General features: G+C 34.5%; 2 protein-coding genes across 6 annotated transcripts; one reads left to right on the top strand and one right to left on the bottom strand.

The window, feature by feature from the left end:
* Positions 1 to 40,190: 40,190 nt before the first annotated feature.
* Positions 40,191 to 43,069, bottom strand: LOC149493236 (transcription termination factor MTEF18, mitochondrial-like). Its single transcript, XM_089715640.1, has one exon. The coding sequence runs from the start codon at positions 42,935 to 42,937 to the stop codon at positions 41,156 to 41,158; it is 1,782 nt and encodes a 593-aa protein (XP_089571766.1). The 5' UTR covers positions 42,938 to 43,069; the 3' UTR covers positions 40,191 to 41,155.
* An 8,620-nt stretch (positions 43,070 to 51,689) lies between these two features.
* ETR1 (Signal transduction histidine kinase, hybrid-type, ethylene sensor) lies at positions 51,690 to 66,039 on the top strand. 5 transcript variants are annotated; one of them, XM_089726638.1, is made up of 8 exons: positions 51,690 to 51,943; positions 57,489 to 58,443; positions 59,326 to 59,694; positions 59,812 to 60,078; positions 60,171 to 60,298; positions 60,492 to 60,689; positions 65,035 to 65,085; positions 65,429 to 66,039. In XM_089726638.1, the coding sequence occupies exons 2-8, from the start codon at positions 57,538 to 57,540 to the stop codon at positions 65,778 to 65,780; spliced, it is 2,271 nt and encodes a 756-aa protein (XP_089582764.1). In that variant the 5' UTR covers positions 51,690 to 51,943; positions 57,489 to 57,537; the 3' UTR covers positions 65,781 to 66,039. The 5 variants fall into 5 exon arrangements, with proteins under 5 accessions (XP_089582764.1, XP_089582766.1, XP_089582762.1 ...); XM_089726640.1 differs by lacking the exon at positions 51,690 to 51,943 and adding an exon at positions 56,670 to 57,028 and having other exon boundaries at positions 65,035 to 65,062; positions 65,429 to 65,599; XM_089726636.1 differs by lacking the exon at positions 51,690 to 51,943 and adding an exon at positions 56,671 to 57,028.
* Positions 66,040 to 72,089: the final 6,050 nt, after the last annotated feature.

Here is a 72,089-nt window from a genome sequence, read left to right as displayed (position 1 = left end):
CTTCAAAACAAGCTTTAACAAGCTTTAATCAAAGCTTCTCAAGCTTTGGTCTTGCCTTTATCCTTATTAGAAGGCTCTCCACCCTCTACATGGAAGAAACTCAAAATCAAACAAAGAAAACAAAGAAAAGAAGTAATTGGAGCATGATTAAGCATGTATATGCTAAAAGACAACTCTAAATCCAAAAATAATTCACTTATCATAAAATCACTTACTTGACCCAAGTAGAAAAATCACCAAATTCCTTGAAATTAGTCACCAAAGATTACTTCTCTAGCTTCACTCTCTAAGATTTATGCCTTAAATCAAGTTGGATGGGTGTTTACTAAGTAGGAATTGAAGAAGAAGAAGAAGAAGAAAAAGAAGAAGGAAACGTGTATGGAGAAGAAGAAGGCAAAAGTTGGTGCTCAATAATTGATAGTTGCTTTATTAAAGCAACTAAGGGGGTATTTTGGTCTTTTCTCCAAATATTCTCCAATTAAATTCCTTCAAAATATTATTTATCTCCACAAAAGTCTCTAATTTATTCCATAAAAATAATTCCTCAATTTTCCTCCATAAAAAAAATAATTGCTCAAATTTCCTTACTTAATATAACACCATAATTCACTATTCACTAAGTATCTAAATTCTCCAAAAATATTCCTTACTTACTTTCTACCCATAAAAACCATGCATACATGCTCCAAAAATGTTAAATAAAATATAAAACATAAATAGTAATTTTTTGGACCAAAAATAATACCAACTTCCGGACCGGTGGTATTATTCACGGACCGGTGGTATTATTCACAGACCGGTAAACTACTATTAAAACACAGGAAAAAAAATGGGGCGTTACATGAATAATAATAAATAATACACACCACATACAGTCAAGCAAAATGCACCATAGTATACTGAATGAACACACAACAGTCAATCATATGACATTACATCAGCACCCACAAACAATATCACCTTCAAATAATCACATCACGTGGAAAATAGTCAGTGGAGTCACCGAACCCCCGATGAGCCGTCCTCCCACATGGCTCATCCTCTCACATGTGCACCAGGGAGCCGATCCCCCATACTGGCCGACCGGTCTAATCCTCACTTGACCATCCCTCTCATTGTTTTTCCATTCTCTCTTTTCTTTTCCATACCAACAGGAGGCAACCCGGTGGTCTCCATCCAATCTAGATCATCAAGCGCTCACAACAGGAGGCCACCCTGCGGGCTGCAATCAAATCTAGATTTTCAGGTGCGCAACAACAAGCGGCCATCCTGTGGTTTCAGAATAAACAGAATTATCAGGTGCACACGGGGGCGCCGATCTCCCATTTACCCGGCTAACAGAAACAGAATCAGGATCCATATAACAGAATTAGAATATAACAGAAATCAGAATCAGGATCCATATAACAGAATCAGTCTCACAAACCCATGGTGACCCACTTCATCCCAATTCCACACAAACAAGGCACAGTATATGCACAGCACAAGTAATCAAACAATTCTTTCAACGTATTACACCAAATCCATCCAAATATACAATTATGCAACATAAAATAAATATGAGCTTTAATATAAAAATATATATATATTTATATATATAAGGTTTGTAAACAAAATGCTATGCAAATGCATGTTGATATGCATTATTTATTATTACTCACAGTGATGGAGAGCGAAGTTCTAGCTTTGATTCTGTCCTGGAGGAGCACTAGATGGACCCGGGCGATCTAAGAAATTTAAGAATGACACAAAACAAAAGTAACTATATCAGATAAAGTATTTCTTTACCACTCTAAGAATTTTATTTTATATTCTACATTTTTTTCTACGTAAATAAATCTCGATATTTAATTTCTTTTCTGTACTAAAATTTTTATTTTTCTATCTAACTCTATTTTATTTGTTTTCGTCTGAAATATATTTTATTTCCTATTTTAGTTTCTACCAAGATTTATTTTATTTTTCTACCGAAATTTCGGCAGCATCTCCCCTAAAAATTGGACTATCTACCTGTTAAAATATCAACAATTTCACAAATATTCAATCCATACGGCCCATCCGTCGGGCAATTAATCAAACAACATTTTTTCCCATCCTCCTTCAATCTCAACATCACCACATAATCCAAATTATACATTACAATAACATTATATCTAAACTACCTTAATTAAATCAACACTAAAATTATAAAGCTATTAACTACTCATATTTACCAAATTAAATTAACTACATTAATTAACTACAAATAATAAGATTAATTTAATTAACTAACATTACTAACATTAACTTAACTAAACTAATTAACTACAAATAATACAATTAAGTTCATTAACTTATATTACTAAAATTAAATTAATCAACTAAAATTATTAAAATTAAACTAACTAAAATGACTAAATTTAATTAACTATCATTAATAAAATTAAATTAATTAACTAAAATGTATTTAAATTAATTTATACCCCAATATAATTTTTTTGTCGAATTTCTGCTAGATCAAATTTCCACGCGTGTCGGATCGGAGAGCAATAGCTGTTGGTGGTCGGAGGCACGCTGGAGCGGCGGCAGAGGCGTGATCCGGTGGTCAGAGGCTTGCTGGAGCTGCTGCAGGCCGGCGATGGCGCGACAAGATGGAGGAGGCGCTGCTGTGATGGAGATCCACTCGAGTTGGTGCTGCATGCGGCTGCGACTGGCGTGGCGCTGGAGCTGCGTGCGGCTGCGACCGGCGTGGCGCAGGTGTCGGTGGTTCGCGTCCCTACTGTTGCTGGCTGAGGTCGACGCAGGCGCAGTCACAGCAAGAAAGAAGAAGAGAGGAAGAAGAAAAGGGAAAGAAAGAAAGAAAGAAGAAGAAGAAGAAGAAGAAGAAGAGGAAGGAGGAGGCACGGTGGCTGTGTCGGTGGAGTAGAGGTGAGGCGCTGGTGAGGGTGAGGAGTAGAGGTGCAGTGCTGGAGATAAAAAAAAAAAAAGAAAGGGAATTTTCTAGATGGTTTGGGTCAAACCGGTTCGATTCGACCCAAATCTTTGGTTTTCATTTGGTTTTCGGCTTTTTCAATCGGTTTTCGGTTCGATTTCTCACAGTGTTCGCATTAAAATATTGAAATAAATTTCCAGGCTGTCGGTTTATTAAATTTAATTGAAAAATCTTTGAAAATAAAAATTCGGGTTGTTTCAATTTTATATATTACTAATATATATTTGATTCAATACAAGTTCAACCTTCATCAACTCTCTAATTAATATAACTATTCAAAAAATCCACATAATATCTGACATGTAACTAGTTATTCACCAAAAACCAAGTCAATGTGAAGGAGTTTGAATAATTTGTGTATTTCACTTCAATTATAACACAAATAAAAACAACCTATTTATAGTCTATACATATAAAGAATATAAATAAATGAACTAAATCTACAGCAGTAATTATATTTAGCTAAATCACGAATAAAATGATAACCCAACTCCATATGTTTTGTTTCGAGCATGAAAGAATGGATTAGATGTCAAATAAATAGCACCAATATTTTCACACCATAGAGCAGCAGGGAAGGGAAAAGGAAAATCAAGTTTAGTTAACAATGATTTCAACCACACAATTTCAGCTAGAACATTCACCATAGAACAATACTCACTCTCTGTAGATGATTGTGCAATTGTGTTGCTTCTTTGAAGACCAATAAATTAAATTGTGACAAAGACAATTTAATTTGTCAAATTAAATTGTGCATAAGCAGATTTGGAGCCGCGGTCATCAAGACATCCCGTCTAATTACTGTCAAAAAAGCATTGCAAAGAGAGGGAGGACTCTTTTAAGATAAAAAGATCCAAAATAGTTGTGCCATGAATGTACCCAAGGAGCCGTTTTGCGGCTCTCCAATGATCTTGTGTAGGAGTGTGTATGAATTGAGACAATTTATTAACAATAAAAGCTACATCCGGGCAGGTGAGGGTGATATACAGCAACGAGCCTATTATTTTATGATACTCTTCACCATTAGAAATCCGTGAACTAGAATTTTTGGACAAAGGAGGACTAGATGCCATAGGTGTAGCACAAGACTTACAATCTACCATTTTTGTTTGAACATAAATGTTGGGTTTCAATATGAAAAATACGCAACGAAATAAGATAACTATAATAAAATAATTATTCTAACAGTGATCCGTTTAAATGATTAAAAATATATAAATTGTTTAGAAGAATACCTCTTTTGCAGATTCTTCGAAACTTCGATCTATGCTACTAGGTAGTCGCAAACCATAAGCTGTCCAATTGTCCGGCCTCTAGTAGTATCCACACGAATAGACACTCGATAAACTCTAAAATTATTTTAGAGGGTTGAGAGATTAGAGTATATGATGGTGCTAGCTATCTTACACTCTAAGTTTTATTTTGTGGCTATGAACAATAACTAACTGTTAGACTGTTTCTTAAACCTTATATATGAAAACCCTAGGTCATAAATAAATAAATTATAATTAATTATTTAAACCTTTTAAATAAATAAATTATAACTAAAATATATATGCGCTATTTATTTATTTAAATAATTATATTTTAAATAAATAAATCATAATACATATAGTAATAGGAATTTCAATTTAATCAATTATATTTATTTAAAATATTAGGTTTATTTAATCTAAAATTTATCTTACTAAATTTTAGGCATAAATCAATTAAGTTAATAATTAATAATTTAGGTAAAATTATATTAAATATAAATTATAATGCGCCCTTAATGTCCTAAAACTTATTTGTAATTAAGTCATACTTGATTTGATTTCTCATTTTCACTTTCTCATATTCATTCTTATGTGTGTGACCTTTTAGATTGTGAATATCTTGGCGACAAATGTAAATTAAATTAATTAATTAATATTTGAAGGTCAACTACATTGTTTAGCAACATGTCATGACTACATAAATATTTGGAAAGTCAAAGTAGTTTGACTTAACCTTTTAGTGCATGATTTTTCAGTGTAATTAATATCCCTTCATGATTAATGTTCTCATTTAGTAATTAGACATGAAGTGTGTTTGCCTTACTAAATCATATTAGTTCTCTTAATCTTAGCCATTGATCATTTGAATGAAATTCCAAATCTAATTTGCTAATTCTATTCTCCCTTTTGTGCAAGGATTTATCAATCAATATTAATAGAGAACAGTTAAAATATTTTTTCTAATTTACCTAGGGTGATGAATCCTATCTTAATTACACAGGCATGAAGTCTGTCTGCTTTACTAAATCATGTTAGTCCTTTTAATCTTAGACATTGATCATTTGAATCAAATTCCAAATTTAATTTGCTAATTTTATTCTATCTTGTGCAAAGATTTCTTAATCAATACTAATAGAGAATAGTTAAAACATTTTTCCTAATTTACTTAGGGTGATGAATCCTATCTTAATTACACAAGTATCTTCATACAGTTCCTACTATATCCAATTAATCAATTACTTATTATTCATAAATGAGCAATGTAAATAAAAAATCAAAATATAATCATCATCCCCATACAAAATAGCTTAGTAATTTCAAGTCAAAGGATCACTTACACAACCATCACTTTAGTATTCCATAGACACAGGTAACTCTCCATATGAAATTCTCATGCAGGTTAATTCAGTGGACTTGTTCAAATAACAAGCACCTACTAGTTCTAGACATCACATATATCGCAGCTTATGAGAACAGCTGATTCCCTAAGGAAGGAACATAATATGTACTAGTCTCCACAACTCTAATCATTATCCAATAATGAGGAACATTGACTAGGAATATTTAGAGACATTACTTTATTGCAAAATAAAACTCATAATTATAACTACATTATAATTTACTTTGCAAAGCAATATTATCTCATGAATTTTATCTTTTACAGAGATTCAATAAATAGAATATAAAAACTACATAAATGCCTCTTATTAATAATAAAATATTTATTACATGAAATATTATATTCAAAATGTAACCAATCAAATTGGCTATAAGGCATATAACTTACAATCTTCCACTTGCATTAAATCAGATTACCCATGTGTTTTATCCTATGCATCAATGTATCCATGAACTCTTAGTTAGTAGTTTCTCCATAATCAAAAAGTATCCTTATTTTTTAATTACTTAAGGACAGTTTTAACAGTAGTCCAGTGGCTTTCATCCGGATCAGATTGATATATAGTTAGGTATCCTCTTTTGAATTCCTCTATGCTAAACTGTTTTAGCACTTTATCAACATATGTGGAGTCAGATAATCCTAGCAACCTATCTGGTCTATCTTTGTAGATTTGAATACCAAGTACACAAATTGCTCCTTTTATGGAAGAGTTCTTGGATGACCAAATTTTTAGAATAGTGGAATGTAATTTCCTGTTATTAATATGTTATAAACATACAATAAAACAAATATGATTCTGCTCCCACTGACCTTCTTATACACACAAAGTTCATCCACATTTTTAATGAAATCAAACTGTTTGATTATTTTCATTAAAACAGACGTTCCCATTTCGCGAAGGCTTGCTTAAGTCTATTAATAGACTTTTGTAGTCTGCATACTATATTAGGAAATTCTTTTGATTCAAAATCATCAGGTTATGTCATGTACACATCTATAATTAAATTTCCATTTAATCAATATAGTTTTTGACACCAATATGACAAATTACATAATCATAGTATGCTACAATTGCAATTAAAATGTCAGACATTTCTTTCTTATATTTATTAAGTTCGAGTCTCCACAAGAAGGTCCAATATTTGCAGGAGTACGGCTTATCCTAACAGATTTACGCAGTGATTCTTTAACCAATGTACTTTGACTATTCATCTAATGTAACAATTTTTTTTGTTCTAGTTCCATCTTTAATGTATGTTTAAGGTTCTTGAACTTTTCAAGTGCTACTTGGCTCCTACTGTTTCCTTTAAACATAAATTTCTTTTCTACAAAGGTAACATGTTTTGGGATAAACATTTTTCTCTCGATAGAATGGTAGAAATAATATTTAATAATTTCTTTTGGATATCCCACAAACTTACATTTATCTGATTTAGCTCATAGCTTATCAAATCCCAAACGTTTCACATAAGCGTCATATTCACAAATCTTTATGTATGATAAGACAACTTCTTTTGTTGGCTCACATCTTATATGGAGTCTTATCAATGGATTTGGATGAAACTTTATTTAGAAGGTATATTGCTGTAACACCCACCGACCAATCCCGGAGAACCAGACGGCGGATGCCACAATCGGTGCCGGAGCACCGTCTTATGCCACTTATTAAAGCTAGATCACAAATTAGAAGTGGTTAAATTTTCATAAGGAGGCAAGTAATTAACATTTTTTTTTCTTTTTTTTTACAAAAATAATGTTTAAGGAAATTTCTACGAAAATTTCGCAAGAGTTTCCCCTAAAAATTAACTTGCCACACAAAGAAAATATACACACTTCCAATTTTCTCCAAACCCCCAAAACTCCAATTCAACACAACATACCACAAGCACTTCTAAATATCCATCAACATACGCATAATATTCGAAACACATTCTTTTTAAGGAATCTATAATCATCATACACCAAAAATATAATAAGATGTTATTTCCTTAAATAATCATAACTCTTAATACATTATCAACTTATTATATCCAACCTTCACAACCCAATATTTATATACATGCCAAAAATTCACCATTTACAAAATATCCTACCCAAAATGTGATATCTACTCTGATGCTCGTCCTCTGGTCTTGAAGAACACCCTCCGCGCCTAACCTGCGCGTGATAAAAATCAACGCGCTGAGTGGAAGACTCAGTGGTGCTAAATAACCAACAATTAAATTAAATAGAATAGCCAAGGCAAAACTTAAATTACTCAACTATATAAATACCGAAATCGCATTCATTTAATTCAAATACTTTGAAAGCAATGAGAAGATTATAAATACAAATATGTCTTCATTCTGTTATAGCAACAATAAAATTTCATTTTTCGTTAAGGCTCATACTCATGCAGAATGAACATAAGCAGATTTGATCGTGGCCTATGTTAGCGCCACCCCCATCACATACTCGTGGCCTATAAAAGCACCACCGTGGCCTATGAAAGCACCACCCCCATCACACAATCGTGGCCTATGAAAGCACCACCTCATCACACAAATAAGCGCGTCTGCCTATTTATAAGGGCTGATAACCCTAGCATATGATCATAGCTTCACAATAAGAAAATCCATCTCATCATACCACGTCTCAATCATGCATAGTAGAGCCCAAATCAAAATCATTCTTTCACAAAAGCAATAATTCTTAATCAAAACCTCTTCATTTAGTACTCATCAGTTCAAAATTTTTACTCAAAACAATATAGATATATATATACTTAATATAGTATAAAAGTACATAAATCAAGAACTTTTCAGCATTTTCATAAACTTGACCTTTGCTGGGTTTTTAACACATAATTTGAGTTATGGGTCTCCAAATTGAATGAAATTAGATTCATTAGAAATCTAAGACAAAATGATACAAATGTTCAGAAGGGACCACAGCCCAGATCAAAGATTAAGATAGCAAACAAAAGCTCAGAACACAGACCAACAGATCAGACCTGATTCAGTAGAACCAAGTCCAATGTTTCTTGAATTCCTACTTCACCAAACACTAAAATGAAACCAATTCAGAACGAGAGAATTCTCAAGACACAGGGCAACAAATTTTATGAAGAACTCAGAACCTAATCTTGTCATTATAGTGGTCAAAATGGGCACTCAATTTAGTAATGCATGTGGCCCGACACAACAGAGTCAGTTTGGGTGTTTCAGCCATAAGTTAAGCTATGTATCTCCAATTTGGACACAAGAGGATGGGTTGGAAAGATAAGAAGTAAAGCTATAACTTTTATGAAGAACATAAGACATTATTTTGCCATTTGAGTAGCCAAAATGGACAATCATTTCGGATAGACAGGTAAGACATCATAACAGAACCTGTTTTGGTATTTAAATCATAAGTTGAGCTACAAGTATTGGAATTAGACATAAGAATATGTTTTGGAAAGCTGAGAAATAGAGATACAACTTTCATGAAGAAGTTAGAAACAAATGGGAAGTATAAAGGGGTCAAAAATGAGTTCCAATCCCACGGCAGAACACATCTCACATTAAAATTCAGCAATTTAACCAAAACATACAAAGTTCCCAAAATATAGTCAAAACCCTAACCATGTAAAAACAACTTAAACAAGTGAAATTATGATTGCACTAACCTTATTAACAAGCTTGAATAAGCTTGGAAAGCCTTACTCCTTGGCTTTCTCTTTACCCTTTGAGGATGGTTCTCCAACCTCTTCAAAGCATGAAAAATCAACATTACAAGCAAAACTTGACAAAAGAAATAGTTGGAGCATGATTTAATGCATCAATAACATGTCTAAACCATGAATTCTACTTAACAATTCACAAAACTCAAAAACCACAACTTACTTGCTTCAATGGTAACTTCACTTCTCTTTGCTTTTAATCACCAATCTCAACTTCTACTACTTAATTCTTAAGCATTAAGTCCTATTCTATGGTTTAATTAGGTAGTTTGGTGGTAAATTTGGAGGTAAGAAAATGAAGAAAATGAAAGAAGAAGGAAGAAGATGGAAATGGCGTGGAGAAGAGAAGAGAAGAAAGAAAAAAAATGTTGTGGTGTTACTTTAAGTGCCAAAGTCAAATTTGACTTCCTAAAATCATGCCAAATGTGTGGCTAAGATCAAGTCTTAAATAATCTCATCCAATGGCTCTAAATATTCCTCAAATAATTCTCCTCTACTTCTTATTTAACTCCACCAATTAATTAAATTAACTCCACTAAAATAATTCCTCTAATATACCACACTAGAAATATTATGCATTTAATACATAAACTCTCCAAAAATATTCATTAAATATTTTCTACCCACCTAAATCATGCAAACATGCTCCAAAAATAGTAAATAAAATATTAACTATGCATAGTAATTTTTCCGGACTAAAATAATACCAAGTCCCGGACCGATGGTACTATTCACAGACCGGTAAATCACTATTACCGACACTAAAAGAAAAATCAGTCTGTTACAATTGCAAATATTAAGGGGCACATCCTCAAAAGGATAGAAGTAATTTTACAAGACTCATCATGGATCGTACCATATCTAATAAGGTATGTTTCCCATTTTCTAATAGATAATCTCAAAACTCTTAACTTAAAGTATTCTCCACCTCAATTAGATTGAAGTGTTTTAATACCTTTTAGTTCATTTCTCAACTTTATTTTTTGAATTCTTTGAACTTTTCAAAAATTTAGTTTTGTGTTCCATTATATATTTACACAGCCATATCTAATACAGTCATTGATAGATATAATGAAGTATTAATATCTACCTATGGCTTGGGCAGCAGTTGGTCCATATACATCTGAATGTATTAGGTACAGTTCTTTTGACCTTTCAACTTTTCATGTAAAAGGTGTTTTAGTCATTTTACCTATTAAATAAGATTCACAAGTCTCATATGATTCATAATAGAAAAGGTCCAAAGTAACATTCTTTATGCAACTTAGTAATTTTTGTTTCATTAATGTGACCAAGTCTATAATGCCAAAGATATATTATAAGGTTTATTATCTGCTCAAGGTTTCTTACTGTTTATGTTGATGAGGTATTTATTAATAGAAACATTATATAAATCATTTGCATTGAACCCAATTCTATAAAATATCTTTATTATAAAAAGAATAACTATTATGCTCAATAACAAAATTTAAATCCATTATTCAAAACTAAATATGAAACTGAAATAATATTTCTACTAAATACTGAAATAAAATAACAATTATTTAATTCTAATATTAAGCCAAAATATGTTCATACAGCTAATACAACAACTTTTGCTCCACTGGCTACATGTAGGTCCATCTTTCCTTTTCTCAATCTTCTACTTTTCTTAGTTCCTGCATGTTATTGTTAATATGACAATCACATTAGGTATCTAATACCCAAGAAATAGAACTAAAAACAGAAGGATACGTTTCAATCATAAACGTACCTGAAGCAAAAGCTTAAACAACTTTCTTTACTATCACAGTCATAAGATATACCCTACAGTTCCTCCTTCAATGGCCATCTTTGCCACAATGGTGGCAGGTTGCCTTTACTTTAGTCATACCTTCATTGGGCTCCAATGCCTTCTTCTTATTCTGTTTCTTTTGAGCTTTTTCCTAGCCTTAGAAGACTGAACTAGAAGTATAGAAGATCCTTCTTAAGGGCTCCTTCAGCAGTGGTAAACATAACAAACAACTCAGGTAAGGAAGCATCCAACTTGTTCATATTAAAATATGAAATAAAATGTGAGTAGCTAGATGGTAAGAACTATAAGACTAAGTCGATACTCAGCTCATGGTCCATGGCAATACCCAATTGGCCTAATTTTTCAATATAGTCAATCATCTTCAGAACGTGAACACGAACTAAAGAGCCTTCTGCCATCTTACATTAAAACAATTCCTTTGAGGTCTCATACCTCTTGGACCTACCTTGGGAGTCAAACAACTCCTTAAGATGCAAGATAATGGTGCAAGAATCCATATTCTCATGTTGCTTTCGAAGTTCAAGACTCATGTTGGCTAACATCATACATATAGCCTACTCGTCGTCATCAGTATGACGAGTGTAGTTATTCCTTTCTTCTTCAGTAGCATCATCAGCATGAATATCAGGTTTGTTTTCTGTCAAGGATATACAACCTCTTCTCTTGTTTGAGACCAATTCTCAGATTGCAATACCGGTTAATAAAGTTTGGTCCAGTCAGTTTATTAGCCTCAAGTATGCTACATAGGCACAAGTTATTACTCATGGTGATAATTGTGAGTTCCCTCTCAAGCGCCATGGGAAAGATCCGAAGGATGAAGTCAATCCAGACAGGCCCATTGGTTGGTTCGTCATGGACTGGTAGGAACTCCTTGCGATTCCTTTTATTGATTATGGCTCGATTTAGCACTTATGTGTGTCTAATTGGTTTTTTGGAGCGCTTTGACAGGTGTGTGATGTGTTTAGAACCACCACCTTAATTTTGTTTTTGTTTTTGGGAAACTATAATGTGAAAAATCCCGTATTGACTCCATTATACTTTGCCTTTTACGATAAAAGCACTAGCCTCGAATCCTTAAGTTCAGGGACTAGGTTTTCGGCTTCTTTTCATATGAATCAATGGCTTGGGTTTTAATCAAGATTGAATGACAGTTATAAGATGCATGAACATACTTAATAATGCATGACAATATCAGAAATATAGTGCATTAAAAGTAACAAATGGATATTTAAAAGTAAAATTTAAAATAATCGCAGGTTTCATTAAACATAAAATTTAAAAGTAAAATTTAAAATTTAAAAGCATGATTTAAATTTTACATTTAAATAACATATATATCATACATTATTAAGTACATTATTAAAATAAATTTTACTTTTAAATTTATTTTAAATTTAATAATCGCAGGTTTCATGCTTTGGAATGATGGTCATATAATATATCATACTTAAATAATATACACCCTTAGCATGTCATTCTAATCGTATGATTATGGATATTTCTAAAACTAATTTCTTTAGGCCATTAAGTAAATTAGATGGTAAAAAAAAAAAATCCTACGTAGCGGCTTCTTAGTCTTTATTAGGCCCAATAGCAGCTCATTGGCATGGAGTCTTTAATGCTTCCTGTAATTTCTTCAATTCTCCTTTTTTTCTTCGGTTACAAAATAATATCTTATTTAGGTATTCTAATTGTCTAACTATTACATAATTGAATGAAATAAATAAGAAATTTTACAATCTAAAATAAAAAGAATCAAGATACACAAACCCTATTTAAAATTACATGAAATCCATTCAACCAAATATAATAAAACCAATCACATAGGTCTTTCTAATCTCCATAATCATCCATCATGCATAACAATCATATGGGAAAAAAAACACCTCCCTAAATTATAGTGAAATTAACACATGCCTCCTGATATGTTTAGACACTAACATAAGCCTCCCTAAATTTTCATTTTGTTACATAATCACCTCCTTCCATCCAAAATTACCCAAATTTTCCGTTAGTCTACCTCATACACCGAGGTCATAGGAGAGAGAAAAAAAATAAAAGACGTTTTCATCTTTATAACATTTAATCCCTAACCATATTCAAATTGCCTCCTCCACCATTGCAATTACTACCTACACAATCACATCCTTCTCTTCTTGAACGATTTCTACAATCTTCCTACTGAAACCACACTTGGGTTCACCAAGTTTCCCTTTGATGAACAATATAACTGGGCTTCAATTGATAAGGCTTTGAAGTCGGGAGGCCAAGTTTGCACTAAAGCCACTAGATTCTGAGATGCTGCCCTTTCCAATTCCAACCTCACTCTCTTTTGTTTCCATAGAATTATTAGTATAAATTCCTTAGATCAATGTTATATGGCCAAGATGGAATTTTTGTGGAAAGAAAGCTATAACTTGAGGGTGTAGATACTGTGGGTTGGGAACGGCATATTATTTTTTATAATTTTTTTTCTTTTTTTTTTGTTTTACAAGGTTTTTTATTAATTCTTTTATTAATTTTCAATGGGTTTTAGGGGTTTTTATTTTATTATTATGTGAGTTTCTTCAAATTTATTTTTTAAGAGGATTGAATCATAAATTAGCAGTAATGGCATCTCTGCTATGAGAAAGGGAAAGGAAACCTGCCCATGTTTAATTGCATTTATTGCTATTTATTTTCTTATAATTTCATTTCTAAAGGCCTTGATCTCATATTGATAGGTCCATGCTTAATTTAGGCTTCAGATTTGTGAAAATGCATGCAATAGAAAGCAAACAAATGCCAATAAAATGACAAAAGAGACTTGTAAGTATTCAAGGATGGATTACTGAGTTAGGTCGTTGAGTCGGGTCGGGTTGCTGAGTTGAGAGTGTGTGGGCATGTGTCACGACCCGTTTCCGTGGGTCGGACCGGCACTAGCGCCCAGGTAAGCTTAAGGCCCTCGAGGCCCGTAGTAAGCCTAAAAGACTAGAATCTATTATCTCAATATAAATTTCAACATTCAGCCCATATGACTATGAAAAATAAACCTCAAGATTTTTATTATATCTCGGCCCATGTTTATCTTCTACAACATTCCACAGTTCGGGCCCAATTTACAATACATCTCATCTCTAATATGGGCGCACAGAATTATTTCGTCTATGTTAATACATGACTAAATATACATAAATCCTACAACTGCGGAGTCACTAACTGTTTGATATACACAGCTTCTTATACATATAGTTACATAGCAAAATAATTATGGAACTAGGAAAACTTCTTTATAGCCCTGTGGGGAAGAAACATAGCTTAAACCGAATTAAAGAGAAACTTACTTCCTCAAAAATTAAACAAGACATGTGAGTTTTCTAAGGAGTAATAATTATTGCACAACACACGCAGTCACACAAATGTGTAAACATATCAATCTAGTCATCCGACTAGTTATATGCTCACGCAGCCAGTCACACAAATGGCATATCACCAACATTCACAATCATTAATGTGAATACCCAAATTTTGAGGCTCAGAAAGCCTGTTTTCCCGGACTGCAAACAGTCCGGCCGGACCGGAGGCTATTTCGGAAGTTCACCCAAAATATGTCAATATGGTACCTAAAACGTCCGGAATATCGCGAGGATCGCGGAACAGGTCCCGGAATATTTTTCGGAGGTCCGGAACTCCCAAAAAGGCCCTCGGAACGAGGCACGGTGTCCACACCGGCCACGGCGGCGCCTGCCGCCGGCCACGGCGGAGCCGGCCGCCGGGCACGGCGGCAGCAGCCGCCCCACTTCCTGGGCAAGGCCTGCCGCCCAGCGCGGGCGAGGCCTGCCGCCCCGCGCGGGCGAGGCCTGCCGCCCAGCGCACGCGGGGCCTGCCGCCCAGCGCGCGCGGGCGAGGCCTGTCGCCCCGCGCGCGCGGGGCCTGTCGGTAGGGCGGCAGGCCCCGCCTGGTCTTGGCGGCAGGTGTCGCCCAAGCTTCGTGCATGAGTGTGTATGCTTTGTGCATGAGTTTAGGCGTTTTGTCAAAAATTGATTGATTTTTAGGCATGTTGCCAAAAATGTTGATTTTAATGGCTTTTAGCCAAAATGATTTGATTTAGGCAATTGTTGCCAAAAATGTTGATTTTAGGCGATTTTCGCCAAAATGGTTGATTTTAAGGTCTTTAGCCAAAATGAGTTGATTAAGGCAATTAATTTACCAAAATGTTCGATTTAAGCGATTTGTCGCTAAAATGGTTGATTTTAGGCCTTTGGCCGAAAATTGGTTCATTTTAAGGCATTTTGCCAAAAATGTCGATTTTACGGCTTTGAGCCGAAAATGGTTGATTTTAAAGGCATTTTGCCAAAAATGTCGATTTTAAGCGATTTGTCGCTAAAATGATTGATTTTAGGCCTTTGGCCAAAAGGTGTTGTTTTAGGCAATTAGTTTGCCAAAATGTGCGATTTAGGCGATTGTCGCCAAAATGGTTGATTTTGAGGCCTTTGGCCAAAATGGTTCAATTCTACGACTTTTAGTCGAAAAAGATTGATTTTAAGGAGTTTCGCCAAAATGGTTCGGTTTTACGACTTTTCGCCGAAAAAGATTGATTTGTAGGCATTTTGCCAAAAAATGTTGATTTAGGCTTTTAGTCACAATTATTGATTAATTGGACTTAAGCCGGATTTGTTCGAAATAAGGCAGTTGAACCGTAGTTATTAATTAACTAGGCTCTTTTAGCCAATATTGTTGGATTTAAACTTTAATACCACGATTATTGATTAACCGGGCATTTAAGCTTAATCAAATTAATTTAATACGGTTTATTTGTCTAAATGATGATGTGAATGCGTTTATGCAATTATAGAATTATTAAGAGTAGAAAAGAATTATGCATGAAGTGCTAAAATTAAATAGGCAGAGTTTCGTTTACGTGCCTGATTTAATCGTCGACCACTTCTTAACTCCAGGTTAAGCTCCTTGTTTAGGTATATTAATTAATTTTTAATTTTATTTAATTTTAGTGGTCAAATATCACAATAAAAATGCAATAAAAATTAAATTAAAATGCAAAAAGCGGTAAAGAAAACGCAAGGAGCGTGAGAGGGAGAAGGATTCGTCCGTCAAAACAGACAAGGCGCACCAGAAAATGGCTGAAAATGGCCTATTTATAGGCCATTTTCGGGTCCCGGGCGGCAGGTGCCGCCGGGAGGGCGGCAGCTGCCGCCCTGTCGGTGGGGCGGCAGGCCCCGCCCACGCTGGGCGGGGGGTGTCGCCTGGGAGGGCGGCAGCTGCCGCCCAGTCGGTGGGGCGGCAGGCCCCGCCTGGTCTGGGCGGCAGGTGTCGCCCAAGCTGGGCGGCAGGTGCCGCCCAGGGGCGTGGGGGGGCCAGGCCCCGCCTGTGGGGGGAGGACAGGCCCCGCGCGTGCTGGGCGGCACGCCTTGCCCGCGCGGGGCGACAGGCCCGGCGCGCGTTGGGCGGCTGGCCTCGCCCGCGCGCGCGCATTGGCCCCGCCCGCGCCGGGCGACAGGCCTGGCCCGCGCGCGCAGGCGAGGCCAGCCGCCCAACGCGCGCCGGGCCTGTCGCCCCGCGCGGGCAAGGCGTGCCGCCCAGCACGCGCGGGGCCTGTCGCCCCGCACAGGCGGGGCCTGGCCCCCCCACGCCCCTGGGCGGCACCTGCCGCCCAGCTTGGGCGACACCTGCTTCCCAGACCAGGCGGGGCCTGCCGCCCCACCGACTGGGCGGCAGCTGCCGCCCTCCCAGGCGGCACCCCCCGCCCAGCGTGGGCGGGGCCTGCCGCCCTCCCGGCGGCACCTGCCGCCCGGGACCCGAAAATGGCCTATAAATAGGCCATTTTCAGCCATTTTCTGGTGCGCCTTGTCTGTTTTGACGGACGAATCCTTCTCCCTCTCACGCTCCTTGCGTTTTCTTTACCGCTTTTTGCATTTTAATTTAATTTTTATTGCATTTTTATTGTGATATTTGACCACTAAAATTAAATAAAATTAAAAATTAATTAATATACCTAAACGAGGAGCTTAACCTGGAGTTAAGAAGTGGTCGACGATTAAATCAGGCACGTAAACGAAACTCTGCCTATTTAATTTTAGCACTTCATGCATACTTCTTTTCTACTCTTAATAATTCTATAATTGCATAAACGCATTCACATCATCATTTAGACAAATAAACCGTATTAAATTAATTTGATTAAGCTTAAATGCCCGGTTAATCAATAATCGTGGTATTAAAGTTTAAATCCAACAATATTGGCTAAAAGAGCCTAGTTAATTAATAACTACGGTTCAACTGCCTTATTTCGAACAAATCCGGCTTAAGTCCAATTAATCAATAATTGTGACTAAAAGCCTAAATCAACATTTTTTGGCAAAATGCCTACAAATCAATCTTTTTCGGCGAAAAGTCGTAAAACCGAACCATTTTGGCGAAACTCCTTAAAATCAATCTTTTTCGACTAAAAGTCGTAGAATTGAACCATTTTGGCCAAAGGCCTCAAAATCAACCATTTTGGCGACAATCGCCTAAATCGAACATTTTGGCAAACTAATTGCCTAAAACAACACCTTTTGGCCAAAGGCCTAAAATCAATCATTTTAGCGACAAATCGCTTAAAATCGACATTTTTGGCAAAATGCCTTTAAAATCAACCATTTTCGGCTCAAAGCCGTAAAATCGACATTTTTGGCAAAATGCCTTAAAATGAACCAATTTTCGGCCAAAGGCCTAAAATCAACCATTTTAGCGACAAATCGCTTAAATCGAACATTTTGGTAAATTAATTGCCTAAATCAACTCATTTTGGCTAAAGACCTTAAAATCAACCATTTTGGCGAAAATCGCCTAAAATCAACATTTTTGGCAACAATTGCCTAAATCAAATCATTTTGGCTAAAAGCCATTAAAATCAACATTTTTGGCAACATGCCTAAAAATCAATCAATTTTTGACAAAACGCCTAAACTCATGCACAAAGCATACACACTCATGCACGAAGCATACACACAATCATGCATAAAGCATACACACAAAATGCACAAAGCATACACAAAATCATGCATAAAGCATACACACAAAAATGCACAAAGCATACACAAAATCATGCACTAAGCATACACACACCCATGCATTAAGCATATCATTCAAAGCCCTCTAAAAGAGGCCTATCGAACTACGTTGACTTTGATCTTCCATTCAAACGGAAGTACGTAGGCACGTTCGGGATTTCACCCCGGGTGGCAAGTCAAAATCACTCAAACATTTCATTAATCCATCATTTACCTTGCAAAGCATTCATTCATTGGTTAGTTTATCGGCATGACATAGTCTCGAGATCCATCTCGGGTTCGTAGATTGTGCCTTAATCATTGGGATAATTAATCTAGTAACTAGGTTAATTAAAAATGGAGTCACTTAGGGTTTTTTCCTAGTTTACCCTAAAATAATTAAACAAGGTGGCGACTCACACACATCACGTGTATTTCTTCTCATTCATCATATGCATCACATGCCTATGACATTTGGGAAAGGGGTTCACAATTAACATCTTCATATAATCACATCACGTGGAAATTGGTCAGTGGCATCACCGAAACCGCCGACGAGCCGTACTCTCACCTGGCCCATCCTCTCAAACGTGTGCACCCGGGGAGCCAATCCCCCATACCTGGCCGACCGGTCTAATCCTCACACGACCAGTCCTCTCATTGTTTTTACATTCTCTCTTTTATTTTCCATACCAACAGGAGGCAACCCGGTGGTCTCCATCCAATCTAGATCATCAGGCGCTCACAACGGGAGGCCACCCTGCGGGTTGCGATCAGATCTAGACTATCAGGTGCGCAACGACGAGAGGCCATCCTGTGGTTTCTATAAAATCCATGGTATAAAGTGCACACGGGGGCGCCGATCTCCCATTTTCCCGGCCGACGGTCCAATTTCATAATTCATCATAATCAGTATCCATGCTTTATCGATCGTCCTCACAAACCCATGGTGACCCACTTCATCCCAATTCCACACAAACAAAGCACAGCAACATCACAACACAATTAATGAAGTATTGCAATTAAATGTAAGCATATTAATCAATTAAACATCGTAATGCAATGCACAATTAGACATCCAAAATCAAATGCAAATAAATAAGTAAATAGTATTAACAATAAACAACAATAATAAAAATAAATAATAATAATAAACAATAATAATGAAAATAAATAAATAAATAATGGAATACTTAAATGAATAATGATGATATTAAATAAATAATTAGAGCATTTTATTTATTATGTATCAAATTATAGAATTTATCTAAATAAGCTTATTTATTTTGTTATTAATTAAAATTAGTCTAGGTTCTATTGAAATTTCGACAGAACCTCCTCTAGAAATATGACTATCTACCTGTTTAAATATCACAATAATATTATATATTTATCAATCAATACACACAGCCCATCCGTCTGGCAATTCACAACAGCACCTCCCATCCGCCATATCCATAATCACCAATCATACCCGATCCGCCACCTTCGTAACTCAACATCCACTGAGCTCTTTCATCAATAAATAATCAACTCAATTTAATTCACATAAATAATAACTAAGAATTCTTATTTCCATATCAAATTTTCTAATTATAATTATAGTTCATGTAATTTATTTGACAATGTTCTAAACTATTTTGCAATTACATTATTCCAAAATCCTAAACCAATTAACTAAACACATCCGGCTATTGCAATTACCGCGTACTAATCGATTTAATTTATTTACAAAAGACTGAAAATGTTCTATATATATTTAGGCTATTCCAATAACCTAATTTCTCATTATTCAATTTAATTTACTTAATTACTCAATTAAATTCATTAATCAATTAATTCTTTATATACAAAAATTGAGAATTGAGTCTTAGAACGTACCGATTGAAAATCGAATGACAAACCCACAATCTACACGAGAAGAGGAAGATTCTGCCTTTTGATGTCTCGCCGGAGTGTCGCCGGACCGCCGCCATCGCCGCTATGCACGGCGGCCGGAAAGTTGCGGAGGCCCAGAAATTTACAACGATGACACCATTCGACTCAAAAAAGTTGCAAGGAGTTCAAATCCGTCATTTATTTATGGGTTTAGTGAGCCAATCGACCAGAATTGCGCTTGGCGGCCACTGTACCTCCACCTTCAATGGTGTCTTCGCAGAACCGAGCCAAACGTCAATCTTCGTGGAGGGGAAAGTGTTCGCAAGTCGTCTAAGGGCCATTCGCGCCCAATCTCCTCACTCACAGCGGTCGAAACAATGGAAAGTCACTTGAGATCGAAGAGCATGACTGTCGGAGGAGATGATCTTGATTCGCGTCGCTGGAGGTCTGATCAGAGCGAGGGAAGGTTGGAACCGTGTCCAGCATCACCAAAGGAACCGATCGCCACCTCCATCTTGCTGAACAGTGGCCGGAAACGAGAAGGAGAGAGAGGAGGAGGGGCTGTCGCGCGCAAGGAAGAAGAAGAAGGAGAAGAAAGAAAAGAGAAAGAAAAGATGGTTCTACAGAACTCTGGGTCATTCCGGTTTGATTCAATTCAGCGATTTAGCTCGATTTTTATTTTGTTATCTGGTTTTTCACTTGGTTTTTAGGTTATTCGCGTGGTTTTTGAAAATCAATTTGATTTCTGGGTCCGGTTCGATTTATTTTTAATTATTTTACTTAGGTTCCGTAACTTTTCTCCATTTACTCAATAATAATAAAAATATTAATAGTAACGATATTTGATTTTAATTGTTTCATATTATTTCTTGAAAATTTTAACTGTTCTCAAATCGAAAATTCCGATAATATATTTGGGCTTAGGCCCAACTTGCAAGCTTGGGCTCGAATTGCGATTTTATTATACTTGCAGCCCACACGATCAAAATTTCTGATTTTTTATTTAATAAAAATTCAAAGGTTTCGAAAATAAAAATTCGGGATATTTCAGCATGAGAGAGAGAGAGAGAGAGAGAAAGAGAGAGTGTGTGTGCTTATCTGAGAGAGAGAGTTTAGAAAATGCAGATGATGTGGGCATGAAAGAGAGAGATGGTGTTTCCTTTTTCTATGGAGGATTCAAGGAGAGAGATGGAGGAAGAGAAGTAATTAATTTGGAAGGAAATTTTGTAAATTATAAAGGTTAGTGTGGTCCATGTGGGCATGAAAGAGAGAGATGGTGTTTCCTTTTTCTGTGGAGGATTCAAGGAGAGAGATGGAGGAAGAGAAGTAATTAATTTGGAAGGAAATTTTGTAAATTATAAAGGTTAGTGTGGTCATTTTATTTGCCATTTGACAGAAATTCAGATAATTTTGGATTAAAGCAGGTGATTATGTAACGGAATGAAAATTTAGGGAGGCTTATGTCGGTGTCTAAACATGGGAGGAGGCAAGTATTAGTAGTACTATAATTTGGGGAGGTGTTATTTTTTTCACTAATCATATTAAATGCATTTAATGTTATCTAATATAAATATATATTAATTATTGGTTCTCATGTGCTGAAAATAAAATTTTAATAATTAAAATTTCATATTTGATATTTTTCAAAATCAATTTATGAATAAAATAAAACTAATTTTAGACTTTATAAAATTATTTTATAAATTAATTTCATTAATTCTAATCATATTAGAATTAATAAACAATTAAACAATTAAATTTATTTTCTAATCTAATTAAGAATTAATTTATTAAATAATTTTATCATAAATTAAACTCTTTTAATTTTCTTTTCTAACTAAATTAGAAAATATTCTAAAATCAACTTTAAATTATTGACAATTAATTTTAATGGCCCTTAAATTTAATTAATTCACAATTAATTAAAATATCCAATTAATATTAATTTCAAGACTGCAAAACTGAAAAATATTTAGGGACCAAGATGTAATTCGTGTCATCATCTTCAGAAACAGAATTGGTTTCGATGGAAACCTTCGCCGTCAACATCAAGAACCGTTTCCAGCCAATGATGGTGCCCACTCGGCCAGGGGATGGTGAAGTGGTGGTTGCACCACCATGGACTGTCCATCTTTGGTCTTGAGCGGCGTTGTCCTCGCCGTAAACAGGGGTTTCAAAAAATTATTTTTTAATACCATCAAAAAAACAAAAGTCAAGTTCGTCAACACTAGCCCCACCGCCATCGAAACTATCGCAGGGGCTGGCGCACGTCCAGGCAAGCCGGACATGATGTCAGCCGCATGTAGCCCTACAATGCCCTGCGACCGTTTTGACATTATATCAAAATTGTGTTTCATATGTTCTTCGATAAAAAGTCCAATTCAATTCTTTTTTATTAAACTAGATTTAATTGAAACAGATCTGATAATTCAATGAACATCAATCTTTAATTTTGTCAAACATCAAACCTTAGCACACGAATTAATTCAAAATTAATCTCAATAATTAATATATCATTTTTACATCTTAAACGTTTAAACGATGGTTTTGATACCACATTTGGATTTCAATATGAAAAATACACGGCAGAATAAAATAATTATAACAAAATAATTATTTCAATAGGGATCTGTTTAAACGATTAAAGCAATAAAATTGTTTAGAAGAATACCTCTTTTGCAAATTCTTTTAAACTTCGATCTACGCAACTAGATTATTGCAAATATTAGCGATTTTGCAAGTGTACCGATCGTGCAAGTAGTATATATAAAGATATTATCCTCAGGGATAGCAGGGACTGAATACTAGCTTTAAATCCAAATGAATTGTCTAGAAATTAGATGAAAATCTTTTGTTCGAACTAATTAAATTCCAAAGCAAGCAAATTCTATTGATTGAGAAAATAAAAAGAAATAATCTTAAATTTGCATTTATCAAATAAGGAAGGCACTAGTGTTGGGATCAACACCATTGAAAAACATTATGATCTCAAATTTTCTCTTTCGATCTTAAATTTTCTCTTTCAATCTAACAATGAATGCATCTTGAAGGGGCGTGTTGACCATGATTTTAGCACCGGGCTCTACGAAATTTCACCAAGGTTGTAATGGTGCGAGAATCAGCTCGATCAGACATCGTTTGTCCGAACAGGCCTCTGGAAGCCCGAAAACCCTGAAACCAAAAGGTGGGGGCAGGTTGGTAAAAAGCCATAATCGGCATCGATCTCTCCTCGATCTGCATCAATCTAGGGTGCACCAAGACCCCTGATCAGCACCGATTAGGGGCATTTTGATGTCAATCAAGGGGACATCGGCACCGATTCCTCCTCGGCACAGCCCCCCTTGGCCTATAAATATGGCCCTCCTCTCTCATTTTCAACACCTCTTGTTGCTTGATCAATCGCTTCTCAAACTTCAACAACTCTCATCCTCTCTTTTACGATTCTAAGGCAATATAGTCTGACCTTGCGCTTCTTCATTAGTCGAGTTTGAGGCCCAACTTGGTTCTCAAAAGTCGATCTTTTCGACTTGCAATCACATTTTGACCTTCAGTAGGCCAAAGCTATTAGTTATTTGATTTATTATTAATTAATTTAAGAATTAATTAATAATCCGTCAATTAACACTAGTAAATATAACTATAATTCAGGTCCTTGCACCCTGCCTTAGCTTATTTTGGAGGAAGACTCGACCTCTTTGGTCATTACCAACCGTGGAGCTCCGATGCGGCCGCGTCACAAGCACGAGGGTATAATTACTCAAAACTCAAACTTCACCAATTAAGCCAGGTCCATCTAGCACTCTATCAATTGTCAAGCCCGGTCCATCCGACACCTAGCATGCTCTAAGCCCAGTCCGTTCGGCACACAAAGCCTGATCCATTCGGCAAAAACCACAAAAACAATTTTCAAACCAAAGCCTAGTCTGCCCGGCAAACCCCTTAAGCCCACTCCTCGAGTGGCACCTTCAAAACCCTACCATCCTAATCGATGGTAGAACTTCGTGCGCCCTGATCCTCATAAAAACGAGGTACGAAGGCATACTTACATATTTCAGTCTAGGTAGCGGACCCCCAGCCAAACTGACCGGTTGGGACTTAGGGGAATATGCCGCACAACCTAGAATCCTCGATAAACGAGGCTAAAGTTGAGCTTTCCTCCGAATTACATGCTTTTAAATTACTTATGCTTTTAATGTTTGTCTATAATTGCCATTCATTATGAGTATGCTCATGCATTAATCAATTGACATTCATGCAAAACCACTATTTTGATTTCTTAATTATGACCCAGACCATTGATTCATTCAAAAGAAGCTGAAAACCTAGTCCTCGAACCCAATTATTTGAGGCTAGTGCATTTTATCCAAAGGCAAACTGAAAATGGAGTCCAGCATGGGGTTTTTTCCGTAATCTTTATCCAAAGGCAAACTCTATCACACCACACACCTGTCAAAGCGCTCCAAAGAGCCAACCCGACATCACATAAACGCTAAACCAGCCACAATCGATCTACAAATCTGACCTAATCAAACAAAAAAGGAACTGTAAGGAGTTCCTCCCAATTTCTGTGACGAACTGTCCAATGGGCCTGTCTGGATTGACTCCGTCCTTCGAATCTTTCCCATGGTGCTCGGAAGGGCGACTCATAGCTAGCGACTCCACTGGGGACTTAAACATTTTTTTCAAACTAAAAAAATATAGTAAGAGGACTACAGAGTAGGCTTCAAATCTCCAGTTTGTGTCTAATTAAAGAAATCACCTTTGCATACATTCAGATGCATCATTTGGGATCATTTCCCGTCATTAGAATTATCACTTAGGGGAAATCTTCCTTAGAGCTGCTATGGGTCGAGAAATATGCTCACCCAATCCTATGCACCTCTGTTACTTATGGTAGGGTAAAGGGTTTGGCGTACCAATCGTTCCATTTGATATGACATGGTCAAATGACGAGGTATGTTCCAACTCTAGCGGATGGGACCCTTAAACCGTTCCATTTGATACGACATGGTCAAATGACGAGATATATTCCAACTCTAGCGGATGGGACCCTAAAACCAATCCACCAAAAGCATGTAAATGGCCCTAGAGCCAATCCCTAGGATTATATGCACCTGAACATCATGAAACCATTTTGGCATAACATTCATGCACTCACGCATTACATATTATGGACCAAGAGTAATCCTTCAAATCCAAACACCAAACAGTGGTCAACCTAAACACCAACCAATGACCAACCTAGACACCAACCAGCGGTCAACCTAAACACCAACCAGCGGTCAGCCTAAACATTAACCAGTGGTCAAACCTAAACACCAACCTGTGGTCAGACCTAAACACCAATCCCTATTCGAGGAGATGTACTCGACTAAAACTACCTCACATCTCATAAGCTTCAAACACTGACCTGAGCACCCTTATTCACCAAAAGCCTTAAACTGGATCTAAGCACTCATTATCCCCAAACTAGGGGCAATGCCTGAGTCATGCCCTCAAGTCTTGGCTCGTGCTTTGCTTTCCTCTATCCTAAAGCCTCAAAAATTGACCTGAGCACCTTATAGTTACTCAAAGACTCAAACACCGACCTGAGCATCCTTGTTTACCAAGAATCTCAAACGCCGACCCAAGCACCGTCAAATCCTAAAAGCCTCAAATACTGACTTGAGCACCGTAAATCAGCAAAAGCCTTAAAGCGGACCCAAGAACTCATTATTCCCAAACTGGGGACAATGCCCGAGTCATGTTCTCAAATCTTGACTCGTGCATTGCTTTCCTCTATCCTAAAGCCTCAAAAATCGACCTGAGCATTCTTGTTTACCAAGAGTCTCAAACATTGACCCGAGCACCCTCAAATCCTAAAAGCCTCAAACATCGATTCTGAGCACCTCAAATTACCAAAAGCCTTAAATCAGACCTAAGCACTCACAATCCCTAAACTTGGGGCAATGCCCGAGTCATGCCCTCAAATCTTGGCTCGTGCAATGCTTCTTCCTATCCAAAAGCCTCAAACACCAACCTGAGCACTACTCAAAGTAACAAAAGCCTCAAGCACTGATATGAGCACCTTTAGCATCCTTAAAACCTTAAACACTGACTTGAGTTACTAAACCCTAACCGTGCATGCTTTTGAAACTTGACCCACAACTGTATACTGATACCTCCTTTGTTTGCTTCTTCCAGAGAACAACAACAATGATGGCTTCACCTACTGATCTTAGGGGCATGATGGAAGAAATGCTTCGGGAGCAAGAAACCCGCTTCTGTAACATACTGACTGAGCATAATAACTCCCTTCAAAATACTATCACCGCTCAGCGAGAGACCATTTTGGGGGAAGTAAGGACTTTGATAACTGCCAGCCAGAATGGTAATGCTCCTCTGAATCAAGCTGGAGGATCTAATGAACAACCAACCGCCCAACCCAACAGCGACCAGACTGCTGCTAAAGGGTCGGTTCCTAAAATTAGGGCCACTTCAAATGCCACTACTACCCCAAGCCAGATAGGGGATGATTCTGTCTCTCCCAAGGTCAAAAAGATGATGGAGAAAATGGACTCCTTTGAGAAGTTCCTCAAGAGCATTAACAAATATGAGGATCTTATCGATGTTGACTCTCTCCCGCTCTTTCAAGAGGCCAGGCTGCCCGCCAAGTTCAAAATGCTTGCCATGGACAAATTTGATGGCACCACTTGCCCCAAGACTCATCTGAAAATGTATGTGGCTGCCCCCACTCCTCTTAGTGTAAAAAATGAGCTCCTTGCTCAGTTGTTCCAGTAGTCTCTTATTGGTGCTACTCTTCGCTGGTTTGTCACCCTGAACAATGCCAAAAAGAGGACTTTGGATGAGATTTGTAATGCCTTCAACTAGCAGTACCACTACAACATGGAGGTTGATATTACCAGGAGGGACTTGGAGACTACCAAACAAGGGGCTCGAGAATCCTTCTCCTCGTTCCTTATAAGATGGAGAGGCAAAGCCGCCCAAATGCTCAATCGTCCTTCTGGGCAAGAAAAGATTGACATCATTGTCAAGAATCTCCTCCCCTCTAACCAGAATCACTTGAGGACGCAGTACCTCCCAGACTTTTAAGCCTTTATTGCTACTACCACAAAAGCTTGAGGACCTGATTCAGTCAAGCCAGATCAAAGAAGATCGAGCTTCTTCCTCCAAATATAAGAAGCCTCAAATCAGCTATCATGCAGTTCCTCTCGTCCTCAGAAAAGTGGTGAGGTGGCCAATCTGATAAGCTAAAGACAATTTCATCCTCCTCCACCACAAAGACCAGTTGCTCGAATAAACAAGCGCAACTTTACAGACTTAGGGGTTCCTTTTTCTTTCATTATCCAAAAGGCTGTGGATGATAAGTTGATACAGCCCTCGGAACCAAGACCCCTACCTAACCCAATTCCACAGAACTTCAACATCAACTCCTTCTGCTCTTTCCGTCAAGGTCCTGAACACAAGATCGATGAGTGCAAAACCTTAAGGCACAAGATTTAGGACCTAGTCAAATACTTCCTGTTCGACTCGAACCCAACCTAAACACTAACCCTCTACCTCATCACCAAAATAACATCCATATGATTCATCAAGAGCCATATTCTAACTTGGTTTCTTTGATCCAACCCATCTTAGACAACTCATGTTGAGTCATAGACCTAAATGACATAATTAAGGAGATTAACGCCATCACTCAGAGTGAGAGACAATAGCCATCTCCTCCTCCAGAAGCTATACCCAACCCAGCCACCCTAGCCAAAGACATGCCTAGTTCTAGCTCCAGACCCTAGACTGAGAACTGGTCTTGGAGCAGCCGAAGAAAATCAAGGCTAAAATTTCTATATGAGGGTTAATCCAGTCCTCATTTGCGCACCGTCAAGCCCTGGTGAAAGCTATGAATCAAGGTTAGACTTTCGCCGATATAACTCCGGAGGCATTGGTGGCATCTATCATGAGGAACCCCTTAGCATTGGCTCTCTATTTCTCTGACCATAAGATCCCTGCTGGAGGAGACCACAATTATGCTTTATACATCACAGTCCAGGCCAAGGGTAAGACAATACCTATGGTTCTGGTAGATAACGGGTCCGCTTTGAATGTCTGCCCTCTAAACGTGACCAGCTTCGTAGGCCTAACTACTGAAGACTTTATGCCATTCAATCAGATAGTGAGGGCATATGACAACACCAGGCATGAAGTATTGGGCATGCCCGATCTAGAGGTCACAAGTTATGACTATCCCCTTCCATTTGGTGGATGTCCCGGCTTGCTTTAATCTCCTTCTAGGAAGACCATGGATTCATAAGGCTAAAGCAGTAGCCTCCTCTCTACACCAAAAATTGAAGTTCCCCCATGAAATGCAGTGGTAACAATCAAAGGAGACTTAGCCGGAAAATCTGAAATTCCTTCCTTGGCCCCACTCTTGGAAATTCAGCCAAAACCAACAGTCTACCCTCTATCCAGCTTCTCCTTCGATTTAGTTTAGTTATTGAAGTAGAATCAGGTAAAGAGATCTTTAGCGCGGGCTGCAATAAGGGCTTAATGTCATTATGTTAATAAAAAATGGCTTGGCGGTATTTTAACGAATTGGTCCACTACAGAAACTAGACTTCAAAAGTTCAAGGACTTGAGAATGGAACCAAAGGCAGGTAGACTCAACCGTCTTCCAAAAGGAGATGCGGCTCGATTGAAGAGACAGTTAGCTCACTTGCAAACATATCTGGGCGGGATTAAATATATGACGGGGTTACCGGATGTTGTAACAATCGTTGATCAGCAAGAGGAACATACGGCTCTTCGGGAATGTATCACTTTAGGAATTCCAAAGATTTGTTTAATTGATACAAACTGTGATCCGGATCTCGCAGATATTTCGATTCCAGCGAATGATGACGCTATAGCTTCAATCCGATTAATTCTTAATAAATTAATATTTGCAATTTGTGAAGGGCGTTCTAGCTATATATGAAATCCCTGATTAATAATAAGATAAATAAATTATTTTATGAACTCCATAGAATTATGGAATCGGTTACTACTCCGGAATCGTACAAAAGAGATAAAAATAACTGGGTATATTATGCGATTTATTGGTATCTAAAAAATACAATTTAAGCGAGCAAGTTGAAAAAAAAAAGATGGTTGAATCAAAATAATTCCTTTTAAAGTTTTCTTTCTTTCAGAGGGCAATATGAATGTTCTATCATGTTCCATAAACACACTAAAAGGGTTATATGATATATCCGGTGTGGAAGTAGGCCAGCATTTCTATTGGAAAATAGGAGGTTTCCAAGTCCATGCCCAAGTACTTATTATTTCTTGGGTTGTAATTACTATCTTATTAGGTTCATCCATTGTAGCTGTTAGGAATCCACAAACCATTCCTACTGGCAGGCAGAATTTCTTCGAATATGTCCTTGAATTCATTCGGGATGTGACCAATGGATTTTAATTCCTTCAGTAACCCGCTAGTAGCTAAAATGATGAGAGCCATGTGTTATTTCCTAGGAATGGGACTCGGCCGCAACCAGTAGGGTATGGCCTCCTTCACCAAATTCCCTATTGGAGAACCTCCCTTTGGTCTCGGATTCAAATTGACAGATGAAGAGCGAGAGGAGTTGGAATATGCCAAATGGTTGGCAAGAATAAGAGGTGAAACAAGGGACCCCCCCCCCCCGGATGTGCCCATATTTCAAAACCTTTAATGGCTACTTTTCCACAGAGGGGAAATCTGAGCCCTACTATTTCTATCGAGAACCTTGGTATTGTCCTCTGACCAAAAGACTAATGCCTGGTTTTGAACTTCTCTTTGATGTCATGCTCTCAGTAGAAGACTGTGAGCCTCTTTTCGAGCTCCAAACAGACTGGGAGGACAACATGGAGACGTCTCTCTTTAACGTATGCATAATTACTAACCAAGTGGAAGTAGACCCCACAAACCTCATACAACCAATCCAAGCACCCCTTTAGAACTGGTACTTGGAGGAGCGTGTAGAGCAGTTCACCCTTCTTCTGCTTGAACCTGAGTTTGAGTCACAAGGAGAACCTGATTCATAGCCTTGTTTAGAGTCCAGTTCAGTGTCTTTTGAGTCCTCTGAGTCTTCTTTGTCTTCCCTTTCTGAATTAGGGGATCTTTTTATTGAACTCATTGTAGATGCCGACCATGGCACTTTTCTCACTAATGAAAAGTCTCAGTTTTCTTATTACCGTCTCTCTACTGGGAATGAGATTGCTGGCAAAATAGAAAATAAAAAGAAAAAGAAATAAAAATAACAAAAGAACAAAAGAACAAGTAAACATTGGCACAGAAAATGAACCAAAACATGCATTTGCTGTGCATGAATGTGATAATAAACAGGAGTTGACAGAACTCATCAAGCGACATTCAAATTGCTTCGTATGGACAACTAGCGACATGACCGACATAGACCCTAACATTGCCATTTATAAGATCCCCACATATGATCACATCAGGCCAGTAAAGCAGAAGCTTTGAAAGGCAAAAGCTCTGAAGGCAAAAACAGAAAATCTCCCTCAGAATTAAACAAGAAACAGCCAAGCTATTGGAAAACAACTTCATCAAAGCCATTACTACCTGAAGTGGCTAGCCAATATAGTGTCGGTTCCTAAGAAAGATGGCAAGATTAGAATTTGCATCGATTACCGAGATCTGAACAAGGCATGCCCTATTAGTCGAAAGAATGGTCGGATCCAGTGTGATTTCAATGACAGACTTGTATGCAAGGTATAATTAGAATCCAGTCAATCCACTGGATAGACCGAAGACTTCGTTCATCAACGAATGGGGTACCTTTTATTACAGAATGAAGCCATTTGGGCTAAAGAACTCCGGCGCCACCTTCTAGAGGATGGCTACCATAATCTTTCATGACCTGATGCATAAGAATATAGAGGTATATGTTGATGAAATGGTTGTCCACAATAGGGATGGGCCAAGCCATTTAATTACCGTTGAACAATTCTTCTCTAGGCTCCACCAGTATGATCTAAAGCTTAATCCCACTAAATGTCTTTTTGGGGCTCCATTTAGTATCTTTTTGGGCTACATGGTCTCCAAAAGAGGGATTGAGATTGATCCATCAAAATCCAAAGCCATCCTCGAGAATCAGCCTCTTAAGACAGAAAAGGAGATTCGGGAGTTGTTAGGTCATCTTCAATACATCAGCCGATTCGTGTCATAGTTAGTAGACACTGGACCAATCTTCCAGAAACTAAGAAAGGATCCCCAAAGACTTGGGATGACTAGTGACAAAAAGCCATTGAATAGATCAACGCATATCTACTCAATCCTCCGGTTCTTTGGCCTCGAAGGCCTACAAAGCCACTCCAGGTCTATCTATCAGTGACAGATAAAGCCATAAGGGCTATGTTAGGACCAGAGGCACCTGACTCTCATAAAGAAAATGCTGTTTACTATCTGAGTAAATGCATACTGGAGACGAAATTGAAGTACAGTAAGATTGAACAGCTTTGCTAGCTCTGGCATGGGTTTGCACTAAACTTCAACATTACCTCTGCTCCTACACCACTCATGTCATCGCTGACCAAAGCCCTTTGAAATTCCTTATGGATCTGGATAGTAAGATGGCTAAATGGGCCACTGTCTGCAGCATTTGATCTGAAGTATGTTGTAAAGAAAGCAATCAAAGGCAGTGTGATAGCAGATCATCTAGCTGCCTCTCCCGGTTTTGCCGAAGTAGCAAATATCAGGTTTTCGGATGAAGACATCCTCCCAATTCAAAGAGACCAATGGAAGATGTACTTCAATGAGGCCACCAACTATCAAGGTTACGTTGCTGTAGTAGTTTAATAACCCCAAACAGGGAGCGACTGCCCTTCAGCATTAAGTTGGTATTTCAAGTAACTAATAATGAAGCAAAATGCGGAGCATGTATCGCAGGGTTAGAAGTAGCTCTGAGCATTCAGATTAAACTCTTAATAGTTTACAGGGACTCTATCCTAATAGTCTCCCAAGCACTAAAGAAATGGAAGATCAAATAGCAGCGCTTGGTGCCATACCTTCGATGCCTAGATCAGTTGGCTCAGCAATTCGAGGAATTGTCATTTCACTACTTACCCCGGGCTAAGAATCAATTTGCCGATACACTGGTTACGCTTGCCTCCATGGTTGATGCCAGTCCTGTTATGGTCATCAAGCCTCTGAATATTCAGGTTCATTAACAGCCAGCTTATTGCTGCAATCTCTAGCCCGCAGCAGATGGCAAGCCTTGGTTCTGGGATCTTCAGACCTGGTTAGAAAAGGAAGAATACCCTAAGGATGCCTCTAAATCTGATAAGAGGACTCTCCGGGAGTTGTCGAAGGGTTATCTCCACAAGGATGGCATCTTGTACAAACGAATGTGGAATCAGGCACATCTCATGTGCGTAATTGAAGGAGAAGCTCAACAGATAATGGAGTGGGTACATGGAGGGGAAGAAGACCCCCATATGAACGAAATGGATTTAGCCTATAAGATCACCAATCAAGGTTATTATTGGCTTACCATACGATCAGACTGTGCCAAGTTTGTTTAGAGATGTCATAAGGGCCAGATCTATGCCAAGCTCTAGAAAATGCCCCCAGTAGCATTTCCCCCCGTTACTACGCTTGGCCCTTCGCAACTTGGGGGATCCATGTAATTGGCAGAACCACTCCTACGTCTTCCAATCAGCATGAATACATCCTGATAGCCATCGACTACTTCACCAAATGGGTAGTAGCTGCCTCATACCATGTCCTGAATTCCAAAAAGGTAGCCCAGTTCGTCTAGAAAAACATCATACGCAGATATGGAGTTCCTTTTGAGATCATATCAGACAACGGGTCTCACTTCCAGAAAGAGGTCTCCACTCTAATGACAAAATACAAGATTCAGCACCATCGATCTTTACCATACAGGCCCCATACCAATGGAGTAATGGAAGCAGCCAACAAGTCCATTAAGAACATATTCTAGAAGATGATTTATGATCATAGAAATTGGAATGAGTATTTGCCTTTTGCTTTATTGGGATACAGAACCTCCATCAGAATGCCAACCGGGGTGACACCTTACTCGCTCCTATACGGGATGGAAGCAGTCCTCCCTATTGAAGTTCAGATCAGATTAACCAGGGTCATGAGAGAAAGCCAGTTGCTTGAAGCAGAGTGCACTCAGAATTTCCATAATCAGTTAGATGTTATTGATGAAAAAAAGACTAGAGGCTATTATTTAGATCTAGAGCTACCAGCAGAGGATAGCCAAACATTTCAACAGAAGAATTCAGGATCGAAAACTTAAAGAAGGTTGTCTTGTACTCAAGGAAATCAGAGCTCCCATATAGGATCCTTGGGGTAAATTCAGGCCAAACTGGGTAGGCCCTTACATACTGAAAAAGATTCACTCTGGAGACAGTGTCATCTTGTCCAACATAGATGGCAACGAATTCACCAATCCATGCAACTTGGATCAACTCAAAAGATACTTTGTGTGAATGCATTTAGGCATTAGCACCAGAAATATTGCCCCTTTTTTATGTCACTGTAAAATCGAACTACGGTGACCTTACTCTCAGAAATATGTTCCAAAAGTATAGGATACGTAGGTAGCCCAACCTATGGTTGTGGTCACAACAATAATGATCTTCCAGCGGCATGGTGGCTGAGTTTTCACTGTCAATCTCCAAGAATTGCCCCTCCTCATCAACTATGATTTGATCTTCTCCGGCGATTATGGCCCTCGATGACTTATTAGGGCACTCATGCAAGGGTGAATAAGGTTGTTTACAGCGAAAGCACAATCCCTTAGCTCTTAAATCCTAATAATCCTTATGTGAATAGTGGTGAACGCCACGATTTCTACTTGGTTTAGTGGGAGATCGGGATGATGGAGCAGGGGAGGGAGTGGTCTATTTTGGGGGTCTGTTGGGCGGGCCAGGGTTGTAGTATGGGTAACGGGTCAAATTGGAGATTGGGTTAAGGCCTGGGTCTGGATAAAAATTGGTGTTATAGCTTTTGGGCTAAGCCCAAATTTGTGGGTATAGGTTGTTTTACCGGAGATGGTGCAGTGGAAGGTCTGTGGCTGGTTGGGAGATGCGATCTCGCGCTCAACTTCTCTTACTATTCGCATGGCCTTATATAGATCGGCAGTGTCATATGATCTCAAGCGAACCCATATTAATATCCCAAGACTTGGGAATCTGTGAGTTCAGGGCCTCGACAACACGCAAGATGAACTCGTCGATGAAATTTGACATGGAACCCACTTGTTTTGCCGCAGTAAGGTGCTCATAAGGGTTATTCGATAAATCTCCACCATATCTCTGTGTGAGTTCAAGTTTTAATTGTGACCAATCCATAGTAGGATTCCTATTGTGGAATCGCCATAACCAATAAAGAGGATGACCCTCCATGCAAACCAGAGCTAAGGAAATTTAGAGGTGGGGTGATATTTAATGAAGTTTGAAATATTGTTCTGCCCTTGCTACCCAACCTATTGGGTCTGACCCGGTGAAGGTAGGCATATACAGTTTCTTTATTGTGAATTGGGTGTTGTCAAGGGTGTTTGGTTTAGTGGAAAAGGATTGATGATGAGAAGACTTGGGCGATTTTGGTGGGATTGGTGTTTGGGTGTTTGGTATTTGAGTGTTTGGCAAAATAGGGCCAAAGCTATCGGTGTGTTCAGGTGGGTACTGACTTTTGAGAAGTAGTTGTTTGAGTTCATTGAAACTTTGTTGAAGGTCACTAAATTAGCGTTGACTTTCTAGCTTCAAGGAAGCAAGTGATTCATCAATGGTGGCAAAGTTCTTCTCTAATGAATCGATTCTTTGTTACATTTTGGTTTTGGTCATTGACGAATCCAGCAGGTCAGGCCAATGTTAAAGAAGTGAACATTGAAGAACATATAAATATAACAGCAGAATTAATTCAGTGGATTAAGAAGCAAGATCTAGAGAGAATAACTTTGAATTAATTGCAAATCTGGATTTACAGAGATAATGCAAGCGCTGTGAATTAAAGAACAAAGTAAGAACATAAATAAAAGGACAAAATGGTTGATCAATCAACCCTCAGGCACAGCCCATGCAGAGAATAATCTGCCCAATAAGAGTGACTCTCCAACTCTCTCCAAAATTGACTTAATATACACAGCAAAAAGCATAATTGAATTCATGACGTGTCCCTTCTTCCTTGCTTTTCACTCTTGCTCTTCTTGCCCCTTCTAGAATAAACCAGGTAAGGCCTTGGGCCTGTAGGCATATTCCTATCATATTCCTCTAGGATCGGGCAATAGGTTACAACGAGAGCAATAGCGAGGATTCATTAATTTGAGGAGTGTGAAAGTAATGTTGGTACAGTTACTCGCATAAAATATGAAAACACCGATAAACAAACCAAGAAGCTTGCTTTGCTTGAAGCAACGATTCCAGCTTGCTTGTCATTAACAGAAGAGCATATCCAGACAAGGGTAGAAGCACCATCTCCATGTTTGAAGACTTGATCACTTTCATTACTAGCCAAAGTTAACTCACGCTTTAATTAGACGAATTGAGGGAGTGATCATTAAAGTAAGGTATAGTAAAGTATGGTAAATGTATTTTTTGTGTTTGTGGAGAAGGTATGGTAAATAAAAGTTAGAAAAAGTACTATTACGTCCTTGTATATATCGAAATACAACTAGTTCATCCCTGCTTTTTATATAACCTCTTCTATTAATTCAACTCATAAAATGATGGTTAAAGGAGAGAGATTAAAATTTTATATTTAGAATACCCTTGAGAATTATCTTCATCTCACCTTAGTCTCTCCTTTCCCTTAAGACGAAAAGCGTAGAAGCGCCTTCAACCAGCTTATCGGCAAGGCTGAGAGTTGTCTGCAAACATTTAGGGAAAAGCCGATCAGCATCCTCTACGGTGGCTGTGGCTCTATCGGCTCCGATGATGTCAAGGAGTACTCAATGCCTCTTGATGTAAATTTGCTAATTTAGTTTATTACTCAATTAATTAGTTGTTCAACCAATTCTTTCAGTACTTAAAATGACTATCTGTATTTCACTTTCCATGGCAGATTCGTATTCTTCTCTGTTATCAAGGTCTGTGAGAAATCCCTCCTACAAGAAACCTTTGAGTTGTCAGGAAAATCATCAAACAAAGGAAATTCCATTTCCAGATTTTTTAGAAAAATGAAATCTCCATCTTCATTCTATTGTGTAAATGTAAATTAGTTTATTATTATTATTATTATTATTATTATTGGTTTGGTTTAAGGTAAGGAAATTTTATAGCAGAAAGATATTTGGTCTTGGTGTCTATGACAAGTAAGCAGACACGAAGCTTGCTTGCTTGGTTTTTTTTTTTTATTATCTATTAATTCATATCTTTGTTTTCTTTTTTTCATTAAATATTTTCTTTATTTTTTCTTTTTATTTTGACTATTTCGTTGATTTCTTATTTTGATTTTGAATGTTTTGTTAGTTTTTTTTATTAAAGTATTGTGATTAAGTTTAATTGTGGGTTTGGTAACAAAGACAATGAAAAAGGGGATGTTTGGTACAAAATGAAAATGTGAGAGGATGATAAAGGTATTTTTATCTTTTTTATTGACTTAACGGCCAAATTGGCTAAAATTAGACAAAATGACTAAATATTATACTGAATTAAAAAATAAAGACTTTAAAAAGCATTTATAGAAATACAGGGATTGAGTAGTTGTATTTCAATATATACAATGACGTAATAGTAATTTTTCCATAAAAGTTTAATAGCATTATCTTGTTTCGTTTGAGGGTACAAAAAAGTAAAGTTATAGATAAAGATTACGAAATTATCCTTGTCATACAACATTTAATTTTTTGTTTGGAAAATATAATGTATGCATATTAAAATTGTTCTTCCTAAAATTATATTTTAAGGACATAAATAAAAAATTTTACTGAAAACTAAATATGATGATAGAAGGGTAAATTATCAAAAAAATCCTGAACTATGGTAATTTTCAAAAATTTAACTAATTCTTTTAATTTTAATAATTGTAACAGTGAATTTAGTTTTTCATTGCAATTATAGCGTCCATCCTATATTCGTTATGAAATTGTTGATGTTGCCATTAGTAGATCCCATATTTTGACACATTAGCACCACATCACCATGTCATGTTGGCAAAAAAAAAACAAGCTAAATAACAAAAAAAGTCTGAACTTTGTCTATTTTTACATGTTAGCCAATTCTTTTTCTTTTTAATTTTGAGAATATCATATGAGTTATTTCACAGTATTTACATATACATACTTAGCATATAATTAATTATAGTTTAATCATGTAAAATAATTAATATATTATACAAAAGTAAGAATTTAATTTAAGTAAGAATTTAATTTCAAAATACTAAAAGAACATTATAACACACAAATACATTATATATTTTCTATTAACTTAAATTTGAAAATTTTTAAACTAAAAAATAATTTCTTGTAACCCAAAATTTAAATAATTTAAAAAAATATATAACAAATTGGAAGAAATAAATAAATTCATATGACATTAGCTTTCAAAATTAAAAGAATTGGCTAAAATTACAAAAATGACCAAAGTTCACGCCTTTTTCAGATATTTGACTTTTTTTTTGCTGATGTGGCATGGTGATATGCAATAATGGTGTCAAAATATGGGTTCCACTAACTGCAACGTCAATAACTTTTAGCAGATACATAACGAAGGCTATAATTACAATGAAAAAATAAATTAACTCCTTGTTACAATTATAAAAATTGATTAAATTTGCAACTAATCATAGTTGAAGATTTTTTGTGATCATTTACCCAATGATAAAATGCATTGTCATAATAATATAAACTATTTAATCGATAACATACTTGTTCATCTTTCTAAAATTATTTTTTTGCCATTAATTTTAAGAAATTTTGATTTCAATCTACATTTTTAAAAAGTAAATGAAAATTATAATATTCCATATCATAATCATGGGAACAAAAATTTAACAATGTTCTATATCAATTCAACTTTGCAACCAACTTGCCATATAGAAGAAAAAATATAGAAAAGAAATCAAAGAATAACTATTTAAACAAAATATAAACAATAAGGACAATATTGGATTTTAGATGTGGCTATGCATAATTTTAGAAATCAAAATTTTTAACTCATCCTTACACTCTAATTCGGTAGATTGAAGATTGGGGTGTTTTGATGAGTTTTCAATCTCTCTAATGACTTTCAAAAAAAAAAAAAAAAAATCTCTTCCTGGAACCCCCCCTTCACAAACCAATAAATAATCTCTTTTTACCTTGTCTTACTTTTTAAACTCACCAAATAACCTCTCTCTTTTCAAACGATTAAATAATCCTTTTTTACCTTATCTTACTCTTTAAATCCACCAAATAACCTCCATCCAAATATATTAGTAAGATTAAATTCCCCATAGAAAATTGGTGGGACCAGGAGTCTGGAGAGATATAACCTGACATAGTTGATTGAAAGCTGAGAAAAGAAAGGAAAATAAGGGAAAGAGAGGGACATTGTTGTATGTTCTGCTATTTGCTTCAATCAATATACATAGGAATTTTTATCTAATCCATCAAATCTCCAATACGACCTGATTTGGGTAGATCTGATAAAAATCCAATCGGATTAGCAAATGGTTTGGATCCAAATCTGATAAAAAAGTTCAATTGGCTCGGATATGGATACGCGCCAATCTGATCCGAATATATTTGAATTTGATCCAACCATTTTCTCCCTTTGTTTTTGAATTTTAATCCCGTCTGATTAATGCAGAATGGATATGGATATAGATTCGGATATTAATTTTTCTTGTCAAATTGGATCAGATGCTACAAAATCTTTTTGATCTGAATCCGATCCATGATTAACCCTGAATATACATATCAGGCTATCAAGCTTGTATAGCTGCACTAGCCTATGAAACTGAAAGTTGCAACCAACTCAAGTAACTCCATGAAATCCAAAATTCAGCAATTGAATCTTACTCACTCATTTATTCCTACCTTTTATTTATATATATATATCATATTTAAATGATTGAATAAGTTTCTTTCTGGTGCAGTAAGAAGTTGAAATGTGCACAAACATGGTCATCAGCTACCAAGTGATCACATTAGCCATACCCTGATGGACAAAAGATACAAGAACAGCAATATGAAAAATGTACAGAAGAAGAAAAAAAGTAGAATTTTAACTTTCCACTTTCATCCATGTTCCAGTTCTGACTCAGAAAAAACTTTAGTCACAGAGAACATATATGAAATGGAATGTCCTTATATTGTGCTGTCTTCAGTTTCTATCAATCTCATTAAATGCCAAGTTCATAGCAGTATTTTTTTTACAGATCAAAATCAAGAAACAGAAGTGCTAAAATAGTGATATTGAAATCATCAAGTCATCAAAGAAATGAAGTAAACTTTCCAACTATTTAGAACAAATCCTCGTTGATTTTTCTCTCTTTTTTTTTATTTAATGTTCTATTACAAGTAATATGAATCAAATTTAAGAAACCTGACTTACCATAATTGACAAAAAGTTTAAATGACAATTACAAATATTACAAATTACAAAAAAGTACTAAACATAGAATAGAGAGTATAAATAGGACAATTACCTTATCGTTTTTAGTTCAGGGATTGTGTCTTTCTTTTTCCAACACATAACAAAGAAGATTGTAACAGTCAAGCTCATCAGGTATGATTTTATGTCCAAAATCAGCATTACCTGAAGTCATAAAAGCAATAAATCCATACCTTTTTAACCTGATCAAGTTGCAGAGGAGCTCAACAAAATTGATAATCCTATCAATAGTCAAATGCCCAACATTCTCAAGCAATAAATATTTGTACCGAAAAGATAACTAAAACTATGGTTGAAAACATAATTTTCTGTACAGAAAAGATCAAATTCATTGCCTTATTCACTTCAAGGACTTCTTCCATGACTGAACCATGCTAGAAGAGACCATGAAACAAACAGGTCAATATGAAAAAAATTCATGAAATAATGATCTAACTTCAATTGTTGAATAGACAAAGGTTTTCATCATTTTGGCATGTACAGAAATGTCACAAAAAAATAACTAGAATAACAAAATTGATCAAAAACAAGATGCAACAAATTATCCCACAAAAATAGATAAAGAGGAAACCTCATTTTAATTACCAAGCAAAATGAATTGATTAATAAATAAAACTCCACCCCTCAGATAACACATTATACACATAGGCATGCACACATGAAAGTGGGGGTTTACAAGCATCGATTTACGTTTGGAAAAGAGAAAGAAATATATAAGCATGTCAATCTGCAATTAAGTAGAATTCATTGAGAATATGTGATGCAACATCCATCCTGCAATAATAAAAAGAACATGTACACAAATAAAGGACAAAATTAGGCTTTAGCTTGAAGATGATGCACTTCTTAAACTTTCCCACATTGCTGGACCTTCAGGATGGATATCCGCAAAATGTTTTGCAAATCGACATCCAAACATGCAAGGATCGTGCTCAATGACAACATTGGTTTTGCAGCACTCTGTCTCTCAGACACATAGATTTTAAATCTATGACTAATCCTTTCCAAATCGTAGGATAAATATGCTAGGAATGCCACAACTGATGTAAGTGCGTAGCCTACACACTTTGTCAGGTAATCAATCTTCTTTTCAATTACATCTTTGGTCTGGTTAAGCGCCATTGGAGCCTGTTTAATCAAGCTTGAGACAACATTGTAGTCCAAACCAGGTTTAGCTTGAAGATGATGCACTTCTTAAACTTTCCCACATTGCTGGACCTTCAGGATGGATATCCACAAAATATATTGCAAATCGCACATCCGAACATGCAAGGATCGTGCTCAATGACAACATTGGTCTTGCAGCACTCTGTCTCTCAGCCACATAGATTTTAAATCTATGACTAATCCTTTCCAAATTGTAGCATAAATATGCTGGGAATGCCACAACTGATGTAAGTGGGTAGCCTACACACTTTGTCAGGTAATCAATCTTCTTTTCAATTACATCTTTGGTCTGGTTAAGCACCACTGGAGCTTGTTTAATCAAGCTTGAGACAACATTGTAGTCCAAACCGGGTTTAGCTTGAAGATGATGCACTTCTTAAACTTTCCCACATTGCTGGACCTTCAGGATGGACATCCACAAAATATTTTGCAAATCGCACATCCGAACATGCAAGGATCGTGCTCAATGACAACATTGGTTTTGCAGCACCTCTGTCTCTCAGCCACGTATACATTTTAAGTCTATGACTAATCCTTTCCAAATCGTAGCATAAATATGCTGGGAATACCACCAGTGACGTAAGTGGGTAGCCTAAACACTTTGTCAGGTAATCAATCTTCTTTTCAATTACATCTTTGGTCTGGTTAAGCACCATTGGAGCTTGTTTAATCAAGTTTGAGACAACATTGTAGTCCAAACCGGCTTGTACCATGCAATCAAACCTCTCTTGTAACTGATCTCCTCGTCCTCGAAACTTTTTTAAGGCTCTCATCATCTCTTCAGAATTTTCGATATACCCCAGTCTCAATAAGAATGCTGTTCTATCCTGACTTTTACTTGGATCCTGAGGCATCGTCTGTTCACCGTTTTGGACTTTCGACTTAGAAGCCAGACTGAAGAAGTTCACAGGGCCTTGCCTTATGATTTGGCATAGACTATCTTTCTTAATATTTAGTTCCTTACAAACAATTTTAGGACCTTTCAAAGAACATGAACACAAAATTTCCACATGACTGGATACAATGTTTGCTATCTCTTCCACTCCCATCCCAATATAGAGCAAAAAATCCAATGCTCGGAAAAGATTCTTTTCACACTTAATTGACAAGATTTGAGGATTTTGTATAAACAATGAATAAATCTCATTCACGTTCAGACCCAGTTTAAGCAACCGGCCAAATAATACATAAACTTTCTTGCCAGAACCATCAAGAACTAATAGAGCATTTGTTTTAAACAAGTTACACAATTGCTCCTCACTGTAACCCAATTTATCCAGAAAATCCATTGTATCAAGCATTCTTTTCCAGCTATAAGAGTCCTTCCAAGACAAGTACCTTCCAATGCTATCACTTTCAATTCCTAGTCTATTTAATTTCTCAAGGACATTCACAAAATCATTGTCGACACCACCCATCAATAGAGATGGACAACCACTAACGAGTTTAATAACTGTCTTTTTGCTTAGATCCAAATTTTCATAACCCTGAAGTTTCAAAGCTAATAACCCATATTCATATCTGAAAATCTCTCTTGCTTCCTTATACATTTTGCCTATCTTACTACGAGGAAACCCATACTCGCATAAAACATGGAAATTCTCAAGCAAGACATGATCATCACTTAAAAACATCAAATGCCGCGGTAGAAGTGAAGAGAGCTCAGCTGGGCTCAAACCTAAACTCTCAAAGAATGGCTCGAACTCATTGATTGGATTATACCTGAGGAACTTACTTAAGGACCGTCTAACATCTTTCTCATTACTTATGCTGGAAAGTAAAGTTTGAAGGAAATAAGGTGAATTCTTGCTGATATGCTCAGCATCAATAGGGCTTAAGCTCCTAGTGTTATGTAAATACTCAAAGAGAACATCCTGAGCCTCGGTTTTAGCAGCACGCGAGATGCGGCTACCAGAAAGTGAACTATGAAATTGAGGTGATCCAGAATGGCTAACTTTGGAGCTGTGGGTTAGTCCAGAACTGCAAAAGCATCTAACTTCAAGCGAAACAGAATATGGGATTTGCTTAGGGTTGAGTTTTCCACAAACAGGAGGATAGAAAACAAAAAAATGGTTCAGTTGAGCCATCAGCTGAGATAATTTATAGACCTTTCTACTGATTCGGGCCACAACCATGAAAACAATAAAAAAAGAGATAGACTACTACAACAGTAATTTGGGTTCCCTGCAGGATTTGTTCCGAGCGTATAAAATAATTTTGCATAGGAATACAAGACCAAAGTTTCAGATGAAGAACTTCTTACCTTCGGAAAATAATTAACATCAAATTGACTTTTCAGGCTCGTCAAATGAATGAACGAAGCCGTTGAAATATCACTGACGACGCTTCTTTACTGAAAATGGGGATGCTCAGCGTCAGCAATGATAAAACCCTAGGAGGATTCTACGCATTTTGCTTTTTGAGTGTCGAAATAATAATCTTATTTATATATTTTACATTTTTTTTTTTAAGTGCTCGCAAGACCGGCGGTTCTGGTTCTAGTTTCTGGAACCGGAACCAAACCGAAAAGGTCCGGTTCCGATTTCGGTTTGGAACCGTCCGGTTTCGGTTCCGATCCGGTGACAAAATCGATGCTTCCGATCGGTTTTTCGGCAAATCGCATAATTTTAAATTTTAAATTTTGAAGACCGGTTTAAAAAAAAATTTGAACATAAAAAATTAAAAAATACACCTAAAAAATTAAAAAAATACTTAAATTAAATTTATTTTTTTAAAGACTTGAACATAATTATTTTTAAAAAAAAATTTCAACTGAATTTATTTTTTGTTTAAAAAGTTTGAATATAATTTAAAAAAAAAAAAAGGGCTTGAACTTAATTTTTAAAAAAAAAAAAAAATTAAGTTGCCTACGTATCCTCTTGGGTTTAGAGGAATCAAAACCCACGTAGTTCTTACTTACCTTATACCAATTTCACACATTTTACCTTAATCGCTATTTACACCACCGGTTAATGTTCCTGTTGAGGACCCATCGTATAAATCATATAAATCTTCATTTTCTTTTGGATTTTCTTGGGCTCTTAGTTCGGCCTTGGTCTAATCATCCACGCATGATTGTGCTTCTAATGAATCGGGTGTCATACGAGATCGTGTTTCATCAAGTATGTTTCCTCCTTGACTAAAAGCTTGTTCAACCGCAACAGTAGAGACCGGAGCTGCTAAAACTTGTTTTGCAATTAAAGAAAAAATTGGAAAAGTATTTGCGTGACGACTCCACCAATCTAAAATTGAAAAATCAGTATCTGCATAATCATCACCAAACTCAAAAGAAGTGGTTAGATAATTATCAAATTCAGAAAAAGAACTGGAATCTCTTGTTCTTTTTTGTCTTTGTAGTAAAACTTGTTGAGTAACACCAATACCACTTACCCTTTGTGTTGGAAATTGTTGAATATTAGATTGAGAAGAAGTAGAAGTAGATGAACTAGAAACTTGAACAAATTCATTATATAATTGCATAATATTTTGTTTAACTTCATGCATTACTACATTTATATTAACATTATCTTCTACATCAAGATTTAATACTTCATAATAAATAGTCAAATAATCACATAAAACATCAATTTTACATCTAGGATCAAATACAATAGCAACAAGATAAAGGGGTGGTATATTTATAAAATAAGATAACCATTTTTTTTTCATTGAAAAAAATACAATCTTTTAATAAATCATCATTTTCAAATTCTTGGAGTGCACTAACAATATTAATACACATAGGTAAAAATGAATGAGATGTGGGATAATAAACCCCACTAAATTTATAGGTAACATCATTAAAAATTTTTAAAATATCTAAAATTTTTGCACAAATATCCCAATTTTGTGGATATAAATTAATATCCTCAATATTATTAGTAACAAAAAAAGCATAATAATTCTTCATAAGAAAAAGATTCGTTTAGTAATTCATATGTTAAATTCCAACGAGTTGGGACATCCCTTAGAAAACGTTTTGGTCTTTTATTATTTTCTTTACAAAATTTAGCCCACCTTTTCATCACTTGGGGATGTCCCCATAAATATGAAATAGCTTTTTTAATTGGAGAAATAAAAGATTCAAGAATTTTTAAATCATCTTGTACACATAAATTTAAAACATGGCATGTACATCTTATATGAAAAAATTTTCCACCAATATTTGGTTCACAAATATTTTTAAGTTCAATAATTGATTTAGTATTTGCAGAAGCATTATCAAATGAAATTGAAAAAAAAAATTTTGTCAACTTATATTCATCTAAAATTGAAACAATTATTCTATAAATATTATTTGCAGTATGTTTATCATCAAAAACACGAAAAGCAATAATTCTTTTTTGAATTTTCCAATCACCATCAATCCAATGACATGTAATACCCATATAAGAATGCATTTGCCAATGATCACTCCAAATATCACAACAAATTGAAACACGAATTTTTATTTGAGAAAATAAAAGCTCTAACTCTTTTTTTCCTTTATTATATAAAGAAATAATAGTTCGTTTTACAGTATTTCTTGGTACTCTTTTAGCAGAAGGATTTAAAGCTTTTTGAGAATAATTATTAAAACCTACTTTTTCACCAAAACTAAAAGATAAATGTTCCATAGAAATCATTTTTGCTAATTCTTCTTTTTGCATTTTTTCAGAATATTGAAATAAAGAAAGGTTAGAAAATGCGTACCCGGAAATTTGTGTTTGAGACCGATCAACTTCTATTTTTGTTGGATGTTTTGTCTCCAAATGCTTCCAAAATGATCCATAGCCGCCCGCTTGTTTAAATTTATAAGATTTTGCATAATAATTGCAAATTACATCGTACATTTTCTCACCTTTGAATTTTTCGTGAAATGAATGGAGAATATGTCGGAACTTTGTCTTGCTCTTCCAACAATTTGTGCTCGTTGCTGTTGCTCTTGCTCTTCTTGTAATTGCTCATTAAATTCAGATTCTTGAGTTGAAATTTCCAAATTTTCATTTGGATATCCTTCAAAATTAAATTGGTTGGGAGTGAAATTATAGATGTCGTTTGTAGGGATAGATGAATATTGTGTTTCTCCGATCTTTCCCTTGCCCTTACCCGAATTTGAGTTTCCTCCACTTGCCATTATATGATAATAAGATATAATTTAGAAAATTGAATAAAAAAAATTAGAGAGAATAATAACTTAATAAGAGAGATTGTAGAGTAGAGAAGAATAATATATAGTAGAGTGTAGTATATTGTAGAGAGAGTAAGTAGAGTGTAGTATATTGTAGAGAGAGTAAGTAGAGAGAGTTGAGATTTTTTTTGTAATGAATTTGTAAATGAAATGAGGTATTTATAATAAATCCAAAAAATCATTTTTTAAAAAATATCCTTGAAACTAGCCGTTATGTAGCCGTTTATGGCTGTTGGAAGGGGTAATTAAGAGATTTCACAACAAAATTTTTTTAAAAAAAACAAACCTGACAGTTTATAACGGCTAGAACTGTAACACCCTCCGCCCAGTCCCGAGAGACCCGACAGCGGATGCCACATTCGGTGCCGAGACACCGTCTTAACTTAACATATAAATCATAAAACTAAAATTATGAATTAGAAGTAATTGAGTATTCACAAGTTTCGCGAGTAATTTTTTTTTTGTAATAGAAATTTCATTTTATTTTCCTTGCATTTTTTTTTTTTTAAGTGTGTAAGATGAAGTGTGAACTTGTATTGTTGTGTGGGTAAGAAGGTCTGTTAAGTTATGCATGATAAAGATTATAAGTATTAAGTTGAAGTTAAATGATGAAAGTATGATATTTGTATTGAATACTTGTTAAATATGAAATGCATACATAAAATGCATGAACGTGTGTAAATGTGCCTGTGGAAGGAGTATGTAAGAATGAGTTGCTAGTATTATCTAATAAGAAAATAAATGATTCGGATTCAAGGACAATAGAATCTAGTTAATTAGAGTATTGAATTTAGTATATGTATTTGATGAAGTTACGTGATTTTGGTTAATGGAATTTATTATGACTATTGAGATAAGCATTTTTCTGGATAGAATATATATATTAATTGATGTAGTTACATAAATGATATTATAAGGTTTAAATGATGAATGATTTGATGTGCTTTGAAATAATAATGGGTGATGAGTAGTTTTCATAAGAAATAATGTTGGTGGAATGAATCATTATTTAAAGCCATTTATGAGAACTGAATTCTAATTATGAGAAATAATTAATATAACAACATAATTCACTATTCACTAATTCTCTAAATTCTCCAAAAATATTTATTACTTACTTTCTACCCATAAAAATCATGTATACATACTCCAAAAATATTAAAGAAAATATTAAACATACATAATAATTTTTTTCGGACCAAAATAATATCGACTTCCGGACCAATGGTACTATTCACAGACCGGTAACTTACTATTTCAGACACAGAAAAATGGGGCGTTACAAGAACCGCCGATTTGAACCGGTTCAAACAGCGGTTCTAACCGGACGGGGAACCGGCGGTTCCAAGACCGGTTCTCTGGAACCGCTGGTTCCAATTCTGGTTACGGTTTCGGACCGGTTCGAACCGACGGTTCCGGTTCCCGAAATCGTAATATGGCCACCTTTAGTTTGAACATGCATCCACAGGAAAATTGTATATGGACTTACCACAAACTATGCTATTTTTTCAACTTTTCACTTTTCCATAATATCTTTATATAATAATTCATATAAATAATTAATATTAATTGAATTTACTAGATAATGAAAAACTAATTGTAAGATAATTTATTCATTATGTTATATATTTAATTGCTGATGTGGTGCATTATTTTGAGAGTAAAAATCTCTAAAACTTTAGCATTTCTTTTTTTCTTGCTTTTACCTTTTTAAATGTTTGAAATTTAATTTTTTTTTAATCACTTACCGTTGATCTTTCTACCTTCTTTACGTTTCAATTTAATTTTTTAAATTTATCATTATCACAATTTTTCACCTTCTTATTTTTCGTAAACGTTTACGATTTAATTTTCTAAATTTAATAATCAAAATTTTCACCTTCTTACTTTCCTTAAACGTTTAAGATTTAATTTTTTAAATTTAATAATCATCGCTATAATTTGACGTTGATTTTAAAATACTAAAAGAAATCCATATTTCTATTATTGCCAAATCCTTCGTATTCCTATCATTTGAATAAATTGAACTTAAATTACAAAAAATCCTCTTTTCATTAGAGGATAGGTTGATTGCAGTTCTTCTTTAGATTCTCACTTTATAATAGACTAAAGAAACCCACACGAAAGTTTCTTTCAAAGAGATGGTAAAATTTTTATCTTACAACCAATCAATTTTCAAGATCAATCTCATACGGTTTAGAAATAAGAAGACAAAATGGTAAGTAGTTTTCTTCTTTTTTTTTCTCTTTTGGTTTGTTTGCTTATGATTTTTATTTTTTGTGTAAATTATCTAGATATAAGTTTTATTTTCCTTCTCGTGATAAGTTGAATATTTCCAAATCAATAATATTTGAAATCTTTAAATTCATTTTATAGTTTGTATGACTCCAGTGTCTATGTATTTTTTTTATTTTGATTTAAAATGTAAAAATTTGGGTTCACGTTGAAATTAATGGTTTTAAATTTTTAAATTATATATATTTTTTAGCAATTTAAAATTTCCAAATTTATATAGCATATATATGAAGAAAAAGTTTAAGATTATTTTTTTTGTTCACTATTCTATTTTTCTTTTTTTTTAATTTTTTAAATTTATTTCTAATTTGGTGAAAATTTAATTTGCTATTTTACTTTGTTGGTTAAAAGAAGAACATTGTGGTCTCTTATTGCTTTGTTTGTATTATTTGCTTAGTTTTATTTTTTCAATTTTATTAATATTTTGTATTTTGCTAATTTTAATTTTTTTTTTTGTAGCGATTGAAGTGTACGTGTGCAAATTCAAGATGATCTAAATATGTTTTTCTTTACGCAATAAGAATTAATTATTATGTTTTGATATATTTATTTAATTACATACTCTCTGTAACACCCTTCGCCCAGTCCCGTGAGGCCTGACGACGGATGCCACATTCGGTGCCGGAGACACCGTCTTAACTTAACATACAAATCATAAAATTAGATTATGAATTAGAAGTAATTGAGTATTCACAAGTTTAGCTAGTAATATGTTTTTGTTTTTTTTTTTTTTTAGATAATCATTTCATTTCGTTTTCATCTCTTTTTCCTCAAATTTCCTTAATTAATAAAACATCATAATTCACTATTCACTAATTATCTAAATTCTCCAAAAATATTCATTACTTACTTTCTACCCATAAAAATCATGCATACATACTCCAAAAATATTAAAGAAAATATAAAAATATATAGTAATTTTTCTGAATCAAAATAATAACGACTCCCGGACCGGTAGTACTATTCACAGACCGGTCGTACTATTCACAGACCGGTAAATCACTATCCATTTATAGTTAATTATACTCAATATCTTCCTCGGATCTAAATAAAATATTATCACCCTCTCTGTAGCATCATTCACGACCCGATAAAAAAAATATCATTTTAAGATTCGAAAATTTTGGGGCGTTACACTCTCAATCTAGTTAAATATCTAAAAGATTATAAATGAAGTATTTAAATCATTTTAAGTCATCTGCAAATTCACTTTATTTATTTTTTTTAATTTACTCAACATATTATCTCACACTTATAATTCAAATAGAAAATATAAGTATTATACAGCCGCGCGAGATTATCGCCTAGTATATATATAATCTTGAAGCAAAAAATACCTTAAAATTTCTGACTTGACGCTCTACTTTTTTTGCAGCATTTACTTTTTTTTCTTTTTTTTATAAATTTTCTATTTTTTAATGTATTTATTTCATTTGTTTTGTTGTTTTAAAATTTACAAACTATTTATTATAAATAGATATCGATATAGAGAACTTATGATTTTGAAATTTTATTTTGTTTAGTATTTTATTACAATTATCTATCTTATATGTTTTTATAGATATATAAATAAGATATCTTTTCTCTCATGTTTGATCAAAGCTCTTCCTATTTTTTTCCCTCTCTACACCAATATCCTGTTTAATTTCTATTGGAGCATCATCATTCCAGTCATCTGGCTTCACAATATGGGGACTAGGAATTTTAGCTATCTCATCCCAGTCCTCAGGCTTCTACACCAAGAATTAGTAGAGGCTCAAAATTATCCGCTGAAAGAAAATTTGGAATTTTTTAGTCTTTATTCCCTAATTCTTTTGTACTGTATAATGCTAGTAATATGTACTACACATTTAGGTGCTACGTGTATGAAGCTTGGAGGAAAGAGCTGATTTGGAATTTTTTATTTTTTATTTTTTTGGAGTTGAATAATTGATAGAAAATACAAACTATGTGTTTGAGAGGTGAGAAACTCGCATTGTTTTCTTTTCTTTTCTTTTTTATTTTTATTTTTTCCTCTCTAATAATTTTTACAATTTTATTAAAATAACTATATTTCACAATTTTGAAATTATCAATAAGTAATTTTAGGATTTTTTATTTTTCCATTACAGTACTATGGAATCACATATTCACATACCCATGAATCTCTCTCTCTCTCTTTTTTTTTTTTTTCTTTTTTTTTTTTTTGATTTGCATAACAGTTTTTTTCTCAATCCTACACTTATATATATATATATATATAAAATAAATGTAGGATTGAGAAAAAATAAGTTAAATAAATTTTCTCGTTTTAAGATATTCAATTTGCTTTACTTTGCTAGAAGGGGAGAATTGAAATAAGCCTTACTTTTATCTAATTTGCTTCATTTTAATGCTTTCTTAAAACCTGACCTTTTGGCTTTGGACTGCACATTTATATGTCTTTGTCATGTAATAGTTAAAATTTCCCTTTTATTTTATCCAAATAAAAATATATTAAAATACTTCATTTCCTAATTTTATAAATTATTTTTTATATAATAAAGAGTCCTCATTCAAAAAGAAAACAGAATGTGGGATAAGATTTTATTTTTTATATATTTAAAAGTAATATTTATCATTTGAAAATTTTTTATTTTTTCTTTTATATCTCTGTTTCATTTTTTTTATTTTTTTTCCATATGTCTTTAAATTTTTTAATATAATTAGGCTTTTGCAAATTTTAAATTATTTCTTATCTTCCATAATATTTCTGATTGCTCTCTCTTAAATTTATTTTTTAAATATATTTAAATTATATATGTTAAGTTGAACTAAAGTATTTTTATTTGGCATCAATATATATTAATATAGAAATTTTTAATTTTTCCTTTATTTTATGTGTTTTATAGAATAAATTATATTTCACTATTAAATAATTAAATTATAAATAATATTTATCTATATATTATCCATATTGAATTATTTTGAAACGTAACACTTTATCAATATTTTATTGATGATGAGATACAACGTTTAAGTTATTTGAATTATAAAATTTAACTAAAACCTAAACATGATTCATTGAATTTTATAATTATTATCTATAACACAATAATTTAATAATATATTGAAACAATCCGGAATTTTATTTTTAAAATTTTTTATTTAAAAATTTAAATAGTAAATTAAACCTAATGGGATAAAAGGACATTTTCATTTTTTTTAAAAAATGAAATGAAAAAGAATAATAAATATATTTCACTTCGTGAATTTTTTTTACAAAATTTAATACAAATACTATTTTATATATAGAAACCAAACCTAAAAATTAAATCAAACCCAAATACAAACCCATAAACCCAAATAAAATTCAAGCAAAAACCTGAAATTGAGCCAAATCTGCCCTGAATCGGACCAAACCAGCCCATAACCAATTAGAAGTGTCTAGAAGTGTAAAAATATCCATTAGGTCCTAACCTCCCTCTCTCCTTCCCGTTAACGCTGACCCCAGTAGCTCTCTCCTCCCCTAGGTCTCGTTTTTCCGGAGACGCTAGCCTTCAACCGACTGGCATGATCTCTTCCTCTCCTTAGCAGCAGCTCTAGTCACTGCTTCCCCTATCTCCAGCCTGCCAGTCTTAGCAGAAAGATGAGAGAGACAGACCCCGATTTGGTATCGCGGCCGACTTCAAGCAATTTTCGACTGCTCTTCAATTAGGTAAGCCTATTACCCTCCCTACTCACTCACTTGCAAGTTATTTTGTATAGATTGGGCGAATTATTGAAGGAATTGATCAAATGGAACTTAGGGATTTAAGGATAAAAATTTGGATTTCGTTAGATATTGACATAATTTGTAGTAGTTGGTTATAAAACTGAATCCTATATGAAATTTGCTATGTTTTGGCATATGAGTTACAAGATTCTGGAATCGTGGTACCTCCAGCCACCACGAAGGGCAGCGACGGCGGAGGCTCCGGTGATCGGAATTCCTCATAGACAATATGTTCCAATTTTTATATTGATTCTAGTTTTGCAATTAGTTTTGTACTTTGATATTGTTTAGTGCCCGAATCATTAGACGATAGAAATCGAAAATTAGGCTTCTAAGCTGTAAATATCACATAAACTTAAATTAAGGAGGGATTATATGAACTGTGTAAGCCTGGTTTGATAGTAATGCAGTAGCCAATAATTTAGAATGATTAGAAATGACAATTACTTTGATTTAAGATGTTTAGTGTTATTGATTCCAAATATAGATTATGATATAAGGATAAATATACTGTGTTTACAATTATTAGTGGGTAAAAAAAATATTTAGTGTTAATTATCGGTTAGTATAAATCGAAATATATATATATATATATATATATATATATATATATATATATATATATATATACACACACACACTTATGTAAATATTGCTGTTATGAATCCATTCCTTAGCAGTCAACGATCCTCTAATTTCATAAACTGTAAACTTCGATATGGAAAATAGAGATTTCTCTTAGAATGACAACAACTACAAGGGAATCTCCATGGCCTTTAATTGAGAGAGTTACCTTTCTATGAAAAAATCCAAAAGTTTTGGGAAATGAACCAAAGAACTCTCAAAGCTTTATTCTTAACCAAAAATCCGAGATTGAGATTAAATGAATAAATTGTTTGTAGGTTTTTCAATTAGCAATCTGGGAGTTTTTATTAAATATCAATGAATAATCACTAAGAATCAAAGAAGAAACACAAGTTTTCCTCTAATCAATAGTTCGAATTTTGAAAATGATAGAGTTTTCCCTAGCTTCTCTCAAAAAAACCCTTCCCTTTGCACTAATCCCAAAGCCTATTTATAGGCAAACAGGGGTTTGCCCTAATTTTAGGGCCTAGGCCGTAAATGCCACTAGTGAATCCTAAAATCGAGCCCTTTTTTACTGAATCGCACCAGGTGGCATGCAAAATGAGACAATACACCGGAAAGTGGACCAAGCGGACCTGAAGCGCTTGCTGGGGCCTATTTAGTTGCAAGGCGCCAAAAAATCCGAAAAAGTAAAAATGGTCAAATATATCCATTAACCCAGCCATGGACCGTCGGTTTGAGAATCAGAGCGATCGGGATTCCCGATTCAATTTTATACATAAAAAAGATTATAATCACAGAGTCATTTTAAGGTCAAAATTGAGTGTCTACAGTGCATATGCATATATTCCTTTCTCTACTGTACTGGGTGAGTAATATTGTCATTACAGTCAAAGTGATTGCTATTATCAATTCAAATTACCTTTTCATTTTTTTCTCTTACCTAACAGTAAAAAATAATTAATTATTATTTTTCATTATAGAATTGTATATAAACATTGATTTGGGGTTGAGGGTAAGAGGTTGGCGATTGAGTGATGACTTGATTTTCTTTTTGGACACCTATAAGGATCTTATAAATTTGCATTTATAAATTAGGGGCTAAGAGATTAGATTTAAGGATTGAGTTAAAGTTTATTTTGAGACTATTTTATTGTATTTTTAAGTACATAAGAAGTAGCATTATAAGTAACTTCTAGAGTAAAGAGTAATACAAATTAACTATTGTGTTTATTTTAATCTAAACAAGAACTTATACTTTAATACTCCATGTGTTCTCTTTATTTAGAAAAAACATTAAAAGCTCTTGGATTAAGAAAATTATTAAATTAAGTTTTCTCCTTAAAATGCGCTTAATTTCATCATTAATTATAGGAACAATAGCTGAAACAAAAGGTAGTCTCAAGAATTGCATTTTATTGCCTACTTGCATCACTTGGGCGTCACTTTCGACCTTCTTTATTAACTATATCTGACTTTATTAAATGGAGATGTTCTATATAAAACGTGCACAAAAACGAAAAAAATTTTGAAACTAAATTAAAGGTCAAATTTTTGAAGCTAAATTAAAGGTCAAATTTTTGAACTTATTCATTGAAGGCCACAAATTTTCAAAAATTTCAGCGAAAATAAAGGAGGGAAAACTTAAATTTTTCTCTAACTTGTTTAAAGTTGAATAATTTTTCAATTCAAATTCAAAATTAAAAGTAAAATTTGGTTTCTCTAAATTTAAATGAAATTTAGAAAGTAGTAACCAAATGCAATACATTGTGGTCAAAATTGGAGCATTTTTTTTGAGTTTACAATCAAACTCCTTGACTTCTAAACCTTAGCCATATATAAATGAAATCACACTTAATGATCTGATTCAAAAAAAATTTATTCACTTCTCCATAACATCTAAATCGGTCACACCATATCTAGAAATGGCTACTACTTTGCATCCTCCAGACTTGTAATCTTATACATAATGAAACGAAAATGGTGATGGTTGTCTACAATATGAGTCTATGAATTAATAACATTAATTCTCTTCTCAATTTGTAATCTTCTTATTTTATCTTATCAATTTATATTCTACTTACGCATTTCTAAAAATTACTTGATCTATTGTATTTGGCCTCTTAACAAGTTTTAATTTGAAAGTGGGTATTAAAATTCGAGTTCTAGTGTGACTTTGAAGGCATAATTTTTTTTTTTAAAAAAAAATGCACATTCTAGCAATATGTGTGACAACTTTACATTTTGAAAAGTGCACAACTAATAATAATAAGGCCACAAGGTGGCTTACAAAAGAGTACAACTATTATAAGGATTTGAAAATTACACAACTAAGAATAATAAGGCCACAAAATGTCTTATAAAAGTGCACAACTAATAAATTAAAAGACCACAAAGTGATTTATAGAATTTAAAAACTGTTAACTAACAAAGAGAAACAAAAGCCATTGAAAAAGTGCACAAGTACTAAAAATATGGCCACAAAATGACTTACAAAAGTACACAACTAATAATTAAAAGGCCAAAGTGACTTACAGAAGTTCACAACCATTAAATAATATGAGTAACAAAAACCATTGAAAAAGTGCACAAATACTAAAAACAAAATGTCACTAAGTAACTTACAACAGAGTACAACCATTATAAGGATTTGAAAAAAAATGCACAAGTACTAAAAACAAAAGGCCACTAAATGATTTACAAAAAAGCAAAAGATAATCCGAAAGTGCACAATTACTATCAATAAAGTCTACATTAACTTATTTATTGTCATCATTCTTACCTAGATTAGCATTAATAACAGCAAGTGTGTCCTCCATAATTTTTTCCACTGGGTTTTCTATTTCACCAAACATATAAATAGGGGTAAACTCTGTATTTATATGGTAAAATTTATAAAAATGATCATTGCTACTATAAAAAGAAATGAAAAAGTGAGTCGATAACTTGTCCCTTGAAACACGCGTGAATTAAATGCTGAGAGTATTTGTGTCTACCACTTTCCTTGATTATTGAGCTTCAATTTTAAAAATATATATATACTCCAAGAGTTTTTTAGTCTTTTTAATATGGCTTGCTATATAAAAAATACACCCAAAAATGAAAATTTCTCTAAATAAAGAGAATATAGGGAGTATTATATAGATAAAAAAAATTGAAAGATTACAAAAAATGAGTATATAATGAACATAATCAACATGCAAAACACGTCATGAAAAAAACTGGATAAAGGTATCAATAAGAATTATTAAAATGGGATAAAAAAATGATCAAATTTATTAATGAGAAATTACCACCTTAATTTGATTGGCTAATAAAATAAAATAATTAATCATTATTTATACAAAATCCTTAATCGGGATTGGTTATATTGCTTTCTTATCTAAATCCAAAATAAAAAAATTAATATTTATTATTAATATATTAATTAAATTATGAAATCTTAATATTTTATTACCGTACAACTAACCTTTAGCTAACTCTTACAGTAGAATTTTTAAAAAGTAATTTAAATAAATAAAAAAATTGCTATTTATTATTTAAATGTATTGTTATAGTTCAAATAATAAAATGCAAGACTTTCTGGTAATATCTTAATTATCAATTATTTATGAATTATAATTATAACTCAATTAGAAATTTTATTAAATTATCATTTTATTATAAATTATCAATTATATATATATATATAACTCTTATAAAAAAATTACCGAAAAAATTTATTTCTTGATTATGGGGTTTCTAATTAATTTATTTCAAATACTTTTCTCCTCATCGTTAATTCTTATTTTCAGAGGAACAATTTTACTTGAGTTATTATTATTTTTATTTTTTCACTTTTCAAATATAATGTTTTGTTTTTGCATACTATTTTAATAATTTTCTTATAATGCTCATTTATTTTATTTTACGCATTAATATATATATATATATATATATATATATATATTTCTAAATAACTTATTATTATTTTTATTTACATTAAAAAAATCAATTCAACCATGTTAAAAAAAAACGAAAAAATATAATGAGTAGCAACGTTGTTAAATATTAATATTAATAATAAAATTAATCAACCCGGACAACGCCCACTAAATTATAATATCACGCAAAAGCAGGACCGACCGCACTCCACTTCTCCACACGGACGCCGCCAACAGCCGAAGCCGGCTCTCCTCTTCTCACGTCCTACTCTTTTCTTCTCTTTTTTATGTCTTAATTCTTCAACCGTTCCTTCTGATTTCCCGAAACTAAATCCCAATTTTGTGCTGGTCCATCAAATTTTGATGAAATAGAAATGAAACTACCCTCTTTATCAGCTGGCTGAATCAAGAATCTCTGGTAGTATGAAGGGAAAAATTGGGAAGATGTAGAATGAGGAGCTGAAATTTTGAAGTGTCAGAAGGGAAAAGAAAGCATTTAGTTTTGGTTCTTTTTGTTCAGGTTCACTATGTCTGTAATTTTTTCTTTGCTTCTCTTTTCTCTGATAAATAATTCTCCTTTGTCACAAATTTATTTTCTGCAGACGAAATCTAGTAAATCTGTTATAACACTTACCTGACGGCTGTTTCGCAGTCACTTTGGGCATGGATCGGCCGTATTTAGAACTATAGATTTGAAATGGTTCAGGATTTGTAATTTGTGACCAGTCTTTGTGGGATTTTACACTTAGAAAATATATGGGTTTTTCTCTTTCTATGTTTTCTTCTTCTGTACCTATATTACTGGTTCTTGTTAATAGTGCTTTTTTTTTTTATCAATCCTTGCTAAGCTATACTGGGTAGTTAATCATTTGAGATAGTAATTTAATAAATTTTGAAGCTTGTGTTTTGTTTATATTATTTGATGATGGTTGGAGTGCTGGAATAAGTTTATATGATTATAAAGGTTGCAATTTTTGCAGGTGTCTGGTAAAGGAAGTAGAGTCTGAGGATATTCAAAGTTAACAAAAAATGGAGTCTTGCAACTGTATAGAGCCACAATGGCCAGCAGAGGAACTTTTGATGAAATACCAATATATTTCAGATTTCTTCATTGCTCTTGCTTATTTCTCCATCCCTCTAGAGCTCATCTACTTTGTTAAGAAATCTGCAGTGTTTCCTTATAGATGGGTGCTTGTGCAGTTTGGTGCTTTTATTGTTCTATGTGGGGCAACACATCTTATTAACTTATGGACTTTTACCATGCATTCGCGAACTGTGGCAATTGTGATGACTACAGCAAAAGTCTTAACTGCTGTGGTGTCATGTGCGACAGCGCTCATGCTTGTGCACATTATTCCTGACCTTTTGAGCGTCAAAACTAGAGAACTATTCTTGAAAAACAAAGCTGCAGAGCTGGATAGAGAGATGGGTCTGATCCGTACACAAGAAGAAACGGGGAGGCATGTTAGAATGTTGACTCATGAGATCAGAAGCACACTTGATAGGCATACCATTTTAAAGACCACTCTTGTTGAACTGGGTAGGACATTGGCATTGGAGGAATGTGCTTTGTGGATGCCCACCCGCACTGGTTTAGAGCTTCAACTTTCCTACACTCTCCGGCAGCAGAATCCTGTTGGTTATACTGTACCTATCCAACTTCCTGTGATTAATCAGGTATTCAGCAGCAACCGTGCTGTAAAAATATCGCCTAATTGTCCAGTGGCAAGAATACGACCTTTTACAGGAAAATATATGCCTGGAGAGGTGGTGGCCGTTCGCGTTCCCCTTCTTCATCTCTCTAATTTCCAAATTAATGACTGGCCTGAACTTTCTACAAAACGTTATGCTTTGATGGTTTTAATGCTTCCCTCAGATAGTGCAAGGCAGTGGCATGCTTATGAGTTGGAGCTTGTTGAAGTCGTTGCTGATCAGGTTTTAAGTGGCCTTATTTAAATTGTTAGCATTACCTGCATGCCATATATTTGTATATATATATATATTTTGAAATTGTACTTTTGTGCATTTTACACCATGTTTTATTCCTATTTTAGTTCATACATATTCCAACAACAAAGTATTTGACGAGTAAGTTTTATTATTTAATAAGTGTATCAATGTCATAATTGTGCATATTGCAAAATTATCCAATGTCAAAAGTAATGTCATAACTTTTTAAAGTGGTGGCTGCCCCTCTATGTGGGATCCAAGTTACATTTTGCAAAGAAAAGAAAACTAGTTCTGTATATTAACATGGCCAATGCATTCTTCTGTGTTGGACACTAGGAAATAGAAGCAGCCTGTGATGATCTACATATTTTTTAAATAGAAGGGAGAGTAGATTACATGAATGATGTAGAACAAATAGCAGAAGAAACGAAAGAAAACAAAAGAAAATAAACAAGAAGAGAATTAATTATAATAGGGATAGAAGTAGCAGAGTAGAGAGAGGAAGAAGTAAAAGAAGAGAATTTGAACAAGAAAAGGAAGAGTGAAAAAAAATCTAGAGTCAAGAATAGAAGAAACTAAGGAGAACAGGGAAGGAAAAGGGATGGGGAGGAAGAAAATATGGTAAAAGTTTCAAGTGACGCTTCTGCATCATCTATTTTGCAATCAGATGGTAGAGATGTACACATGCTGACCCTTGGACAACTAAGAACACTTGCCTCTAGCATTTTTTTTTGGCTCTACAAAGCCATTTACTGTTTGCGTGGTGTCCCATTAACATGGAAGAAACAGGTGAATGGATCATGCTATATAAAGAGCATATTATGATTTCCTGTTTCTGATTTATTTGAAATTTTATTTTTGAACCAGGTTGCTGTTGCTCTATCACATGCTGCTATCTTAGAGGAGTCAATGAGGGCAAGGGATCTTCTTATGGAGCAGAATGTGGCGCTTGATCTTGCAAGGAGGGAAGCTGAAACAGCTATCCGTGCTCGCAATGATTTCTTGGCTGTGATGAACCATGAAATGAGAACTCCAATGCATGCAATTATTGCACTTTCTTCCCTGTTGCAAGAAACTGAGCTTACACCTGAGCAGCGCTTGATGGTTGAGACAATTCTTAAGAGTAGTAACCTCTTGGCTACTCTAATAAATGATGTATTAGACCTATCGAGGCTTGAAGATGGAAGCCTTCAGCTTGATATGAGAACTTTTAATCTTCATGCTGTATTCAGGGAGGTAGGGCCTGTACAATCTTGCGAAATTGCTCTATTTGATTTTGAGCCTTATATATTTGAATTTTCAAAATTTGGGTGGCTTTGGTTACTACAGTAAGTGTCCTTTTGGCCATTGCAGGTTCTTAACTTGATTAAGCCTATTGCATCTGTTAAAAAGTTGCCTATTACATTAACTTTGGCTCCAGATTTGCCAGAATATGCCACTGGCGATGAAAAACGCCTTATGCAAACTATTTTGAATGTTGTTGGTAATGCTGTGAAGTTCTCAAAAGAAGGCAACATCTCGATCACTGCTTTTGTTGCTAAACCAGAATCTCTAAGAGATCTCCGGTTTCCTGATTTTTTTCCAGTTTCAAGTGACAATCACTTCTATTTGCGAGTACAGGTAGGTACATTTGTTCTTAATGAATTCTTCTGTCTTGAAATCTGAGCCTAATGTTTGAAGTTGATATATATGGCTGTTATCTTCTGGCATAGGTAAAAGATGAAGGGCTAGGAATAAACCCCCAAGATATTCCCAAATTATTTACTAAATTCGCACAAAGTCAATCTTTGGCAACCAGAAATTCTAGTGGCAGTGGACTCGGCCTTGCAATTTGTAAAAGGTAGTTTTTTAATCTATTTATTCCTTGTTTTTCACTGAATTGTTTAGACAATTACTATTTTAGTTGTTAGGTGATCAGTTTTTAAGCACACTTGTGGTTTGGTTTTCTCATTTATAAAATAATCTGCTTGGCAGGTTTGCATGTGCTGGATGTTAATGAAATGCATTGATATATTACCCTTTTATGCTTGCAGGTTTGTAAATCTTATGGAAGGACACATCTGGATAGAAAGTGAAGGTCTTGGCAAGGGATGCACTGCTATCTTCGTGGTAAAACTTGGGATTCTTGAGCGTTCAAATGATGCTAAGCATCCTTACATGCCAAAAGCGTTGTCAAATCATGGACAAACAGCTTTCCCTGGGCTTAAAGTTATTGTAATGGATGATAACGGGTCAGTATCATTGCCATCTTATCATACCATATATTACTAGCTCATGCTTTAATCATGATTGAATAATCTTAAGACTAGCCTGTGGTTTATTTGTTTCTTTTGCAATGACGGAAAATAATAAGGGAATGGAAAAAGCAGATGTCAAATGGGGTCATGGTAATTTGGAGAGGGGGAGGTAAGAGAGAGATTCTCAGGAAAATTGCAGAGCTTGAGGATATATAAAAGCATCTTAGGCGTAAATATATGGAGCACCTTCAAATTGGGGGTGGAGGGGGGGGGGGGGGGAAGAGAGAGAGAGAGAACTGTCTGTTCATGGTTTCAGGCACCCCAGACTATAACAGAATAAGCTGGCAGGCTGGTTCCTGCCAGTTTCTGACCAAAGTTTTTTTCTAGAAGAAATCCTGTTTGAAATTAAGTTTGTTTGGCCTAACCATTAATTTCAATCCGAACTTTTTGAGTATTTGCAATTTCACTTTAAACTGACCTTTGTACCTTGGCATTCTGAACTTATTAACTTAGTTGCAAGCCTAATTTACTTTTAGAGTGCAATTGCATCCTAAAAGCGAATTATAGCACTCTAAACTTATTGATATGTTGCAATTGCACTCTAGAAACAGATTAAGGTTACGCCAATGTTGCACCGGAATGGAAACGCCGTGGAAATGCGGAAACGGACACAGGGAAGCGGTATTTTTAAAAATATAAGAAACAGAAATGTGAGGGAAACAAGTAAATATGAAAAATATAGGGTTATATTTATAAATAAAAAAATTATAAGTGTCATGCTCGTAAAAAATATATGTTTTATAAATTTGTATTTATTTATGCATTTATTTTAATTAGAGAAATGAGTTTTTGAGAGTTTCCAATTTACAGAAATGTATTTGGAGAGCGGAAACATGTTTCCAAATTACTCAATTTATGGAAACGGCAGCCCTGAAACGTTTCCAAGGAGTTTCCAAGCGTTTCCTTGCAAGAAACGTTTCCGAAACGCGAAAACAACAGCCAAAGGAAGTTTTCGTGCAACATAGGGTAATGCTTTTGATTAAGATAATTTACAAGTGGACACCATAAAAGCAAATGCAAAATGGACCGTTTGAATTAAAGCGATTTTAAGTGCAACCATGTATAAGTTTTACTAGTTCCAGCCAGTTTTTTATGGGGGTTGCAAGGCTAGTCCAATGAATGTGTATGTCGAAATATAGTTGGATGTAAGGGTGGCCAAAATCCGGTTTTCGGAACCAGAATTGTCGGTTCCGAACCGGTCTGAACCGGAACCAAAACCGGTGGGAACTGGAACCGGTCGAACCGGTTCGGTTCCGGTTCCACCAGTTATGGAACCTTGAACCGGCGGTTCCAGTTCCAGTTGGAACAGACGGTTCTAATTCCGGTCGGAATCGTCCAAAACCGGTCGGAAAACCGGTTGGAGAACCGGCCAGAACCGTCGATTTTGTAACAGTTAAGGAACCGGAACCGTTCGGTTCCAAACCGAAACCAGAACCGAAAATTTTCGGTTCGGTACCGGTTCTGGAGCCGTGGCCATGTCTGGTTGGATGTAGCCAATTTTAGTTTCATTTGGAACAGTGGTCTCGAAGTTTTGGTTTGGTTGGGTTTACAGCCAGTTTGGCCCTCAGGCGCAACCTTAAGAGAGGGTGAGAGAGAAAGGGTTGCAGTGGCACCACATATGTTGAAGGCACATTCCTGGGCTCAAGGTGCCTCCAGGTGCAACTAGGGTGGCCATGTTTGCCCTATTTTGGCCCTAAGGAGAGAGAGAGAGAGAGAGAGAGAGAGAGAGGAGAGGGGGGGGGGGGTGGTTAACAGCTAGTTTGGCCCTCAGGTGTAACCTTAGGAGAGAGTGTGTGTGAGAGAGAGAGAGAGGGGTGCAGTGGCACCACATATGTTAAAGGCACATTCCTGGGCTCAAGGTGCCACCAGGTGCAACTAGGATGGCCATGTTTGCCCTCTTTTGGCCCTAAGTAGAGAGAGAGAGAGAGAGAGAGAGAATGAGAGAGAACCAGGTGCAACTATGGTGGCCATGTTTCCCCTATTTTGGCCCTAGGGAGAGAGAGAGAGAGAGAGAGAGAGAGAGAGAGAGAGAGAGCAGGCTGCAGTGGCACCACATATGTTACAAGCATATTCCTGGGCTCAAGGTGCCACCAGGTGCAACATGTTTGCCCTAGTTTGGCCCTAGGGAGAGAGAGGGAGAGAGAGAGAGAGAGAGAAGGTTGCGGTGACACCGCATGTTAAAGGCACATTCTTGGGCTGAAGGAGCCACCAGGTGCAACTAGGGTGGTCATGAATTTCACATTCCCTGTAATTCACAGCCAACTGTTATGATGTGTTGGTTCATCTCTGGATTATCTAGGAAAGATACAGACAAATCTAAATTTCTCTTGCTATCAATTCATTTGCTCATAAACAATAAAGAAAAGAGATAGTAGCCTTGGGAAGGGTTATGTTAGAGGATGAAGTGGGAATCAAGAAGAAAGAGACACAAGCACTCATCTTGTTTCAAACTTCATCATGTGTTCCATAGTGTTAAATATTGGCTAATACGTTATGTATCAGCTGCTTCGTAATGGTTTTGAATATTTTCGGTGTTGGTATCCAGAATTTGGAAGCACATGAGAATAGTCTGTTACTGCGATGATTTCACTGGTATGAATGGTTCAAGTTGAGACAACCAAGGAACAAAAAATTAGGTATGGAAAAGGAGAAAATTAGAGAGAGAGACAAAATAGAAGGGATTCAGAAATGAACAACCAAATTTTACAAAATAGAAAATATTGCTTTCTTTTCTCCCCTAAAAACTTCCTTTCCCCCTTCCAACGCCCAGGTAACTCTTCAAAATTTCAGCTCTTTTCATTTTAAACCTTTGTACTTTATATAACTTCAAACTGCCATGGATTCTTGAATTACCCAGCTAACAGGATGGTTATTTCATTCTTTTTTCATCAAAATTTGATGAATTGTAAAAAAATTGGGATTTGGATTTGGAGAAATCAGAAGGAATGGTTGATGAATTGAGATATGGAAAACAAAAGGACAAAATAAAGTCTGGAGAAGAGGAGCTGGCTCTGGTTGTGGCTGTGGCTCCGGCCTCGTTGAGAAGAGTTGGCTTAGTTTCTGCATGATGATATAAACAGGTTAGGAGAGTTTTTGTACTCCTGTCCAAAAAGGCTGTCCATTATCCTTTTCTGGAAGTCCCAAAATACATGCCGATCTCCACAAAGTCAAAGATTAACATTCTGTTTGAAAAGAAGAGGAATCAAAATAATGAAGGAAAATAATGATGAATTGTTAATTTTCTTTGCAGTGTTGTTTTCCACCCTTGTGTTTGGATAATGAAGGAAAGAAAATAAATTTATTTTCCTTTGTTTGGAAAAGATAAAATTTTAAGGGAAAAAATTGTTAATATTGATATCTTATCATTTTAACCTCACTTATTATGTTAGAGGACTTTCATGATCGTATACTTTAATATTTAGTTAAAAGTAGTTTGGATATTTGGGTAATTGCATAAAAATTAGAGAAACTTCAACATTCCACCATTATTTTCTCTCCCAAACGGAGAGATTTTATTTATGTGAGATAGGGAGGAAAATAAGTTAATTTTTCATTCTTTTCCAAGCAAGGTAAAATTGTTTTCATAGTTATTTTTCTCAGTTATTTTGATTCCTTCAAAAAAATACCTCTATCCAAATATTGTAATAGAATTAGTCTCCTATTTACCCTTTAAAATTCTTCAATTTGAAAGGTAGATTCATTATGACATGAAGGATATATAAGGGGTAAATTAAGGATATAAGATAGCATTTATTATATTTTCTTACACAAAGAAAAGAATAAAAGGTGACAATTTTTGGGTATTGAGGGAGTAGCTTTTATCCGGTTGACTTTTTATCCCATGTGTTATGTAGTTTTAGATGGTCTTTTCTTTTGTTGTTAGTTTAGTCAATGGCTCCAGGTTTTCTTTTAAAAGTTTCATATTAATTAGTGAATCTTAAAGGTGATGAACTATTTGCATAATTTGAAATTCTGCATTAAATAAATCTGATATTTTCTACAATTAAATAATGAAAGGTTTCAGTTTTAGAAATATAAAAGAGATCTTAAAACAAAAGCAAGATTTCAAGTTAACAACTTATATAACTAGTTTCAGAATTACTTCTTGTATATATACGGATTACTATTAGAAACGTGCACTCTCTAATAAATAATTTTTTGTATTCCATTTAGTATTATTATGATTTTTTTTATAAAAAAAATTCACCATGGCTTTGGCCAAAACTGTTACATTTTGGCTGCAATATATTGACATTTCTACAACACAACTGCAACACAGGTTGTGGCAACTGAGGCAGCTGGGGCAGGTGGAAACTCTTTTGCTTAAATTGTAAACTTCTTGGATCTCCGTTGATCTATGTTAGTTAGAGCTTGAATGAGTAGCTATATTTGATGTTTCCAAATGCAATTACCTTAATGGGGAATCAATAGTTGCTTCCTTAACAGGAATCATGTGGCTAAAGGATAACCTTTTCTTAAGGTGTCCAGGTCAGAAGATATCTTTTGTGGTATGACAGTTGGGACAGTTGGCAGTTTGAATGCAATATATTGCTGTATATACACTAAAATGATAAAATGCAGCTTATATACTATATGTTGGCTTTCATATCTGAAGTGCAGAAAATGATCTTGAAGTAAATTAACCGGACTTCAACATGTTTACTTTTGTACAGGGTTAGCAGGATGGTAACTAAGGGACTTCTTGTGCACTTGGGGTGTGATGTGACAACAGTGAGCTCCAGTGATGAATGCTTACGAGTAGTTTCTCAGGATTACAAGGTGGTTTTTATGGATGTATGCATGCCTGATGGCTTTGATGTTGCTATCCGAATACACGAAAAATTTACAAAACGTCATGAAAGGCCATTAATAGTGGCACTTACTGGAAACACAAACAAAGTGACAAAGGAAAACTGCATGAGGGTTGGTATGGATGGTGTAATACTGAAACCTGTTTCTGTTGACAAGATGAGAGGTGTTCTGTCAGATATTCTGGAGCACCGTGTTCTATTCGATGCAATGTAAGAAAAAAATAGAGATGTTGTACATACTTGAGTTTGGGAGAGCATTGATTGCAGTGGAGATATCATGCCAGGCTAGAGCGAAAGGATTGTCGAAAGCCAATCCTTGTATCCTTTGTGCAACTAGTTATGAAACCCAGATGGAACAAATAATTCCGAGCTTGCTGAGATCCGATTGTTGTTTGAAAATGAATTTATTGTTCATTAAATTGTAAAACGGAGTACTCCACATAATATTAAAATTAAGTTTACCTTTTACAGTATTACTACCTTCAATGAAATCTCTATATACGTCAACATTCAAGCCATATCCTCAAGTTACAGTTGTAGATGCTATTTGGACCATATGTGGTTCCAAGGAATCAAAGATTGAATATTTATGCAAACATAGATTATCGTGTTGGACAGCTTCAGCCTTCAGCTGGTATTTTGACTACGGAAAAATATGACATTTCTAAAATTTGTTAGACAAAATAACTCTCTCGAGAAATGGTGGGCTCAGATAGGAGCAAAGAAGCTATCGGTTTCAATCATCAATTGGTTCTCAGGGACATTGAGAATTTGTTGTCTTTGCATTTACATTGTTTGTACATCATATATTTATTTTTTACTAGTAATTTATTTTTTATTTATAATATAATAATATTTCGAACTTATAAGTAATTTGAATTAGATTTAAAATTATTTGTATAAACTAAAAAATCTATCTTTTAATCTTCTTATAATATAATTATTCTTTGAAAATTTTTATAAGTAACCAATTAAGAAGATGTATAAATATGATCAATACTTACTAATTTAATTATTTAACATTTTTATACAGCCTTAATAATTTATTACAATTTAAATATGTCCATGATATATTTTGTTTTCCACTTAACATGAAAATTACTTCCTAATTACTATATTTTGATTTTTTCTATTTAATTCATTGCTAAAACGATTAATCCTTTTTATTTTCTCGTACATACTGATCAGCAATAATAATAATAATAATAATAATAATAATAATGTCAACAAATATTGTAAAATCTCTAATTATTTTTATCCAATTATTTCCACATTCGTACTTTTATATATTGTTCCAGATTATATAATTATAGAATTATAAATGTAGATAGATTTTCTTTTTATTGAAAAGAAAGTATATATAAAATTACGGATATGTATATATCTAAAATTTATTTTTAAAAAATATATACCAATCAAATTATATAAATATAAAGAGAAAAAAATATTATAATAAACAGAAATTTACCTTTTTTTTTTCTTTTCTGTATTTGTTTTCTAAATAAAATATTTTAATAACAATCAAATAATAAAATTAAATATTTTAAAATTAAAAATTTCTAAAGGATCAATTACCTGTATGTATTTATTAATATATCCAATCAAATTATATAAAAGTTGTTTCATTCTCCTCCACAAAGGCTTCTATAAATGGATTAGCAGCGGAATTTTCATTCGTTGCTAAAGTTTTAACCTAAACTGCGCGCACTGTATATCCTTTGGTGCACCTGCTCTTCCTTTTCTCCTCTCTTTTCTTCCCCTTTTATTTTATATTTTATTAATAAAAATTTAAATCTTATTTGGATTATAAGACTAATATTTGCCAAGATAATTTTTTAGTTTGCAGCATTTCGATAAGGTAGCCATGGAAATTTCAATATTCAAATTATAATATGTTAAACCATAGTATTTTTACATGTATTGGAATTCCAACATGATAATATTATATAATTTTAATTAACCAATAAAATTAAAAGTTTCTTAATTAGAGTGAGACTAAATGGTCTTGAATGATATTTTTTAATCAAACAATAAAATTAAAAGTTTTCTAATAATTAGAAAATGACTAAATTATTCTTAATGATATTTTTAATCGATCAATAAAATTAAAAGTTTATAGGGGCATTTTAGAAACTCAATATTCCCCTTCGTACTTTTATATATAGTAGAGATTGTATACATATTCTACGTTTTAGTATATTAGTCTTTTTTATATCATTCCTCACTTTTACTTATTATTTATACTCATTTTTATTTTTTATATTAAATATTGATTATAATTTTTATTTTATATTATTTATATTTTTATTATATCATTATTTATCTAAAATTCAATATAACTGTATATGTACAATTTTACGATATCAATCAATAAATACGTTTTAATATATATAGGTACATAGATATAATAATAAAATATTATATATATTTTTAAAATTAAAACTTTCAACTGTTCGTCATCCTACATACACAAGTTCAATTTATTTAAAAAAATTTTAAAAAGTAAAAATTTAAAATTTTGAAATGCTTAATTACATATATATTCTATTTGAAAATTTATTGTTTAAAAAAATATATCCAATTCTCTTTTTATATATATATATATATATATATATATATATATATATCCAATCAAATTATAAAAAAAAGAAAAAAATAATATTATAAAAGAATTTAATTTTTTGTTTATTTATTCTCTTCTAAATAGAATATTTTAAATTATAATAAGAACATAATCAAATATTTAAAAATATATTTTAATTTTTTATAACGTGCGTTGCATGTTTCTGTTGCGTATTTAATACTCGTAGTTTATACTTGTTTATTTTCATATACAATATTAACTATTTATTATAATTTCTCTCTTATATTGTGTGTATCCTTTTACTATTAGAACTTCATTTCTTTATTGTGGATGCATAAATAGTTAAAAATAAGTTAAATATTTTAATCAAGTTAAATCTATTTGAATTTAGGCAATTTATATTTAAGATCATTGATTTTAATAATTTCTATACCTTTTAAGTTTAAAAATTTTTTATAGAGTTTATCAATTTTAAAAAATTAATTCAAATGTAATCAATTTAATAAATAAAAAATCTAAACTCCAGTGAACTTTTGCTATACTAAATATATAAAAAAATTATATATAAATTATATAAAATTCATTTAAACCAAATAAGATTCATATAAAATTGTTAATGTTTTATAGAATTTATGAATAATTATAAAATTTTAATATTTTTACATGTTTGACTAAATAAGAAAATCATTGTATATGATATTATAAATAAATTTTGCTGAACAATCAAGTGATTTTACTTGATAAAATGAAGGATAACTTTTAAAACTAATTATAGATAGGTGAGCATAAACTATCACCTTAATTTGAAATCACACCAAATTATATCAAAATTAAAGTGAATTTTCAAAATGAAAATAGTCTCAAATTATATATAGTTCAAAATCTAATTAGTTCAATCGGTTTTAGGCTGATTTATTTAAGCCTTACACTAAAACAAAAATAAAAAAAAATTCAGTTTATCCATGCAAACTAAATACCACCCTAAATCAATTTTACCTTATGTTTTAACACCCTTAAAATTAGAAAACAATCCCTAAAATTACAATGGGATATAAGTTTTCTTTTTTTGGGGAAATCTTAGACCATTAATTAATATAATTGTCACGACCCGATTCCATGGGCCGGACCGGCACTAGGGCCCAGGTAAGCTTAAAGCTCCCGAGCCCCGTAGTAAGCCTGAAACACTAAAAATTTATTATCTCAATAAAATTTTAAACATTTACAAATCGCCCTGCTTACAATACACTATATTTATAATATAGGCTCACGAAATTATTTCATCTATAATAATACACGACTTAAAATTATACAAATCCTATAACTGCGGAGTTCACTAACAGATCTATACAGATAAACCTTCGGACATTTATCTATTTAATAGATCAATACTAAAATTAGAGAATTTCTTTTTAACAGTGAAAGAGCAGAGTTATAGCTGGGATTTAGAAAATGCTACTTCCTGAAAGATTTAAACAAAAGAGATGTGAGTTTATTAATGAATAATAATTATTGCACAACACATGCATTCACACAAATGTATAAATATATCAATCTAGTCATCCGACTAGCTATATGCTCACACAGACAGTCACACAAATGGCATATCACCAGCACTCACAATTATTAACATCTTCATATAATCACATCACGTGGAAATTGGTCAGTGGAGTCACCGAACCCCCGATGAGCCGTCCTCCCACATGGCTCATCCTCTCACGTGTGCACCAGGGAGCCGATTCCCCATACTGGCCGACCGGTCTAATCCTCACTTGACCAGCCCTCTTATTATTTTTCCATTCTCTCTTTTCTTTTCCATACCAACAGAAGGCAACCCGGTCGTCTCCATCAAATCTAGATCATCAGGCGCTCACAAAAGGAGGCCACCCTGCGGGCTGCGATCAAATCTAGATTATCAGGTGCGCCCAATAAAGAAGCCAACCTGTGGTTTTCCATATCATACGGATCAGAACAGTAGGTGCACACGGGGGCGCCGATCTCCCATTTACCCGGCTAACAGAAATCAGAATCAGGATCCATATAACAGTAACAGTCTCACAAACCCATGGTGACCCACTTCATCCCAACTCCACACAAACAAAGCATAGTATTATCACAACACAACTAATCAAACATTACAATTAGATGCAGACATAATGATCCATTGAATATCGTAATGCAATGCACAATTAGACATCCATTTCTCAAATGCAATTAAATAATTAAATAAATACTATTAACAATAAACAATAACGATAAAATAAATGATAATAATAATAAACAATAACAATAAAAATAAATAAATAATTAAATAGCTAAATGAATAATAAAGATAATAAATAAATAATTAGAGCACTCTATTTATTATGTGTTAAGTTATAGAATTATTCTAAATAAACTTATTAATTATGTCATTAATTAAAACTAAACTAAGTTCTAGCGGAATTTCGGCAGCACCTCCCCTAAAAATTGGACTATCTACCTGCTCAAATATCACAATATTAATATATATTTATCAATCATTGCACACAGCCCATCCGTCGGGCAATCAATCACTTTAAATCCCATCCTCCTTCCAAAACAACAATATCAACACTCAACCATTAATTTACAACAATCATGTTCCAGTGATAATAGCAATCATTCTTTACTTTATATAATTATAACTAGCTTCAATAGCTAATTACCAAACAAATGAAAGCTTTAATACATATATAATTGAATAAAACTTACATCATTATGTTAATTTCAATTGTCTTCATTTGATAGTTTTATATTGTCTAACTATTATAGTACTCTTTATCAAGCTTTCATTTCTTCATTCTTGCTTACAGTAACAATCCACAACAAGTTATGAGGAGCACAATTATTCCAACAATATAAACTTGGTTCAATCAAAAAAATCCATGATTTTCTATAGCTAGAAGCTGCCATTATATCAAAGAAACCTTGAGTTATTGATTAAACTCATACATCATATGCTACTTAACCCATTTTCCACCAAAAACTTAATTTATAACTTCCTTTGCATTATACCGCAATAATTGTTCAAGCTAATTAGTTAAAATGGCACGCTGCCATTTCAGGTTTCGCAATTCTTCCGTCATTTCAGTTTATAGCTCATGTAATTTATTTGACAATGGTTTAAACTAATTTGCAATTACGTTATTTTAAAATTCTAAACCAACCAACTAAACATATCATGCTATCGCAGTTACCGCAAGCTAATCAATTTAATTTATTTAAAAAAAAACTAAAAATGTTCTATATAACCTAATTTCTTGTTATTCAAATTAATTTACTTAATTACTCTATTAAATTCATTAGTTAATTAATTCGAAATCTATACAAAAAAATTGAGAATTGAGTCTTAGAACATACCGAATGAAAATCGGATGACGAATCCACAATCCAGGCGAGGAGAGGAAGATTCTGTCCATTGGGCCTCGCCGGAGGCTCGCCGGAGCGCCGCCGTCTACCGCCGTTCACGGTGGCCGGAAATCATCGCTGCCCAGAAACATGCAATTTGTACACCCCTAGAATCGAAATTTCACCAAGGACACAAGTCCATGCTCCGTTTGTTGAGTCGGTGGCCCATTTGGCCTAAACCGATGCCACCCGAAGCTTGGCGCCGCCGTCAATGGTGATTTCACCACCGAAGCCTGATCGTCGGAACTGAAGGGAGGAAGACACGCGCAAGACCAAGAGGAGTCGATTAGAGGTCTCCTCGCTGGCTGTGTCCGCCGGAAACGGCGAGAATCGCCGGAAATGGCTTTGCATGGTGTCGCGCTGCTTCTAACGCGATTTCTTCTCGTTTCAAGCACTGTTTCCGCAAAACGAGACTACAAATGGCTTCCTTTCTTTGTGCTCTTCAATTTAGAGCTATGGCTTGCCGATTTTGGTGGCCGGAGGCCGGAGGACGGAGAAGAGACAGAGAAGAAC

The sequence above is a fragment of the Jatropha curcas genome, chromosome 10 (assembly GCF_041381405.1).
Source record: "Jatropha curcas cultivar XTBG-Jc1 chromosome 10, XTBG_Jcur_1.0, whole genome shotgun sequence".
In the NCBI taxonomy this organism is placed as follows: domain Eukaryota; kingdom Viridiplantae; phylum Streptophyta; class Magnoliopsida; order Malpighiales; family Euphorbiaceae; genus Jatropha; species Jatropha curcas.
The sequence above is the reverse complement of the archived record's forward strand: the minus strand, read 5'-3'. Positions and strand labels throughout refer to the sequence as shown.

Bases quoted from the DNA above. Each gene is read 5' to 3' on its own strand.
- LOC149493236 (XM_089715640.1), bottom strand. From the start codon at position 42,937: ATGGTTGTGGCCCGAATCAGTAGAAAGGTCTATAAATTATCTCAGCTG.
- ETR1 (XM_089726638.1), top strand. From the start codon at position 57,538: ATGGAGTCTTGCAACTGTATAGAGCCACAATGGCCAGCAGAGGAACTT. The intron at 58,444-59,325 runs GTTTTAAGTGGC...TTTTTGAACCAG, and splicing joins TTGAAGTCGTTGCTGATCAG to GTTGCTGTTGCTCTATCACA. The intron at 65,086-65,428 runs GTAAACTTCTTG...ACTTTTGTACAG, and splicing joins GAAACTCTTTTGCTTAAATT to GGTTAGCAGGATGGTAACTA.